This window comes from Metopolophium dirhodum, chromosome 1 (genome assembly GCF_019925205.1).
Source record: "Metopolophium dirhodum isolate CAU chromosome 1, ASM1992520v1, whole genome shotgun sequence".
Taxonomy (NCBI): Eukaryota; Metazoa; Arthropoda; class Insecta; order Hemiptera; family Aphididae; genus Metopolophium; species Metopolophium dirhodum.
Window position 1 is genome coordinate 38,366,050 of NC_083560.1, and position 72,089 is coordinate 38,438,138.

The 72,089-nt window shown below is 27.8% G+C and overlaps 3 protein-coding genes and 2 pseudogenes across 3 annotated transcripts; 3 read left to right on the plus strand and 2 right to left on the minus strand.

The window, feature by feature from the left end:
- The first annotated feature begins 7,067 nt into the window (after nucleotides 1-7,067).
- LOC132937942 (KRAB-A domain-containing protein 2-like) lies at nucleotides 7,068-7,453 on the plus strand (annotated as a pseudogene).
- A 1,042-nt stretch (nucleotides 7,454-8,495) lies between these two features.
- Nucleotides 8,496-15,007, minus strand: LOC132937951 (uncharacterized; annotated as a pseudogene).
- A 16,377-nt stretch (nucleotides 15,008-31,384) lies between these two features.
- LOC132937957 (uncharacterized) lies at nucleotides 31,385-40,637 on the plus strand. Its single transcript, XM_061004600.1, has 3 exons — nucleotides 31,385-31,519; nucleotides 36,678-36,782; nucleotides 38,955-40,637. The coding sequence occupies exons 1-3, from the start codon at nucleotides 31,385-31,387 to the stop codon at nucleotides 40,635-40,637; spliced, it is 1,923 nt and encodes a 640-aa protein (XP_060860583.1).
- An 11,783-nt stretch (nucleotides 40,638-52,420) lies between these two features.
- On the minus strand, nucleotides 52,421-55,484 carry LOC132934895 (myb-like protein AA). Its single transcript, XM_061001299.1, has 6 exons — nucleotides 55,297-55,484; nucleotides 54,552-54,832; nucleotides 54,179-54,477; nucleotides 54,043-54,124; nucleotides 53,052-53,177; nucleotides 52,421-52,987 (listed from the first exon to the last, which is right to left on the minus strand). Exons 2-6 carry the CDS (start codon nucleotides 54,825-54,827, stop codon nucleotides 52,472-52,474), a joined length of 1,299 nt encoding a protein of 432 aa, XP_060857282.1. The 5' UTR covers nucleotides 54,828-54,832; nucleotides 55,297-55,484; the 3' UTR covers nucleotides 52,421-52,471.
- A 7,579-nt stretch (nucleotides 55,485-63,063) lies between these two features.
- Nucleotides 63,064-65,607, plus strand: LOC132937965 (piggyBac transposable element-derived protein 4-like). The gene is made up of 4 exons (XM_061004608.1): nucleotides 63,064-63,223; nucleotides 63,294-63,380; nucleotides 63,803-64,757; nucleotides 64,905-65,607. The coding sequence occupies exons 1-4, from the start codon at nucleotides 63,064-63,066 to the stop codon at nucleotides 65,605-65,607; spliced, it is 1,905 nt and encodes a 634-aa protein (XP_060860591.1).
- Nucleotides 65,608-72,089: the final 6,482 nt, after the last annotated feature.

The window sequence follows — 72,089 nt, forward strand, 5'->3', positions numbered from 1 at the left end:
ATTTTAATATGATATGTAAAACATAATTTTCAATTTGACTTGGGCTATTTATCAATAGGACAGTTTTTAGATTCTGAGTGAAACGATGAATGTATTGATTTTACAATGATGTGTTGTTTTTTATTTTTTTTTGTGTCTGTCATCATCTTTTAGGTCAGTAAAAGTGCTTGGATTTTCTTCAACAGTATCTTTACCAGACTTTATTATGTCACTAATCAGAGAGTACATTAATCTATGGTGGACTAAGGCGCGTACACTTCCGCTGACAGTTACGGACGGGTATTTCCTATTTCCACGGCACTGCATACCTATATTTTCATATTTGTCCTTTTTAATTATTAAATCAATGTTATTAGTTTTTACTTTTATTATTTTGTACCTAGTTTTGACTTTTGTTTTAATGTCCATCTTTAATTTTCAATTTACAAATTTAAGACCTTAAAAATACGCCCACAAAAATTATACGCCCGGGGATAAATCCCCGACTTCCCCCCCTCTCAATAGATCCGGCCCTTGTGAGTAGTATACATTTTTATGTTCACAGTACGTTTTTTTTCACATGTCCCGCTTGAACACAATGATTTTACCGTAACAAAAGTCATGGAGAGATTTCAAACTCGTTGTCTACCTATTTGCCCCTCACACAAAAATATTTACTTTATAACATTTTACAGGGAGATTTCACATTTTTTGTCCATGAATTCTCCTCTTATTTTCCGTCTATTAACCTTTACGAAGACTCAGAAATAGCTTTGTTAAGTTTGCAGACATTTAATTCATTCCCGAATATCAACAAAGATAATAATACATTTTCTATAAAAATAGTTGACCATAATAATAATGATAATAATAAATAATAATAATGATCGTATGTGGTGTTATATTAAACTGCAAGAGAGATGTTATGAAATTAAAGATATTTTAGATATTAAGCATCGAGTTATGGAACAAATAAATATTTATAATGAAAAATTCAAAACCCGGTTAACATTTGACATTTCGGTTGATCCTAACGATTTCAGATCATATATAAAATGTAATGGAATACCTACTATACACTTTGAAATAGCATCCCTTTTGACAATAAAAAAATTCTATTATTTCGTAATTTGTGTTCTGTACTTGAGATAATTATTTCAGTTTTATAATAGGGTTTGTTGGGGTAAAAAAAAATTTGGTGTGTACACAGTAATTATTTTTGAATAAGGGACAAAACCGATTTTGTGTGTGCAAACTCCCTATAATTTTAAAATACGGTAAATATTTTTGTGTGAGCGGCAAATAGGTGGACAACGAGTGTGAAATCTTCCCGTGATTTTTGTTACGGTAAAATCATTGTGTTCAAGCGGGACATCCTACCTTGAACGTCATGAAATTACCGCGGTGAAAAAAAAAAACGTACTGTGAACATACAAATGTATTCTACTTAAGTGTATTAATTTTTCGCTTGCCCCCCCCCCCCCCCCCGAGAAAAATTTCTGCGGACGGCCTTGCGTGGTATTTTTAAAAATCTTTGTTTTTCGGTTTACCTAAATGTACCTACTTATCCATCGATGGTAGTAGGACAGTAGGTAATTACATTATATTACTATTGTATACGAGTATATAAGTACGTATATTGTTATTTGACAAAATCACTTTGTTGTATTTTACTGAATAAAATGTTTAATTCTAATGTTTTAAAACAAATTCACTTTTTTGGTATAGCATCAACCGTTTATTAAACTCCATAGAAGTATAGAACTACTTTAACTAAAACTACTGACCAAATATGAACATTAGTTTAAGTTATTTTATTATTTTTTGTCTATCATGGGCTCGAGCAAAATAAAACGATATGGTTTTGGGAGCAACAAAATTGACATTAACGTCTTCAAATGTATAGGGAGGTTATATAAGTGGAATCGAATACATCATGTTAATATACACTTATAAAGAACAATGTCTCCGTTTCATAATAATTTGAAAAGACGTTTAATTGATACTGTTCTTAAAATACAAAATTAGTTTTTTTATTTATTATTTGGTTCATTTTTTGGTAGGTAGGTTCCTTAGCATAAGAATTAGTAAAAAATCTGTGATAAAATGATTTAGTTTACAAATAAGCCTTCGTTGATTCCTGAAAAATACTGGAAAGTCCTAATTGGGGCAATAGTTTGTTCTACTTATCGGCTATCGTGTATTCATGTAAGTCGTCTTGCCACCCGTAACTCTTAAGTCATAATTTCTACCTCTAACCAATTTTATATTTTTGTAGTAAGCAGTAATATTTATTAGGTAGTAGGTAACTATAATAATGCTTTAATCTTCAACTTTGTGAACCCGGAACGTTAAAAAAGTAATTATTATTTCTCGAGAAAATTGTACTATTTACTAAGCCCTTGTCAAGTACAGCCATTGATTATTGTATTCCTTAACTATTAAAAAGGTATTTGGTACCTATTATTAGATGTTATTAATAATATAATATGTTCATGATGTGTAATTGCCACATGTAAACAAATGTACCGACTATACATTTTAATTAGTGGCCAAACGCTCTATTATTAAACTGGTGGGTATATTTATACAGACCAATAGTATTATTAATTATTATATTTATAACTGTTATAAGTTATCTATGAGTATAATATGTAACACTGGCAATGTTAGTAGTGTTAGTACGTACTACTTACTAGGTAGTGAACTAATACTATAGACTTATTATTGTGTAAGTGCACAGACATTAAAATGGGGAGGTATTCAAATGTTCCTACTTCCTTAATTAATAACACCATTATGAAGTACCAAAAGGAAATATTGTGTAAAAATGATTCAGGTAACTATATGTCTTTTAATAATAATATTATAATATTATAGATATTGTATAATTTTGTACCTACACATTTTAAAATGTGTTTTTATCATATTAATAAATAGATAGAATTTGTAATAGATTAACATAATATATTATTTTCATTTGAATGTGAGCAAGTAGGTATAATCTTTATTTAAAATAATTAATAAATAAGATATTGAAATTATATTTGATGTATTATTAATGTATTGTACTATTTATACTGGTACCTACTGCATAACAGTTTTGGAATATAAATTAATTGTTATATATATTTATTGTGAGTAAATTGTGATAGAAACTTAAAAAAGTAGATTATTTATATAAGGTATCAAACTATCTAAAATACCTACTTAATTAGAAACATTTTTATATTTTAAAAAATTTTACATTTTAATATAATATTAGGTAGGTACCTATTTATTATCTGTATATAATCCATTTTCATGTTTAATATTGCACTAAACTAGATTTATATTTTTTTAAAAAACTCATTACATAATAAAATTAATAATTTATCAAATTAAAAAAAAACCTATACAATTTTTACTTGATCAGTAAAAGTTACCTATGTGTCTATTAAACCTATGGTTTAATCCTTGTTCTTCTGTAGTTATACACTTATACTACGTGCATACAAATAATGTTAATTTCACAATAATATATAAATGCAACACCATCTTTAGGAATATGAATTCTTTAATAGTAAGAATTGATATCTTATACTTTAACAATATTCAATTTTGTAAGATATCAATAAAATGTAAATATTATAGATAATTTATAAGTCACCATATGTGTAATTATTAATTACTAATTACTTTTCTCAAATTACATACTTGTACATTCATGGTCTAGATTAATTTCCTCGTTAATTTGTACGTTAAATAATATTTTATGTAAATATTTTTAACATTATAAATTGTATTGTATACCTAACTGTAAATTTTAGTATTTAAATGTTAAGTTTAAAATCATTTATTTTACAAAATAAACAATAATAATTTGAATATAATATAGTATTCATTATTCATAAAACGTATACCATGTAAATCAGCAAAAGTATGGCAAGATATCGCAAATAAGATGAATGTTTATGGATTTACCACAGCTGCTTCGATCCGCCTATGAGTTGCTCTTAATCGAAATGATATAAGTAAACAACTAGAATTGAAACTTAAATCCACAAAAAAACATATATCAAGAGCGATTTCACTAAGTGAATGCGACATATACACCCATCCATCAAAAGTTAAAATATCAAAATAATCATTAAAAAAAAATTCGGGAAAGAGGATGTTGCTCTGCTGTACAGTAGGTTACAAGTGGGTCACTGTTATGGATGGTGTTAAATTTGAATTCAATGATATAAAATCATTATATAAGAAAAACGATTCTGAGCTAAAATGGTCAGTCAGCCTAAGATATTACTAAGTATATTTAATGATATTAACGTGAATAAAGTAATTTATATATAACCTATTTACCTATGTGGAATCTTGTTTTAAATTTTTAATCCTTAGCTATAAAAGTAGAACATTTTATAAGTTTTTAACTACAAAATAATTATTAAATTTTAAATGTGATAAATTTTGTCAAAATTTGAACTTTAATGCTTATAAAAAAAAATGTTGACTATGTATTTTTAATATTTTTCAAGTGTTATTGTAACAATATATCAGGAGCCTAGCATTACATTTTCACGCATATTTACCCAACAAATAATGTTTTATTGACATTCATATAACAAAAACCTAAAAAAGTTAGAAACTGAGTATAACCGTAAACAGCTCAAAACCAGTCAAAATATTTTGAGAATTTTTTCATGAATAGAAAAGGCTAATTTAAATATTCAGTGAAAATTTCATGTATTTACGATAATTTGTTTTAGAGTAACACCAAAAGCCAAAATCGATTTTGCCAAAAACCGTTATGCGTAAAATTCCCATTTTCCCTTAAATTTTATTATGTTTTTCCGGGTGCTTTTGAAAACTATTGTGATTTTTAAATTTTTACCTCCCAAAAGTACCAACTAGATTCACATCCCCATCGAACAAGATACTGAAGTTGAAAATAAAAAGCATTATTTTAACTACTAATCGTTTACATAGATAAAAAATTAAAAAAAATAAAAATAAAAACACATCATTGTAAAACCAATAAAATCATCGCTCCGCTCAGAATCTAAAATGAAATAATAATGGACTAGTATTAAACTGTTTTTAAGCGGGTTAGTGACCTATTGATACAAAAATAGGTAAGTGAGCAAATAAGTTCAGAATTCAAAAAGCTCTAAGGTGAGTAAAAGTAACATACAATTATACAAAAGTACAAAGCCAAGGAATTGTCTGCTGTATTCCTGTATAGTAGGTACCAAGTACCAGATCTTTTGAATGTGAATCCATTGATAATTCATAGTCTATATTATAGGTTATATACACTGAAAAAAAATTATGAACTAAGTCTTTCCATCAGTTATGTTTTTACAGAAATTTAAAAAAAACACTCTGTGTAAATTATTGGAGCTAGATAAGAACGAACATTCTGATATTTTTCCTTGAAAAAAAACTCGTTCATTTTCTCGTTCATATACGATTATAATATATATATGTTACCGGCAAAGTGTTGAATCCGGTATTATATAGAAATCCTAGGTATTCTATAGAATGCCAAAAATGAGCAGGAAAAGTATAAAATATATACAATAACTGGATATTCTATAGATTACCTGACCTCAAGCAGGAAAAGTATATTATTAATATAAAACTTCGCCTAACCTTTGAAATCAATTATTAATGCTTATCTTGACGACTATCTTATCACATATAGGTACAACACAACGTGTGCGATGGATTATTGCGTAATGCTATTATTATGTTGTTCGTGTCTAAGGGAAAATTCAAAATACGTCTTTAAAATATTATTTTTTCTCACTCTAGAGTGTTTGTTGTGTTGTCGTGTTGAGATACCTATATTATAAAAATGTCTGAACGTTTCTATACCGAATTAAGTAAATGTCGGAAAAATTCAAAAAATACAGTCTATTTATCGAATGAAAAATATCAACAAATATTAGACGAGTTACTGCTGCTTAAAGATGGTGTAAAAAGAAAAAGAAAACATCACGTGCTTACTGGATGCTTCAAAGGTATTTAGTTTATTTTATGCTTTTTTTGAAGTTGTAGTAAAAAATATTATGTTATGTCAAAAAGTTTTTTACAGAAGATTTATAATTTATATTATATTTTTATAATATAAATAATAATTACAAAATATGAAAAGTAAATTGTTGTAAAAATTTGACTTGTTGAAATAAACAGGTATAAAAATTGTTGAAATAATATAATATAATTTAATTTAAAGGGTAATTATGATTATGAGTGGATAAATATAATTATGATGGGTATAAAAAAAGGTTAGGTACCAAGTACCTATATACAATCATATCACACACTAAATAGAACTATATAACTGTAGGTATTTAGAATAACAATTTTTCTTATTTTAAGCGGATATTTTTTCACTCAATTGTAGTCCCTTAATTATAATATGTTGTACGCACGCATTTTAATTAACAATAAAAACAATTTCAATAGGTATACTTCTGGAAATATATTTTCTAATATATAATTTTCAGTTAAAATATTTAAATATTTTTCTAATAATATTATATGTAATTTTGGGGTTTTTCTTGATACGATATTCTGGTTGTACAACAAATAAAAAAATTTATTTTTCCTCTAACTGCTGATGGCAAAATATTATTTTGTGTTAATGAAGAGGAATTTTACGAAATTCTAAAAACTACACATGAATCAATTGTTCATAGTGGTCGTGACAGAATGATTTCTGAACTTTCAAGAAAATATAAAAATATTACTCCGTGTGATGTAGAGGTTTTTTTTACAGTTTATGCAAACTATGTTAACAGAAACAAAAAATCGTTAAAACAGGAATAGTGGTTAAGCCTATTATTTCACCGGAATTCAATTCTCGATGTCAGGTTGACCTCATTGATTTTCAGTCACATCCAGATGGAAAATATAAATTTATATTAGTATACCAAGACCACCTTACTAAATTTATAATTCTTAAGCCACTTGAATATAAACGAGCAGAGGAAGTAGCATTCAACCTCATAGATATTTTTACGCTAATAGGAGCTCCATCAATCCTACAATCTGATAACGGACGTGAATTCCCAAATAACATAGTTTCTAACTCAAAAGACATGTGGCCTGAACTTAAAATTGTTCACGGTAAGCCAAGGCACAGCCAAAGTCAGGGGAGTGTTGAAAGAGTGAATCAAGACGTCGAGACTATGCTTACAACATGGATGCAAACAGAAGAAATTCTCATTGGAGTCAAGGATTAAGATTCATTCAATTAATGAAAAATATGGCATTACATTCTGGGATTAAGATGTCACCATATGAGGCATTATTTGGTTGTAAAGTCAAGGTTGGGCTTAGTATATCAAATTTACCGAAAGAAGTAGTCGACAATTTAGAAAACGAAGAACAATTACTAGAAATATTTGAAAAAAATGAACTTCAATATGATGATCCAATACATCCCGATAATGGCAATCATTATGAAAATAGTCAAGACAATTAAATTCAAGATACAATTTCTACAATTCAATCGAATAACGCAAATACCATAGATAATCGAAGAAAGGCTAAAGAAAATCTTGAAAATCAAGCAATTCAAATGAAAACATGGTCAGATAAAAAACTTAAACCAGCTGAAGTAGGTGCTACAGTTAGAGTTCCAATTCCCGATGTGAAATATTTCATGAAAAACTATTTGGTTTTATTTATTTTAAACGTCATGCCTAAGGAGGTTCTAATATGAATATAATATGTACCTAACCAAAAGTTTATGTTTTGTAAGGACCGTGATATAGATTTAAGTATAAATAATAATTATTATATTAAAATAAAATAATGCGAAGAAAATGATATCACGGCAAAGGTAACTATGCAGGGATTTATGCGCATCAACCAGATTATTCCACGAAAATAATTTCATGAAAGAAAAATATTTACATGTCGCATGCAAGGAGGTTATAATATGAATATAAAATATAACCCAAAGTGTATATTTTGTAAGGACTGTGGTATAGATTTCAGGGTCTGGTTGTGCAGGGGATACGCGTGATATGTAGGTACGCCCAGTATTTTTGGGGATTTCCACTTTACCACCAACTGGACGGAAAAAGGTCACTTTCCAACGCTTAAACCGTCATTGAAAACTAAACTTTCAGTGCAGGCGCGACCAGAAAATATTGATATATAGTTATATGTATATATCAAAATATTTGTTTATTATTTAAATGTATAACAAAATGGAATGTCCATATATTTGAAGCTTATAATATATTCAAACACTACACGACCAATTTTGATGAATGTTTTAAAGATTGTTCTTAGGGATATCAGAAAATTTTAGAGAGTATCTAGTTTGAACCACGTCTGAAAATGTACTGGATTGACCATCTCGGTAGAGTTATATTAGGGTGACCATAAAAATACGGGACACTTAAGTTACTTAACTAAATATATAAATATAAAAAAACAAATTAAATGTATGCTGTATAATAGTTTTTAAATACAAATAAAATATTAATATATGTACACAAAAATCCAAAAAAAAATTATTTTAATGGCGATAGTAGGTAAATTTCTTCTTTTGATGTTTTTGTGTACTTTTGTGCTGAACTGATTTCATCGAGTAACTGAGTTTCTTTTAATAGAATATTATAAAACTCATTACAAGATAAGTTTTTAAAATATGTTTTTACAATTATAATTGATTTAATAGTTTCAACCAAAATTTTTTTCATCTATCCACAACACATTAATGGTTGAAAAAATCCGTTCTACTGCAGCATTTGTACCCGGCATTGCCAAAAAATATTCTACAATTGTTCATATGTTAGTTGTATCGATATTATGAGCTTTAGTGTATTCAAATATTTCACACCACTTAACTTCTACTTTAGCTGAATTTGTTTGCCATTCATGAATTCGCGATTTAAAAATTTGTTCTACATGGCTGAATTCATCAAATAAATAATCTTCATCCAATTTTAAGTTAGAATTATATTGGTTGTTTTCCATAAGAAATTTAATACATTTTTGAACATTTTTCTACGTAAGATAAAAAAGTATTATAAAATAGATCAGTACTATTTTTAAATGAGTTTTCATTATACATATTATTGTTTTTTTAAACCATTTAAAAGCAATAAAATATTTGTTGTAAGAAAATTAAGATTTTTTATATTTTTTATTTTTCAAACTAAAATTTCTAATTCCTCTGCAATTTCACAGGCTGATATTTTATCTTCTTCTATTTTTGTTACAGTATCACAGACAACCTTTAATTGACTTTGCAAAAAATGAAACGATACTATAGACATAGGGATGTCCATGAATTTGACCCACCCACTTTCTATGATAAGACCCAAACCAATACCAAAAGTTAGCAAATAGTTAGCAAATAATAGCAAATTTACTATAGAAGTTAGCAAATCATTATTGAGGCAGTTATAGGCATTATTTATTTGGGTGGGCCAAGTTCAGGTAACCCACCCACTTTGTCCAATCGTTTCCAAACAAACGCCGGTAGTTAGCAAACAGTTAGCAAATAATAGCAAATCAATTTTTGAAGTTGGCAAATCAAAATTCTATTTTTGGCCAATTTTAGAAAAAAAAATTCCAGCCCACCCACTTTGTCCGATCGTCTCTAAACAAACGCCGGTAGTTAGCCAACAGTTAGCAAATAATATCAAATCAATTTTTGAAGTTGGCAAATCAAAATTCTATTTTTGGCCGATTTTAGAAAAAAAAATTCTAGCCCACCCACTTTGTCCGATCGTCTCCAAACAAACGCCGGTAGTTAGCAAATAGTTAGAGAAATAATAGCAAATTATTAATTATTATTTTTGCATGACTCTTTTATATTATGTTTAGATTATGAATTACGATAATATCCATAATAAAACTCATATACTCATATACGATATTAGTTATTACTTATTAGGTGTAATTTTTAGTGTTTTATAAAATAGATACGTGTATGAGTATGATTTTTCGTATTCTTGGTGATATGACAACTTCTAAAATATTCTCAATCTGCTTGAGTAGCGTACATAAGCCTTTTTTATGGGTGGGGGGTTACAAAAATATTTTCTTATATACATTATATGGGATTTGACCATGTTATAAATAGTATAGTTAATACCTACTTCACTTTCACGAACTTCACGCCCGTGTATTATTTGGCTGTAATAATATTATATACTAATTAGTGACATAAAGCAAATAAACGTGTTGTGTTATTTTACCACCTCAATCCAAACTAACACTACGACCGGATCATGATCAACCAGTGTTCAATCATCGTGTATGCATCACACTCTGTAGTCTGTGTTTTTTTCACACGATTAATGTCTTCTGGTATCATCACATATCGTGGTTACTGCTAATAAGATGAACCCGACAAATGTAAATCTATTAACGGACTAAGATATTAATATTATACAGGATTATGGAACACAAATAATATTTCAGCACTTGGGCTAAATACAGGACTATAACATAACCTAACCTAGACAAAAGGTTAGAGAGTGTGTTACACTGGTGCACAAGCCACAAATCTTACGGTTGGATGGAGTACAACACTGCATTTTCGATACTGCGTTAAGTCTTTAGTGGATATCATCAAAGACTATAATATATTAATAATTAATATTGTACATAAGATACTCTGGTCAAACTGCGGTATTTTCGCCGTCGGGCCCGAACGGCTTTACCACCGAGGTTTTTACGTTCACGAAAATCAAACGTGTTTAAATATAGTGCGCCAAACACAGCGATTTTGCCGTTTATCGACGTTGACACCGCTCAACCGTTCGTATCGTAAAAACTGCGGCGGTAAAACTGTTCGGACCCGACGGTGAAATTACCACAGTGTGGAGGGGGCCACTTGTGATCTAAATATAACATACATTATACTAATTATTGTTGTATTGAAATTATTGATAAAAAGGAAATATTCAATATTCAATATTGTATTTATAGATATTCGTCGAAATTATTTTATTTTATTATCGATTATATTTTAATACCATTGTTGTATCTGTATTCGATGTATAAACATTACCTTGATGTACTTGATTGTGAATCGTGTTTCTTTTTTGAACCTAATGTTAAGTTGTATTATATTGTTAATTGCTTATAATAATAAGTAAAAATAATAATTAACATATACGTAATGGAAACGAAGGTAAGTACATTCCTTTATTGAAATACATAATTAAGTAAACATCATTGATTAATTATTGTGTAGCAACGCAAAATCTCAGCAAAGTAAAATTGTTCCGCCTGTAGTAGCTAGTCTATAATCGCGTCGGGATGAAATCTAGGTAATTTGAAATGATGAGATTTGAAGTTAAGTATAATTATAATATAATATTTTATCGATTAATTTATACAGAGTCTGTTCACTATTCAGACTTTCGGGACTCTTGGATTTTCTCTTTCATTATTATGCTAGGTACTGATAAACGTTTTAGATTCTGAGCGGTGATTAGTTTTACTATAATGTGTTTTTTATCCATATATATTCAGATATTCTATATAATTTCTAGGTATATATAATTGGTATATTAATATAATCTTAAAATTCAACATTTTTATTCAACGATTATTTTGTAACGCAACGTCACACATCGTTTTAAAATCGAAAAAAGCTGGAATAAAATCTATTAAAAAAAAATTGTTTTTAAACTAAAATTATTGCAACTATTTGTCCTTAGATATAAAAGTTAAACAGTTTATAAATTTTTAACTACAAAATAATTATTCAATTTTAAATTTGATAAATTTTATCAAAATTCGATCTTTAAATGCTTATAAAAAAAAATTGTGCCTATGTATTTTTAATATTTTTCAACTGATATTGTATTAATATATCAGGAGCCTTGTATTAAATTTTTACACTTTTTGGCTCAACAGATAAAACTTTATTGATATTTATTGAAAAAAAAACAAAAAAATTGATTTGCTATTATTTGCTAACTGTTTGCTAACTACCGGCGTTTGTTTGGAGACGATCGGACAAAGTGGGTGGGCTGGAATTTTTTTTTCTAAAATCGGCCAAAAATAGAATTTTGATTTGCCAACTTCAAAAATTGATTTGCTATTATTTGCTAACTGTTTGCTAACTACCGGCGTTTGTTTGGAGACGATCGGACAAAGTGGGTGGGTTACCTGAACTTGGCCCACCCAAATAAATAATGCTTATAACTGCCTCAATAATGATTTGCTAACTTCTATAGTAAATTTGCTATTATTTGCTATCTATTTGCTAACTTATGGTATTGGTTTGGGTCTTATCATAGAAAGTGGGTGGGTCAAATTCATGGACATGACATAGGGTCATTAAAAAACAATTTTAATATTGTAGGACACTTTTCTTGTTTCTCTAAGTATGATTTACGAAGCCCGGGTAAATATCAATAATTTTTGTTATTGGAAGTAATAAGGATAGCCAACGAGTTTTTACACTTCCAAGAATATTTTAATAATATTCAACATTTGCATATTCACAAAACTCTTTCAAATGTTCAACTCGAACTGTATGGATATGAAAATATTGAAAAATTTTGTAAACTATGATTTCTACATCAACATGTAACACATCAGCACTTGATTGCATTGCGTTGTGCAAAATATGAGCAGCGCAACCTACTCCAAAAATATTCGTTTTTAAATTGTTATTTAAAATTGAAAAAACATTATTTGAACCTTTTCTTAAAACACCTCCAAAGTTAGTATTCCAATTATCACCAGAAAATGCAATAATTTTATCTGACAACTTATGCTTTTTCAAACTTTCAATTATATAAGTTCATAAAATATTTGCTGTTTCTCCTAATAAATTTGATACTTCAAAAACTTTAATTTGTATTCCCGAATTTGGTTTGAAATAACGTATTGAAATGGGTACGATTTTTAGGTTCTTATGGTTAGAAGTATCTATCATAATTGTTGCAAAATTTATATTTTACAATATTACAAATTTGTTGCATGGCGAAAGGAGCTAACACATTTAAAACAATCGATTCAGCATTAGTTCTCGCACAAGTAAATTTTTTATTATAAATTTGTTTTAAAAGAGATGACCAAAACTTTATACCAAAACTGGATAACGGCAAAATAGTAATTGTTCAGTAAACGACTTTGAAGTTTTTAAAAAAGTACACTTTTGGTCTCAACCCCAAAAAATCTTTAATTTTTAAGATATTTACATAGTTTTTTTTTTAATAAAATCTGCTTGTATTACTGCATTAAAATATATTGGATTTTTTTCGAAATAATTAATATAACACTGTTTTTTTTATTGGTAAAGTATTGTATGTAAATATTTTAATCGTTAATGAGTTTTACTGAATATGAAAATGATTTTTACAATTAGTTTTGGCTGGAAGAAATCTATATTGGTTTAATATTAAATATTTTGCTTATTTGACACAGTCAGATTATCATCATTAGATTGTACTTATGGCAACTGTCAAGTTATTTGCTTAAGTGTGATTTTTTTTATTATTAACATTATTGTTGTGTTTATCATGATAAATAAAAATAAAATAAATTATTAATAGATATATTTTATCTTAAAATTATTGTCATAATAACATAACTCATAAATTAGAAAAAATACAAAATTATATAAAAAGAAAATAACAAATACATTTATGTAAGTGATTTACAACTTTAAAGAAATTGAAACTTATGTATAAAATAATTATAAAAATAATTTCCAAGACCTTTTAATAACTTTAATGTACGACTTTAAACATAATGACATCAATACTCAATAGTGAAAATAATTATTAGTAGTTCATAATATAAAATAATAATAATATTACTCTAACAAAAGTAACAAATTTAAGTGCAAACCAGGAAGTACAATCTTTTATTTATGGTGCAAACCAACATAGGCACAATTTGGGTTAAATGTATGGGGGTGCTAGATGTATGTTGATGAAAGTGATCAGTGGGGGGCTTTGCCCCTCATACCCCCTACATTCATACAACTTAATTTTATACACCTTCGCATTAATCTTAATATAAACAATTACCTATAACATAATACACTTTTATTTATATTATTATTCTGATAAGTACCTATGTATTATGATTTTGAAAATTATAAGGTTTTAGAAATAAATGTATTCAAATATCTATTTCATAATCTTATAGTCAACAACAATTTAGGGGGGCTATATGAATTTTTGGGGTGCTAAGCACCTACAAGCACTCCCCTAATTGCGCCTATGCAAATCAAACTGAATTTTGATAGAATTGAAAATAGAATGGTAGGTAATAATAATAAGAATATTATTATTATTCATGTTATTATCAGTTTATTACAATTATATTGGGGGGTTTAATCATATACTTAAAAGGCCCGTATAAGGGTTTAACAGTTATGTTATACGGTTTTATACCAGTATACCACACTACCACAATCATTCTGTGATTTTACATTTTTATTTTTACCGATAGTGAATTTTGGCTCTCAATATTTCATTGATCTTGTTTATGCCAAAACTCACTAAACCATTAATGACTTTTAACTCTTTATATTTATGTCCTTCACCGTTAGTGAAAATAAGAAACTGTAAGTTTGTGACAGGTTAGAGTAGGAATTTCACTTAAGACGCCTCTTTCACATCGTTTGAAAATAATGTTTAACACTAAATAGCGCCATTATCTCAAAATAGTGAAATATGCCGTTACCTAGTTTTGGCAGGAATCCATTGATCGAAATGAGTGATTGTGTACCACACTACCACGGTATGAAATGCGAATGTCCCTTCTTGTGCTGCGGTACGTCTACTTTCGTCAGTGGGCCTACTCAGATCATTTGAAAAAAAAGAGAAGTTACCTTTTCATGTTTTGATGCAGCTGATAATGCCAGTAAATGTTTTTTTACTTTTGTAACATGTTATGTTATGTCTGAACGTCCGCCATGTTCTATAGAAAACACTGACTTACATATGGTACAAAATATTTTTCCTACTTCGTCAGCATCTTGTAAAAAAGAAAATTCTAATTTTAATTGTGGAGTAAAAACGCACCGTCTTTTGGGCATTTTGAAAACAAATTAGGTATTATGGTACACTGAATTTTAAATAAACCACACGTCACTACGACTACACTGTGAATGTCATCGTGAACTCGACACTCACGTATAAATATTAATAACAAATTATATTTATAATTTTACATAGATATAATATTATAGATATTATAAAATAAAAATATATAGGTATTACATTTTACAACAAACTGGTTGTGACGGATGGAATTGTACTTATTTAGTAGACGATGCCACACATCAATATAATAATAATAACATTTTGTACGTTATACCATTAGTATTTATAATCATTGGTGTAACGTTTTCTATTTTCTACCCGCAGAAATTATAGTAATTTATTGTCAAGACAAGAATTTAAAAATAATGCTGATAAGTATAGATTTAAATGTTCTATTGAATATTGTGATACAAAAATAGCGTAGAAAAAAAAATTCAAAAAGTTATACATTAAGAATAAGGAGAAAAACGGTATTAATACGGGACCTACTTGAAAATACGTGACAAAATGCGTCCTGTATAACTTTTGTCGGGACAACGGGACACAAAGTGGAAAAATGGTACCATCCCGTATAATACGGGACGTATGGTCACCCTAAGTTATATTGTCCCCAAAGCGATGTTACCTATGCCAATTTTCCTGTTAACACTAAAACATCAGTCAGCATTATACGAATTTACGCTGTACTTTATGTTTATTAATTTTTTCCCTAATGAAGTTCAATTATACATAGGTATTATAATTCGAAATATCTATTAACTATATAAAATTGATACAATTATAATACAATATTAAGTATATATAACTGAAATAATTAATGGTTACAAGGAACGGTAGACGGACCACTGTCATTAATTTATTATACATCTATATTCTGTTCTTACGACTTACGGTAGCCGTAATTTTATTTTTAAGAATCTTAAATAGGCCAGTTTCACATAAAACATAATATTTTGTATTTTAGGATTAGTATACAAATTTTGATCTTTATATTTTACGGTCAGTAAGCCAATTACTCTTACATTTAATTTTACTTTCAGGTAGGTATGAAAATATGTACTAGGTATAAACCTATGCATTGTTTATGGTTGGTACATTTATACATATTAAATAATTATCTAGTATTGTATCCACGTTCAATTGCTTAATTTAAAAACTGAGATTATCTTTAATAATGTACCTACCTAATGTACAAATGCTTTGTAGAATATTTATTAACTAGTAGCTACAGTGATACCTAGTACTTACATTAATTTAAATGTACGCAGATTTATTTTGTGTGATATCTTGAGTCCTGTCTTTATTAGATAATATACTTATAATAACTGTTTATTTCAGGGACTGAAACATGGATGATTTTTATGGTTCCTGTTCCTGTTCGGTTTCCAGAAAAACTAAAATTTTGGTTTTGGTTCCCAGAAACACGAAAACCCCGGCTCCGGTTCGGTTCTCCAAAAAACTAAAATTTAGGTTTCGGTTTCTTTTCTGTTCTTAAAAATAAAAAAAAAATTAACTGTTTTGGTTTTATTCTTATGTAAAAAGATTTGGAAATTAAAAATATCGGCACCAGTAAAGTTCTGGTTTTTAAATTTATTTAAATAAGGGTTCCGGTAAGATTCCGGTATTAAAATTAATTTAAATAAGGGTTTTGGTGAGGGTTCAGTTCCCAATATTCAAAGGGTTCCGGTTCCAAAACCGGTTCTTTTCGGTAAGGTTCCAGTCCCTGGTTTATTTATTTAATTACAATTTATAAACTATAACAGTTTTAAAGTTGTAACTAGTGGAAAGAAGTGAGTACTTTGGTACCTATAGTATAATAGGTATACCGTACACTAAACACTTAGGTATACTATTAATATTTATAATTATGAATACTACTCAAATCTAATCTAAAATAATTTTAATTATTATAATTGAATAGAGTTTATACTTTATTATTTCATATTATGGGTTTTACGATTTCTACAAGAATATGCTTTGAATTCCGATCATTTAAAAATTAAAATTGTTGGTCAGGTACCATCATTAGAAAATTGAAAATAAAAATTGAATACCAACTCTGTTATTTTATAAACATGGACAATGAATAAATATATTTGAACAATAATTATATATAAAATAATATATCATTTAAAAGATAAAATGTAGAAGATAAATATAAAAAATATTTTATATATTTTCCAAGATAAACCTGGGTTTAAGAGGACGCCACAAATGATTATTATTTTTCAACAATGAAAATAAAAAATTTAAAGTTTGATTTAAATTTTTTTGGATATTGTCAAAATAGCCAATTTTTGAATCTGAATATAAGAACAATTTCGATAATAAAAACATTTATCTAAGTCAAGTTGTTTATTTTTTAGAATTTTTATAAATGTCAATATTTTTTTGGGAATTTGCGGACATGAGTATTTTTATTAAATTATTTACTAATCATATAATTTTAACAATTTGTGTCATACGTTTAAGTGGCATCATATTATTTTCGTCAAGTCTTTCTGTTATACTTTGTATATGAAAAATTATAGGTATATAAATATGTGGGTAATATTTTTCTATCAACCCATGTCCGTGTCGTATTCATTGATAATTTATTATTTTTCGTTATCGTTTTTTAATAATGTTTCAAATCTTTATATTGTGTGATTACATATAATATAGTTAATATGAATGTTACACTATAATTGATTCATTCATAATATTTACGAGACGTTTCGTTTTTAAGACTATATACACTACATAATATAATAATGTCATGATTTAAATATGTATTCAATTATGGATATCTATAGATGACTCATCCTCATACCGGTTAATGTGTGGGGACCGTTTGATTTTCAACCGGGTTCAATAATAATCAATATATAATAATATTGCGATCGGTTAAGTGAAACGTAGTGCAGTGACATATAGGTTGCAGAGTGAAGTCATTCCCTTATTCGTTTTCGAAATCCAAGAGTCCCATCGACACCGTGCACCATTGACGGACCACTACCATCATCATTGTTGTCGTCGTATTCCGAATACAAAGTGGGTATTTACTTAAGTATGTTATTAAATAGAAATCTATTATTCGTACAACCATATAGGTGTACCCAAATTTGGATAGTCCGTTTACCATTTTTCACCTCAAAGATACTTTTATCTTATCCCCTTTCACTGAAATGAAAAAAAGGCAGTTCCTTTTTCATATTTACTAACAGACAACTTTTGCCGTGGTCAGTAGATGTTTGAATATGCTGTAAAGTACCTATGGGTTCTTATGAATACGACCGGATTGGTTTTAATTAAAATTATGTTGGTGAAATTTCCTAAATTCAAAATATTCTTTGTGACGATGTTCAAACAATGTAGTGAAAAAAAAAGCTTATATAATTGTGATATACGTAGATAGGCAATCTGAAAGGGGGTCCAGGGGGTCTGGATAGGCTGTTTACGGACATTTTCAGTTTCCATATTTTTAGTTTTTTATTCTTTAAATATCAATACAATTTTATCTGTTGGATAAAAAAGCTTGAAAATTGAATACAAGCTAGGCTCCTAATATATTGTTAAAACGATAGTTAAAAATTCAGTCACAATTTTTTTATAAGCATTGTTGACAAAATATCTACGTTTATGAAATGTCCAACTTTTATGGCTAAATTTTAAAATTTAAAACAAGGTTCCACGTAAATAGGTTATATATTTATAAAATATAAATTAATTTATTCACAATAATATCATCAAAATTTGAGTATATTTAATATACTTAGTAATATCATAGGCTGACTGACCATCTTCGCTCAGAATCATTTTTCTTATACAATGATATTTTATCATTGAATTCAAGTTTAATACCATCTATTACCCAGTGATCCACTTGTAACCTACTGTACAGCAGAGCGACACCCACTTGCCCACCTTTTTTTATTTAAAAAAAATGCATTTGATTTCAAATACTAAATCTATGTTTATGGTTAATTGTTTTGTTTAAAGATAATTCAATTAATTACTATTTCAACTATAAAAAAGTGATAGTTCAATATAATTTTCATAATTTTTAAGACATATTTTAACTATGAAATTGGATTTTTTTAAATTTTATTTCAAGATTTCAATTTAAAAATACAGAACACATTACAGGACACATTTTTATTAAAAACTAATATATACACTTATCTAATATTTTGTATTAATGAGATTACTTATTTGTAATGAAACCAATTAAATTAACGAGCGATAATTACGTATATATTATAATTAATTAAACATAAGCTATAAAACTATCAATCAGTAATCACTTTAGTTAAGACAGATAAATGTATAAGTAGCGGAGGATGAAGTGTATCCATACGATTGTAATGTTATAATAATTTGTCTTATTATTTATTACTGATAATATTTGAAATGTCTATGTTTAAATCAACTTTCAACAAAATTACTTTATAAATATCAGTGTATTAATCCTTAACTTACACAATATATTTTAATATAAAGGGTGTTAAAAATAAAACAATAAATTGCAATTTGCTTTGTATGGTGGTGTAAGTGCATTAAGTCCTTTGGAAAAATCTAACTCAACACCCGTCATATGTTTGACAATTTTAAATAGATACCTAGTAAACTATCAATGTTTAAATCGGCAGTATAAAAATGTTATACTTTAATATTTATAAGTTATAATAAAAAACAACAAAAAAAGAAGCTGAAATAAAACAATATATCATAATATATTAATAATTATTTAACTATATAATTATAATAAAACAACCAAAACTTAAGACAAATTATTTTTATGAAACTATACAACTTAAATTAAAAACAAAAACAAAAACTAGTTCAAGTGGTTTAAGTAAAAAAAATGCATTACTAATGACGAATACAGCAAAATTTTATTTAAGATAAAAAAAAAATATGAAAAAATTATTATTTCGATGCTCTGCAGTTAATAAATGTGCAATGTGCATACGTTGTGTGGTAACATCACTTAAACCATAAGTTTGAACACCATATTATGGTCATGAGCTGACCACTCATAAGGCCACAATCCATAAAGATAGTACCATATAATATCGATTTAAACTTTAATTACATATAGCCACATAAGTACTTACTACACAAAAAATGTATGACCAAGTAGTATATATAACTTCATGTTCATGTTACTATCTAGCTAGTATTAGAAAGTGTTCCTTACCATGGTCCGTGATAGTGTGTGTACAAGCCACACACGGTATATATAAAAAGTATGATACCTTAGTGGCTAAGCCTTTTATTTCTTAAAAATATAATTTTATTTAATTTTATTTATTTTTAATTTAATCGATTTTTTACTGTTTATTGTAAATAATGTATTAATATGTAATATATATATAAATATATACTATATACAGTTGAATCCACCTTAGTGGGACTCATCGGGTGGTGATCTATTTGTCCCCATAATTTGACTGAGTGATTGTTAACTCTTCCGATTTTAATGACCTTGAAACTCTCCCGATGGTTTCCCGAGTCTACTCCAGTACATTCTGACGAGAACATGTAATCTCTCCCGAGTCTACTTCAGTACTACGTGATGAGAACATGTAAACTCCCCCGGATCTACTTCAGTACTACTAAATTTCATTTAAAAGAATTAAATTGTGTAATAATTAAAACCTATGCATTTAGCTATAGTATTATAGTACAATAATAGACATTTAAATTTAATTTTTATGACAGTACGAACATACAGATTTCAAAACACATAAGGTTATTAAACTTATTTTATTTTGTTTATTGTAACTTTGAATTTGTATGTACACTTCAGTTTGAAAATCTGTTAGGGCATTAATAAATATAAATATAATTTAATGAGTACCTACTAGAGGTCTAGAGAAATAGCCGATTCATAGTGCAGCAATAATATTTAAAACAACTCGGGAGAGTTTACACATTTCCTTCAGGTAAACATAAAGTTCACCCGGGAGAGTTAACATATTATTTTTTTCAGGTAAACATTATATTGACCCGGTAGAGTTTACCATGGGGAGAGTTTACTAGTTATAATTATAAAAATCAGAATAGTATACCACACAATCGGGAGAGTTTACCACTGAATAAGTTTACATACCATATACATTAATTTGGGACTGTCATTAACGTCACCATTAAACGATTGTGGTATGCCAATTAAGAGGATGCATGATTCTGTTAAATAACAAAAAAAATAACAAAATCCAATTATTCTACAGGGCGTGAGAGTTTTTTTCTGTAAGACATGTATTTGTACTAAAAAACGCAACAGCTACAACGCCCTTAAAAATCTACGCGCATGTGTCGTCTCTATCTTACAAATGTACATTATAGCAAAAATTGTTTTGCGTTGGAAAGAACTAAGATGGTTACAGTCATACCTAAGAAACGACATTTTCACCACATAAAAGAGAACTTAGGCTGTGCAATTTCGTTTTAATATTGTTCGATATCAGAACCACAAACAAAGTTATTCAAGTTCTAAAAACACAAATAATAATATATTTTAAGACAAAAAGAACTTTTTTCGTATAAGTAATATAAAAAAAATAATAACGTTATTGCACAGCCAAAGTTCTTCATCTTCATGTGATGAAAATTTCGTTTCTTAGTTTTGACTGTAGTCTTCTCAGATCTTTCCCGCGCAAAACAGTTTTTGCCATGTGGTACGCGTGTGTAAGATACGCATGCGAGTGTAACGTCCTCTTAAGGGCGTCGGAGCCGGTGCGTTTATTAGTACAAAAACATGTCTTGCAGGAAAAACTCACACGCCCTGTAGAATAGTCAGATTTTGTTAATTTTTTTTTTAAATTTAAAATAAGAGAACATTTTGTAGATGGGATCAAAACTCGATTTTCAAAATTATAATTATAGAAGCTAAAAATTATATGCATTTGAATAATGCACAATATTTCTTATTTTTCAAACATATTTTTCTACCACTATGTAAAGAAAAATGAAAATTCAGCCTTTGATCTGACCTAAAAAATGTTCTCTTATTTTAAATTAAAAAAAAAATTAACGAAATCCGACTATTCTACAGGGAGTGAGAGTTTTTACTGTGAAGTCATTTTCGTTTAGGTATATAATACACCGTATTGACCCCGCCTAAATAGGTTGTAATATATATATAATAATCAAGCTGTAGATTAGTGGAAAAGTATTATAATTAATGTAGTAACTAAAATATAAAGTAGAATTTTAGAATAGTATAGAATTTCGGAAAATTGGAAGAACTGGCACCGACACCCATACGAAGATTCGACTGTATGTGTTATCCTGTGTTTATTTGTATTCTATCCGGTAGTGTGGATTCAATTTTAATTGTATGCCAGATGTAGTATAATATACTGTCTGACTATTAATCTTCGAAAATGTGTCTTTCTGTGATGCAAAATTTGTGCGATGCAAATATGCAATGTAAGCAACAATTCAAGCCATCGTACAAGAAACGGTCGTGAAAACTATTTCACGGACTGTTTTAGATTTTTAAAACTTTAAGTAATTGTGTCAAAACGGTTATCAAGCCACTGTCATCCGGGTACCGGCTAGAATATAATACAAAACATATTGCGTATTATTTGGTATTTATATTATATATTATATATTGTATACATATTATGTTCGTTGACATAATGACGTCAAACTAATCGAGGCATAAAAACAATTTTAAGACGAAACTGCGTTCACCTAATGACCAAAAATTGGAATATAATAATGCGATAATATTATTCTTTATTCATACCATTTTAATATTTGTATATCTATAATACAGCCTGTGACTCAACGCTGTGACTCAACGCTGTGACTTACAAATACAAAAAAGGCAATAATATGAGTCAAACAGACAACAGTATAATAAGGAGATTGGCGAACAAGAATATTACCTAATTTAGTTCGGGCGTGACGGTGCTTCCATTTTATTTAGGTACTGAGAATGTAATAAATTGTAAAAGCTACGCTGCCAGATATTATGCTCTCCCTCCCAACCATTTTAATGACTATCTATTATAATATTATCGCGGCTGAGCTCTATGTTGATTGTTTAATTATATATTAGCTAGTAGTTGTTATAATATGATATATGAATGAGCCATGGATATTGCAGGACTTAATGGATATCACATTTTCGTCTTAAGACTACAATAATATATTATGATTATGCTGCCTTACAACGTTGACGTTACATATATATTATTCTTATACATTCTATAGTTATTCAATCATAAGGTTAACCCATATAAAACAATTTGTATATTTTGATAAAATTAAATAAGACTGTTATAGCTAAAATATATTAGGATATAATTATTATTACTGATTACAATTTTGATAATTTCATTATAATTAAGTAGATTGGGTCCAATCTTTAATTACATTGTAATATCATTAAAATAATCAAAATTATATAAAAAAAAATCAAATTAGATTAAAGACGCCGGGTAACGATTGAGTCAAAGTGTCTTAACTCCAGTTATAAAATCCGTTTGTCTTTACTGCTTATTCCAAATCCTGTAAATTAATTTACTACAATATTGTATACTAAGCGTCACGTTTGTCTACAGCGTTTCGATTCATAACAGAAACAATCTTCTTGTTAATCGTATGCTCGTTCATAAATCGAAGAAATCAAATTTGTTCATAACAAAAGGTAATCAGCAACATAATTTATACCTATTGCATTATGTTAATAATAACCCTTTTATTATAATTTATAAATTAATAATTCTGTAACTAATTTTCATTCTCCAAATTGGTAGTGGTTAAGTGTAAACGTAATATAGTAAATTCAAAGACAATCTTAATAAATTTAGTCGTTTCAATATTATATTTTAGTTATAATTTATAATTAATTTATTCTCTACCAACATAATATTAGTTTCCCGATATTAATTTAGATTAGTAATGTATTTATTTTTAACCATTTTCCGAATTTTTATTCTTTACGATAGGTATTTAAATAATAGGTAAGTTTTTTATTTTTATTTTTTGAAATTAAGGTATAGAATAATTTTAAAAAAAAATAAGTAAGTAACGTTTGTGTATTTTATATTTTATATTTGTATACAACAGTAAATTGTTTCTGTGTTCATATAATATTTTGAAATGTAGTTAGAATTTTAGTAAAAGTTAGCAAAAGGTTAGGAAAATGCAAAATGGATTTTAATTATACATATCGTCATATGTTTTGATTTTAAATATATGTATGTATGTATATATTGGCATATTTCATATATAAATATAATATGTATATGACATATTATGTATAAGCACATTGATATGTAACAATAATAATTACTAATTAGCTACATTGATAATTAGTTTGCTACTACAGGACTACAATAGGTACCTATTGGGTATTACATTTAATGGGTTTGCATTAAGTTTTTAGAAAAAAAATTAAATTAGGTACCTCTATAGAGTTGATTGTAATTATTTTGATTTCAAAACTAGGCTATACTGTGTAAGATTAATTTAAACATAATATATAATATTACTATTTATAAACGCAGAACGTTTCCTATGAATTATAGGGCGTCGCCCGAGTGCGTCCCAAAATGACCCTTTTTTAATGTTCCTTGTGCGTCCAGAATAAGGTATCATCCGAGTGCGTCCCAAGAAAAAAGGTCATATTTTTCACATAGCCCGAATACGTCCCAGTTCATTTAGAGTTACCCAGGGTGCACCACGAGGAGGTGAACTGGCTTACACCCCAAAAATATTTGGTTATTTGGTTATTTATTTATTATATTATATTATTATTATAAAATTAAAAGTTTATTATTATATAAATGTATTAAATTATTTAGGCTTACATACAATTTTAAAATGCTGGGTTAATATTTAAACTATTTTTTTGGTTGACTTTTTAATGCCATGATTTTCACATAATCATATCTAGAGATTTTAGAAGTTTTGTATTTTTGTATATTTTCTTCAATGAATTTGATATTTTTTTCATTGACTGATCTATTTTTTTTAGGTATTTGATTAGAAGTTTGTATTAAAATTTTTGTGTCTATTTGAATTTTTTTTAATATTTCTAAGAAGGAATATATGTACGGATGTGGGGTGTAAAAGCATGAATTAAATTTAGAATGAAAGCTTTCACACGCATTTGTTATTCGTTCACTGCTACTGCTCATTTCTGCCCATGTGTGAGGAGGGAAATCTGACTGTGGATAAATATAGTTTTCTACGAGATAATCCATAAACTGATTTAGTTTTTCATCATCAGGCTTGATAGACATAAAATCTTCAGTAAAACTTATTTCAATATCGCGATTCATTCAGCATGGGTAATCCAAATATATTCTTTAAAAACTGTCCTATTTCTGATACATCATCACAATAATGAATACTTAAACCAAGATTCTGTACTTTTCGCCACCATGCCTGTCCCAGATGAAACCGACAACCAGTTGGGCTATTAAAAAGGTACGATATGATAAACGGGACGCACTCGGGAGTTGCCTGAATTATAGGCCGTACAAAATCAACCTTTTGGTTTTTGCCCAAATTACCTTTTTTACCTAAATACAAAAAAGAGTGATTTTGTTTTCGCCCAAAGAAATATTATTCATAGTAAACGAATAAACATTTTGGTTACCATTTTTTTTTTTCTTATTGAAAATGTGTCTGTATACTTACATGGTATAAACTAATAAACATAAGTTTAAAATATCTTAAAAAAATAGCATAATAATAAAAATCAAATTATTTATGGCAGATATAGATTTGTGTAAGACATACTAGTTAATGTAAAATATAATGTATATAAAAACACAGAAAAAAGATTTTAAATGATAAATATTATATAAGCGTAATACATCTTTAAAAAAATAGCATAGCATTTTTAATAATAAAAATTCAGCGCAATTATTGATTATAACTTATCTTTAACGGCGAGATTATGGTGTATATGTTACGGTAAATGATGTTATATAGGAAAATAACATTAATAACCGTATGCTATGGAAAATGTTGATTATAAAATAATGTCGAATAATATTGTGGTACTAATTGGGTAAACCAATAAAACTTTATCGGGCACAGATAAGGCGTACATGTTATAACATTGGTGGTTACATTTGAACATAATATCATACATTCATTCTTAACGAATAATCGTAAATGAAAAATATTCTTATGAACAACTGGGATGATAATAACTGTTTTTTGTCTGCTAAAGATTATAGTAAATAATAAATAAATAATAATAATAATGCATTTTTCTATTATTAAAAATACATAGGTACATCATTTTTCAAATTGTAGTATTTGAGAACATCAATTACCCGTGTATTTGGTAATTTACGTGATTCTCCGGTTTATAACGATAATTATCTATATATTTGGTCAATAACGTTAATTTCCATTTAATGCCATTTTCCGTAACATAAATTTAATTTAGAATATGGAGTTTCTTCCACTTTTACCTGGAATGCATTTTGTTGTTTTTTTTTTATTATATGATATTAGTAGACAGTGGTAACCAAAATGTTTTTTCGTAAACTATGAATAATATTTCTTTGGGCGAAAACCAAATCAATCTTTTTTTGTATTTGGGTAAAAAAAAGGTCATTTGGGCGAAAATCAAAAGGTTGATTTTGGGCGAAAACAATCTGCCCGAATTATAAGCGTGGAATATCAAGTTGTATAATACGCTCCTATTAGCTATACAGGTTTTATAGAGAATTTAGTGTTGTACAAAAACTGTTCACATTGAAAATACTTATTAGTTATTTCTAATATAGAATTAATTTCTTTAATTTAGAATTTTTATTAGAATATAACATTATTTTTCTGAAAGTTGAATAAAATCAAAATTTTACATTATATTGTTATAAATCATTACAGCCGTATTTTGGCATTTATAAACTGTTTATTTTTATAATTTAATAAGTTCTTATTGCGTTCTATATGCATTATGATTTTAATTTTAACATACCTAAAGTTTATGTTGTGAGTTTGTGACATAAATACATAATATACTTAACTATACCTATAATGATTAATTACCATTGATAAGTAGGTACAATTAATAAGTACTATTTTTTAATAGTCATAACTCATAATAGTAATTATACTAATATATATTAACTGTACATATTTCTTTTTGTACAACTTTTTCAAATTTTACTTTTTACTATAGGTAATGTATTTTTAGTTACATTATTGCCTACAGAATGATAATAATTGCCAAGACATTTTTTTGTAACGAGTAATGAGTTACTTTTCTATTTGAAAAGTAAAGTATTTCATTACAATTTTATTTGAGTAACGAGTAAAGTAACTTGATTACTTTTTAAAAGTAAGCTTACCCAACACTGATATTATATCCAGGACTTTATTTTTACATACCTATAGGTTTAATTATTCTCATATTATGACGTAATATTATAGGTACACCTACCTACATATAATCAAAATAAAATGAAATAGTATGGTCCCTATAATAATACAAATGTTTATATTATACCATCGTAGGTTTATAAATATTTTTTTTTTTATCCAAGAGTTGTCCTTTACTTCTTTATAATAGAGGTTGAATCTTGAATGGCATAAAAGACTATTGCAGTGCTGTACCCGCCGGCGTATATCAATTGCGCTGAAATTACCTTTTTACTGTTGGAAATCTATCGATGGCGCCGCGTATCAACTCCGCCGAACTTTTTTAGATATTGATTCCGCTGACTATTAATCAGCTGAATATTAACCATACTTTTACATTGTATATTTTATTATTTTTATAATAAATCAATTTAAAAAAATTTCAATTTTACTTAATTTTGTAAAACTGACAATCACTAGGTATTTGAATTATAAAATTTTATAAATTTAATAAATGTATAATTGGGTTATATTGTCCGTTGTGGAAGACAGTATTTAAATTGTTTTTAAAATAATTTAATAAAAAAAAAATACATTTACTATTATGGTATACTACGTATACTCCGTTACTGTTAATTAAAAAAATGTATAATATGATGGATTGGTGATTGTTTAATAAACAGTAGGTGGAATAAACGTAAACAAATATCTGGTGGAAACGATAGTCGGCGGAATCAACATACACAAATAGGTATCGGACGGAATTTATATTAAAACAACAGAATTGATAAAACCCCGTACCCGTTTCCACCTAAAGTGTACCTTTCCCTTTATCACCAATACCCGTTTCTATTAAACGGGATATTATAAATGAGAAGTGTCCACCTAAATAATTTCTATACTATTAAAAGCTCTAATACAGTAAGTTTATTTAAAAGTCTTATACCAGGTTGAATTAACAATCACTACATAATCATTTAATGAATCATAATGAGCTAATGGTACCTTAAAATAGATACCCAGCTTAGTGGCCCATGATTAGTCCATTAGTCAAAGTTGTATTGAACCATTAAATTAATTAATTTCTCAGGCAACTTGTCATATTATGTATAAATGTATAATATAATATTAAATTTATTTAATAAATAAGAAATAAATAAATATTGAAAAACAATGTAGGTATTATGAATTTTAATAAAATAATTTTTATATAATCATATAAATTATATTAATAAAAATAATCTCACTCTGTGCGTGTTCATGTATTTGTGTAATCTAACTACGTCCGCGTGAAACGAACGAATTATTATTTCCATCGAAGTATTTTCGTAACACTGAGGGGGGTGACAAAGACTATTGGTAGGTTCTATTAGCTCTTGCATCCATATGTATATATTTTTTTATACGCTTGAAATTTTCTTAATCAAATAGAATAAAATAGTTTTGTTGTCAGTAGGTCAGTATTCCCTGTGAACTACTTTGTATGACAGTTACAGGTCATTATACAACATAACGTCATACGTACCACACAAATACATATACCTACCTATTATATTATTACTAGCTGTCCCGACACGGCGTGGCCCGTGGCTTGCGTATTAGTTTGTTTATTGGCATTTTCGTATGCTGTGTTTAATTTATTATGTATAAGAAAAAAAGTTTTTTTTTGTAGTTTATTAGTAGTTTTGAAGATCATCGCGTATAGTTGGGTATGTCAATTTAATATTGATAATGTCACTAATAAAGATAAAATCGTTTTAACCGACCTCATAATCCACGGGATTAAGAATAGAACATAGTCTGCAATGAATGAGTAAATTATAAAGTTTTTTAGAGATAACATAAACAAATATAATTTTATAAATTATGTATGTATTTTTAACTACTTTTAATAATGACCTATATTATTTTGAATTATAACAATTTATAATAATTATAATAATTTTAATTTAACTAAGAACTAATTAGTGCACAATATTTTTGGTTAACCTGTCTTTTACTAAAATAAATAGATTTGATGGCTTCCCCACATGTGAGCATGCAACATATAGAATATAGTTTCCCATTGGATAAACATGGATTTTCCAAGTCTAAGCAGCAAATAGATTATCGCTGGAGATCCCTTCCTCGTCCCTTTGGGGTAAAAATTCATATTTGACGCTGTTCAACACATGGGAAAATAGGGGCATAGCCAAAACCGTGAACGTCTAACTCCAAAAGCGCCGGAGATAAAAAAATAAAACTATATACTTACATAAGTTAAATTATTCAAGCCGTTCAGGGTCTTCAATTCACTTAACTTAACTTAACCTGCAATTACTTTTCACTGAATAATACTGATAAATACGTCGTACCAAACTTCGCCTTTTATACCTTTGAAGATTGAAATTTCTAGAACGAATCATTTTATACGACGTCACTCACTTTTCTCGAACATTGTGGATCTTTCTGATAAATTCTATAACTTTCTTTTTCACAATTATTGCAATAAAACCATATTAGGGCCTTAATTGAGATAAATATTATCCTATAGATTTTTATATTTAAGATAGTTGAATAACCCGACGTTGCCCAGGAAAAATTTTTGATTAAATTTTTTCCCTTATTTTGGGTATAATTTGCTGTACATATGAAGCCAAATCATATTATATTTTAATTTTTAGCCATCCCGCGTAGCGTTGCCCGTGAGACTCTTGACTCGGTTATGTGAACAGTTAACAGTATATTATCAGCAGTGGCGTCATTTCAGTTTTCAATAGAGGGGGGCAAAGGTTTTGACCGGCCCGAATGGGTAAAAAAAACCGATCGCTTCGCTCACAACCACACCTTATCTACTTAAATTTTTTTATGGTACCTTCATTTACTTACTTGGTAACATTATTTATAAATATAAGGTAGCAGATATTTTATAAAAAACAATTGTATAAGTACCTATATTAGTTAAAGGCTAACTTTAAAATAGAAGTATATTTTTTCTTGTTAAATATACCAACTAGTATTATCAATTATGTTGTACAAACTACAAACAAAATCAAAAACATAAAAAATATTAAAAATAAAAATAATTTATATAATTATTGGTCTGTTTTATTTAACACTTAATATATATTAAGGAATGCGGATTTGCCTTTTTTTCTACTGTTGAAACAAACCGTTTATTTTTTTTTTGTAGATCATTATCATAATGATTCCCATATGCCATCAATTCTTCGAATATATGATATATTATGATTAATGACCCATTCCATATGCCACGAATTATATAATAATAAATTATAAAATATTGTATCTGTTTTTTGTGTTTTATAAATAAATGTTTGAAGTCGATAACTTCAATAATATATTAACTTCTATTTGCTATTTATCCGCTTACTAACTGTGCTTGTTTCGGATCAACTGTGTGGGGGGGGGGGGGGGGGGCTACCTTAATTATTTTTGAATTTACGGGTCCCACGATGATTATTGAATTGCAAATTTTTTGGTGGACATGCAATTAATTGAATAAAAATTGCAAAAAGTTGATACCAGTTTGAAGTCTGTGGGACCACGTGGGGGGCTGCGTGAACTAATACCCCCCATAAGTATTTTCAGATTTATGGGCCCCACGATGAATTGTAAATTTTTTGGCGAGACATGCAATTAATTACATAAAAATTGCAACATTTTGATACCAGTTTTAAGTCTGTGGGACAATGTGGGGGGCCAACTTCACGAACGTGTGAATCAGGACGGTCTCCTATGTCGATTATTGTTTCCGTCCGACATCGGCGAACGCACGCATTAATAATACAGATACTGTTTAATTCGCCTGATGATGATGATGTGTGCTGCAACAGTTGTAGTCGTTTTGCACGCGGTTTGAATATTTTTCCACGGACATTTTTGTGAAAATTGTAATCCCGAATTACCAGTCAGGTCTAGATAGATCGATTAAGTTTCGGCAGGGATGAAGGCCACCGTTCGTGACACTCAATGAACTCCGGTGCTGCCGTACCACTGACCACCTAACCTACATAGGCGGCGATAGCAATATTATTATGTCGACGGAGATTGTTGGCGATAATTTACAGACATCTTCAATACCGTGTTGCGGTCGTGCAGCGACCGATCATGCACGTGCTAATACAATCAGCGTGTACCACGTGAGTTTGAATCAACAACAGCTGCTACTGGTACGTATTGTACTTACGATTGTTGTTTGTAAGTGGAACGCGCGTCCATCCACGGTATATAGGCCGCTACAAGAGGAGGGTGGAGAGACAGGAGTTCACAAGAATTTGTATGACATTATTGGAACTAAAAGTAAATTTAAAATACCAACCAACCTCTTGACCATATAGGTACTTAATTTATCACATAATAATACGTAAAATAGGGTACGTCTTATTTTGTGTTTTGTATTCTGAGCGGAGCGGATTGCAAATTTTACAATGATACGCGTGTGCTTTTTTTTAGTGTATGAGTAGATGATATATTATGTTATAAAAAAAAAATAATAGAAATTGTCGGAGGCGACCCTCGGAAGATGTGATATTATATATGAGCTTAGAAATATAGATTTATTGTGTTAAATTTGAAGTAAATATTCTTAATTTAAAACACGTGCTTTCATATTATTATTGTCACGCCTGCACCGAAAGTTTGGTTTTCGATAGCGGTTGAAGCGTTGGAAAGCGTCATTTTTCCGTCCAGCGGACGGTAAAGTGGGAATCCCCAAAAGTGCTGCGCGCACATTTCACGCGTGACGTGCGTATACCCTGCACAAACAGTCACTGAAATCTATACCACGGTCGTCGGTTCCTTACAAATTATAAACTTTTAGTTACATCTCATAATCATATTATAACCTCCATGCGTGACGCTTAAAATAAATAAAACCAAATCGTTTCTTTCATGAAATATTGTTGTCGTAGAATTATAGTCTAGTTGTTGCATTACCTGTGCCGTGATTGATGAATGCGGAGGCGTGACAAAAAATAATATGTGTGGCTCGTGCGGGAAGGCAATTTCAGTCTTGGGTGAATGCGGCCCTCACCTGCAGCCGTCGCCTGCGGCTTGTGCCGCACACGTAGCCCGCGACTGAAATAGCTCCCTTCCTGCCCATGCCACACAATATACTATTGTAGGATAGGATTGAACATTTTTAGGAATTATATTTGTTAAAATTTTATTCTTCAGAACACAAAGAAATAACTTTTAATAGAATAGAATATTTACATAATAGGTACGCTATTACACATATTGTACATATTTACACGCATATACATAATATATAAAAGTGACAAGCAAATTGAACTAAAAAATAGATATAACTGTTATAAAATCCCCTCTCCTTTTAATAATATAATGAATTAATAAGTGTCGAGTATCATGCAAAAACGATAACGCTCGAAAATTTTCACTGCACAAGCGGAAACATCTGAACCATGAAATGAAAAAAAAAAAAAAAACCATGTACATGAAATTTTGACTGAATGTTTATAGAAGCACTTTCTATACACTATAACATTTTCTAAATATTTTGATTTATTTTGAGCTGTTTACGGACATTTTCAGTTTACATTTTTTTTAGTTTTTTTTTTTACAAATATCAATAAAATTGTATTTGTCGAGTAAAAGAGCTTGAAAATTTAATACTAGGCTCCTACTTTATTGTTACAATGACATTTGAAAAATATTAAAAATCTTTAGTCACAGTTTTTACTTATAAGCATTTAAAGTTCAAATATTGACAAAATACGAAAATATCACGAAAATTAGCAAATTATTTTGAGTTGAGAGTTCATAAAAATTTTTCTTTTTCAATCTAAGATTTGAAAATGTAAAACAAGATTATCCATAAGTTTATCTACCTTTATCAACAAAAAAAAATGGCTACAAGAAAGTCAAATTAAATTTTTATGAGCGTTTGAAATATTTTATACAACATTTGATAGTCACTTGATTTCTCGTGTAATGATTTTCTTATTTTGTTGTAATTAAAAAACGTATGACTGTAGATACTTGAAAATTTCACTGACTGTTTAAATAAGCATTTTCTATATACGATAAAGTTTTGAAAATAATTTGATGTTTTGAGCTGTTTACGGACACTGTCAGTTTTCAATTTTTTTAGTTTTTTTTTTTATAAATATCAATAAAATTTTATTTGTTGCGTAAAAAGAGTGAAAAATGTAATATAAGGCTCCTGATATATCGTTCTAATAGCAGTTGAAAAATATTAAAAATACAAAGGCACAATTTTTTTTATAAGCATTCAATGTTCAAATGTTGACAAAATGTATCAAATTTATAATTTAATAATTATTTTGTAGTTAAAAATTTATAAAATGTTCAACTTTTATAGCTAAGGATTGAAAATTGAAAACAAGGTTCTACATAAATAGGTTATTTATAAATTACTTTTTTCACAATAATATCATCAAATATACTTGGTAATATAATAGGCTGACTGACCGTTTTTGCTCAGAATCGTTTTTCTTATACAATGATATTATATCATTAAATTCAAATTTAGCACAATCCATTACAGTTACCCACTTGTAACCTACTGTACAGCAGAGTGACATCCACTTACGCACCTTTTTATACCTCAATATAACCGTTATAAATACACAAATTATACCAAATTATTTATAATAAAAACAAATAACTTGCAATATAAATATATCTTAAAATATAATTAGCAATATAGGTTGACGATCGCTTTCGCTCAACATATTTTTTTGTATGCAATGGCTAATGAGTTATCATTGAATTGAAAGTTAACATATTATAAATTCTTCTATCCTATATATTTTGAAAGAAGAGGTTATCCATATTACTTCACCAGTATACGTAGACATGTAGAGTTGACATTATTTAACTTACTTCTTACCTACGTATTTACTCTAAACTATATAAGTGAATTATTTTCAATACTTATGTAACAAAATAGTTGAATGTGAATATGTAATCTATTAACTTATAGAAAATCATTGATTCCATCCATTATTTTGGTTGTAGCTATGTACGATATTTTAATGTAACTTTACTAACCTCTGCAGCACGATAATTCCGTACCTACGTAATATGTGTGTATGTACATTGCCATGGAAAGTGAACCCCGGATACGGGGGCCTTACTATTTTTTACCGCCTATAAACTTTGACTGGTCAGAAGTTAATTTTTCCTGCTGTATTCATTAAATTCTTCTTTTGAATTGTTTCTTTAGTTTAAAAAAAATTTAGTGGTTCTAAATTTCCGGGCCCGGGGGAATTAATGCTTCTCCACTCCCAACAGGCCTGCGTAGATATATAGGTATAATATATAATATAATATATTGTACATGCACGTGTAATCAACCTGAGTGTATTTTTAGAAATTTGTTCCTAGAATCTTTGAAAAAAGAAAACGTATTTGTCAAAAATAAGATCTGGCACTAGGTATAGAGGTAAATATGTATATTCTATGTCGATTAATGTAAACTGTACGTCACAAATAATATTGTCATCAATTAAATGTGTAACTCTGTTAAGTTAGTTGACATTTAAATTTAATATATTAATAACTTAGTGTTGGTCAGCGACATGATAAGTAATTAAAATTAATTGAGTTATAAATTAAATACCAGTTACCGAATTCGATACACATAATATCATAAAGTAGATATGAACACAAATTTATTGTGAATTACATATTTATAATTACAAATGTGTATTACAATTTGAGATTTCATTTGTTAAATTTTTAATTATTTAAATTTTAGTTAATTTATCTGCGTATATTGACCAACAATTTGTCGTTGATTCACCTGTCTATAATTTTGTAATAAGTTGATAGTATTTAATAAATAATAATTACCTTGTAATATACATCTACTATAGTACATGCTAATTATATTTCAATACTTACGTCCTAATTTTGAAGTGTTGCATAAAGAGAAATAACTAAAATAATTATAAATGTGTACTTGCCTGTCAAATTAACATTTGACATTCGATTTGTTTAACGTAAAATACAGTACTACTTTAAATCAATAATGTATACAAATTACAAAAACCCCATCAATAAAATTACTAACATAAAAACCTCAATTACACGTGTTAAGAATATTATAAACAAAAATATATTTTTAGTTAGATCATCTCCAAGATCCAACTAGTTATTAATCAAATAAATCGTTAAAATATTTTTGAAATATAAATACAAAATACACCTAACTTATAACTATATTGTATTAATGTAACTAAACTTGCATTGAATAACAATAATAAAAAAATACATAAATAAAACTTACAACCACAGCGTCTCAATTTACTGTCTTTGAAAAACTTTAAACTATTTCTTCGGTTAAAAACACATCGAGCTATGATGTGATATCATAATATGTGATATCATGATATCACAAAAACTTATGATAATACTAATTCACAGACCGAAGATCGAGTTTATTATGTATGTATATATTAGATGGATATATTAGCAGTACCGGGTTGAGCACAAGTGTCACTATAGGCCCCGATATAAATTTCCGCTCCTCCATCCTATCCTTTCAAACCATGAAAAAAAACATATTTGAATTGTTGAATTAGTGTGTAATATTTCCTATATTATATTTTAATACAAAAAAACAAATGCCACACAGCGGCAACAATGTTCACAATATGAAACTTGTACATTAGTGTATCCACATCATGGTTCTATACGGTGTAAAATGTATCTTGGCTAAAATCCGATACTGAACATAAGTATAGTCAAAGTTCTGAGTAATAATTTACATTGTATAGAATACCTACACTATTTGTATAGGTATGCCTACTGAGTAAAAAACCACATGTATGTGGTATCATATAATATATTATAAAGACCAAGGTGACCGTGTCACAAAAAGGGTTTTAACCGAATTTCTCAAAGTTTTTCTAATGAAGATCCTAAAAATTATTGTATTTAATTCAAATAAACTATAAAAGGTTAAAACTTACAAGAAATCATTGGAGTGGCCCGGAAAAAGTTAATATTCACTTTTCCCTACAAAAATAACAAAAGTTATTAATTAACTAATTAATTTAGTGTAATCAATTTGTATAAAATTGAATATTAGAAATATAAAATAAAACAAGTTTACTATACAATAAATTATTAGCTTGCCTTTTGTTGTTATGCAATATACTCAAGGCACTTTTATAATTAAATCAACATTTGCATGAACTCGGAAATTAAAATGAAAACAACTTTGGTACATTATAAAAATTGTTTACTTTGTAATTTGTTTATTTATTGTATAATTTATATTTACTGTAATCTAAAATGGCATGGAATATTATAATTTATATGATTGATTATTTTCAGAAAAACGCACATTGCCCAAGGGACATGTTTGTCAGCAGACGTTTTACATTTTGGCATAACTGGAAGAGTTTATCATTGAATCAATTTCTATTCCTAATCATCATAGTAAGAACATAATATTTATATCAAATAAAGATCATTCTAGTATATAAAGCTCCCACCTCCAAGTAACATGCAACTAGGTAGTGCAACTATTATGCTGTGCTGCATAAGAAGTCGTATTTATAAAGGTGCTTGTTAAATTGATATAACATTATATACCTTAACTTGCTGGCTGCTACTGCACTTAGATAAAGCACTTTTATCCAATGTTGTACCAAAATAACAATATAATTAACAATGCCTACACTTGGTAGTAATACATATTACTCGATCGGACAATACTATCGTGTATAATAAATTGCCCTTAAGTTGAATTTATAATCTAGATGTCGGATCAGACATCCAGTGCCAATGTTCAACTATTATAGGTACTGTGTTGCGTAAGAAGGACATGGTACCTACAAATGTGCTTATTACATTGATAAAGGTAGTAGGTACAATTATGTATAGTCAGTGTTCAAAGTGGGGGGTCATAGGGTGGGATGACATCCCTCCACTTTTTATAATTTACATTTTCCATCCATCCACTTTTTTTGTCGAAAATAATGTATCCCTCCTTATAATTATATACCAAATATTATCAATGTTTAGTGTTGTTATTCATAAAATTTTTATTTTTACGATGGTTTTTTGAATTAGTTTAACAATAATACAATGAATAATGATTTTTCTTAATATTATAAATAAGTATTATGACTTTTTTATAAGAAACAAGAACCTCGCTATTTATTTGCTCTTTTAAATTGGGCCTTTTTTAATATGACAATACTAGATCTAATAAATCTAAACGTAATTTCTTACAATTTTATGTTGATAAGATTAAATATTAACTAAGATCTAAGACGTTAGGAGTTTGCATGTTTTTCAATTATCATTCAAAACATAAATACGTGGTAGGTGGGTATATGAATTTGTTACATATCATAATACTAGAAAATAAATGCAATATTTTTTATTTTGAATATTTAGCTATTTTTTTTCCATATAAAAGTGCATATTTTCGTATATTTGTATTTGAAGCGCATTTTTAACATATTATTACCTATAGGTACTATATTTAATATGAATTTTCAAAATTTAAATTGATTAAATATTATTTGATAATTTATCACAAATTCTATTGGTATTAATAATATTCGAAACATTTTAGTCACACAATGTATAGTTCATTTGAGCAATAGTTTAATAGGTAATTACCATACACACAATAACACAATATAAATTTATAAATAAAATGTTTGTTTAAAGGCAAACGTTATAAACGTAAAAAGATCAAGATAGAATAATAGATACATGTAAATGTAAATATTTTTTGTTTTTTATTAAAAAAATGAATATTTTTAATTGCATATAATGCTGTTCAAGCATTTTTGCATATTAATAGAGCACGGAAAATTTTTAAAGTAGGTATACTGCAAAAGTGCATATATTAATGTTTTTTATAACATTATGTCAATATAATATATTGCCTTACATAAGTAATATTTTTATTCGATTCTAGAGTTCAAAGTTATAACTTTTTTGAATAATTTTACAAAAGTTAATAAATATAATAAATAAAATAAATACAATAAATAAATGTAGCTTATTATAGATTAATGCGAAATAAAAACTAAAAATATCCACCATATAATATAAAAAAAAACAAAACATATAACTATATAAAAATTAATGTATATGGTGTTTAACTTACCCCCCCACCCCCCACAATCTACATGGTGTACAACTGTTTAAGCCATATCGATATATATATATATATATATATATATATATATATGTATAAACTGTATACAATTTGAAAGGTATCCTCAGGACCGTCTCAAGCGAAAATGGTGAACTAAGCAAAATCAAATTTTACTGCCCCTACCAATATAATATTATCAATATTTTGAAATGTATGTCGCCTACCTCTTGAACCGGGCCTCGGCATCCCTCCACGTATTTTGAGCCATTTCAACCACTGTATATAGTATGAACCTAAACCTACCCGGCTAACCGTTAGGTACTTTATCTGAATTAAAAAAAACAATATAATTAATATTATCTACAGTCGCTAAAACATATGACTAGGAAGATACTATCGTAGGAGCATAATAAATATAATATATATATATAACATTATACATTATACAATGTACGATATTACCCATAAGTACATTGTATTCAATACTGCAGTTGCAGATGTACGAGGTTCTCGCAGAGACTGATTTGTTGGGAACTACAACCACGAACGGATTAACGACCACAAACGGAACTATGTGCAAGGAGCGATGGACGTGCTCGTCGTGTACGGGAGCAACGATGCCACTATGCAGCTGGTTGGCTGCTGAACAAATGTGCGCGGACAATACGGAGGTCAAATTGCAAAGCCGGATGGTGGTCACCAACGGGTCGTCCTGTCCAAAGTTTTCGGTCAACAATAGTGTCAACGCATTGGATGGCAATCAGATTATAACGGCTACGGTTATGATTGATGACTGGGACATGGGTGGTGGTTTTGTCCATTTGTTAACCAACAGCAGCGTCGTGTGTCAGTCGGGCAAAAATACCTACAAGGCCAAGGTGGACGACAACCGAATCTCCTGTTCCTGGGAATCGAAGCGTACATCGCTGTACAGTACCAGGTGCCAACAGTTAGTACCGCACTACAATCATTTATCGATCGTGTTCGGTGGTAAGTTAATGCGATTCGACAATGTCAGCAACCACTATTTGACCACTTACCCGGGGGGTGGCGATTGCCCAAAAATGGAGTGCCCACATTGTAACTGGAACAATGGCACACACAGGTTTTATTGTAGTATGTGCTCAATGAAGAACACCGCATCCATGGACATAATACCGTACTGTGATGTACGGAATATTTCGAGTCTCATGTATTTGGGGACCACCAACATCCGAAATGATGAAAGGTGTTCCATCAAAGGTCCAGGTGTAATTAATTATTCTACAACTCCGAAAATTATACTTCAATCAGAATTATACTTCAATCAAGGGTCCGGCAGCAGTCAAGCGGGAAACAACAGTTCTCCGGTCCATCCGACATTGGACGACGGCCAAGTTTTTGGCGGTATCGAGTCAGGCGGCACCACTTTTTGGGTGCATGGTCAACATTTTTCCGGCTTGCGGAAAGTAAAGTGTTGCGTCAAACATAGATACTGGTGCGGCAACTGTGATGTCCGCAACGACACGCATATGGTTTGCCGGACTCCTAAGATCAACATCGATCTGGAAGATGCATTTGAAAATGAATATTTGAGGTTTTACGCTGAAAAATCGATTGGAATAGAGTACAAGCTAAAGTTACCGGATTTAGATTACCAACGATATCATGATCCGGTTTTCACGGACTTCGTGGTTGATGGATGCTGCAACGTTACCGTAAATGGTCTGTACCTGGACAAAGGTTTCACCGCTGAGGACTTGTCCATTATACTGGTCGGAGAAAGCTCTTCCTCTCGTTGCCAGATCAATTCGTTGAACAACACGCAGATCATTTGTAAGGTGTCGCAGTTATCTTCATCTCAGTTGGGTTCACAGCCGAAACAGCTCAATGTCACGATAGGCAACAATCTGAATATCGTTAAGCTGTCGAAACAAAAATACAGTAATTTCAAAAGTTTATTAGCCCGGATTTTATGGCCGGGTGTCATCACTATAGGCGCGTACGTTTCTTTCATTGCGGTTCTACGTGTGGCCCTCTTATTTTTTAAGACCACCAAGGAATATGACCTATTGCATTTACATGGTCACCAGCAGCTTGCCGAAATGCGATCGCTGGACGATCGAAATCCCCATGACTACGACGACAATGGCAAACCTGAAAAAATGTTGTTGGTACGTGACGAATGTCATTAGTTTCGTCTTCGGATATAATGTATTATAAGTCTATTATATTTTATTAACTACCTATAATATTGTATATGATATTATTATATTCTATACCTAAGAATTTTTAAAACATCTTGTTCTATGATAAATCCTTACATAGGTATACATACTTATGTAATAGACGTTTATATTGTGTAATAATATATAATATAACATTAAATGTATAATTTGTGGTTGCATTTGGTCAATGATTTTAACGTGTTAAAATGTCAACTATATGTGTATAATGAGAAATTTGGTATCATATATTGTGTAGTGTATATAAATTATAGGGGAACCCAGGGATACTTAATGTTCAACATCAGTTTTACAATATTATACTTAATGTAAAGCTCCCAATTCTCAATCAATAAATGTTTAACCGTTTAAATATTTAAATTTTTTTATTTTACACAGTAATATATACAATCTGTACATTGATGCACAATAAGCATATTTTATAAGGGTTATAATAATACATGAGTACGTGATAAGAAGCCACCCACTAGTGGAACTTGACCGGATGTCGTATGAATCTAACTATATATTATAGTAAATACGTATTTTTTTATTTTTTTTATTCTTCTCTCATATTAGTTTCTAACAAGTCACGGCACCAGCTCCTTTTTAAACGACGCTGAGGTTGCTAGGTAATGTTTGGGTGGATAGGTTTTTAATCAGTGGGTTTTGGTGTGTTTGTAGACGGGCATGAAAGATTTTGTAGAAGCGTGTAGTTTCTTCTGTCACGGTTTTAATTGACAGGTCATTATGTAAAGTGCAGTTAGAAACAAAGGGTGGAGCATTATTTATTTTCCTAAGGGCATTATTCTGAAATTGTTGAATTTTGTTGGTATTAGACACTTTTGCTGTACCCCATATTTGGAGACCATATGTTCATAGAGGTTTGAATAATGTTTTATACATAAGAACTTTAATTTTTAAATTGGAGTGTTTATTTTTTGTAAGTAGAGTTCGTAGTCTGCGAAGTCTCATTATACGGATATGGCTATTCCAAGTGAGGCGCTTATCCAAGTTAAGTCCTAGATATCTAACTGTGTCAGATGTGGGAATAAGTATGTTATGTAAATGGACATTAGGACAAATGGAGTGGCATAGAGTGAATGTTGTATGTACTTACTGACTTATTGGGATTAGGTTTAATGCCTAATCGGTGTACCATTCAGACATTAGGTTGAGATGAGTTTTAAGATTTCCTGAGGCAGTAATAGGGTTTTTGTCAAATGATATGATGGCTTTGTCATCAGCGTAATCGGCTACAATAGTATTTTGCGAGATAGACTGGTCAGAGGTATAGATATTAAAAAAAAAAATGAGATAGGATTCCACCCTGGGGAACTCCACCTAAGATTTTCTCAATTTTGGATACTGAGGAACCAAACTGGATTTGGAAATGACGATAACTTAAATAAGACTTAATTAATAAAAATAAACAGGGGGAGAGGAATATTGTTTTAGTTTAAAAATTAGTCCTTCGTACCAAACTCTATCAAACGCTTGGCTAATGTCAAGAAAGGTACAAGTGCAATAATTCTTTTTTTCTAGGGAACACAAGATTGCGTCAACTAATCTATGTACTTGGTGTATTGTACTATGCGCTGAGCGAAAACCAAATTGTGAGTTTGGTAATATCTTGTTCATAGAAATGTAAGCCTTTTAAGTATTAGTCTTACTAGTAGCTTACCTAGAAAAGGTAACAGACTTATTGGTCTGTACGAGGAAGGCAGATCAAATGGTTTGTCTGGTTTAGGGATCAGGACTATGTTTGAAAATGTCCACAGAAGTGGGAAGTATAAAGGTCGTAAGGTTCCATTAAATAAATAAGTTAGGAATAGGATAGCTTTATTCGGAAAACATCTAGCAACTTCTGCAGTAATTAGATCAAAGCCTGGCGTTTTTTTGGTAGAATATTTTTGTATTGCAGTTTTTAGTTAATTTGGTGTAAAACACTTTTCAGGGACAATCTAAGTACTGAATTATCTTAGAGGTGAGATTTGAATTATTTATGTCAGAATGTGGCTTAAATATCTCAGATAGATGTTGACGAAAAGTTTCAGCCTTGTCCTCATTAGTTATAGCAATAGAATTGTCAATTTTGGTTATAAGTGGTAAACTAGATTTATATTGTAAGAGTTTATTAGTTTCCATCCAGAGGCTACCGTAAAAAGAGAATAAGTTAGATAACTTTTGTTCGAAAATATCTGATTTGTATTTTAGAAGATGTTTTTTAAGCTAGTTGGGCAATTTATTGAATAGTGCTTTGTGAGAAGGTAAACGAGAAGTTTGATAATGTGCCCTAGCTCTCCTTTTATCCGTAATTAATGAGTGTATATGTACCGGTAATAATGGAATGTTATTGGTAGTTGGAGTTGACTTATATCTTTATGATTCCGGGTTAGCAGTCTGTATTTTTAATCGATCGATAGCAGATTTGCAGAAAAAATTGTTTACTCCGATCAGCTCAATTAGAACTGAGCAAAAGCCTGGGAAGTCTAAAACTCCTTTCATGAAGATTGGAGGTGGGAGTTTTATATGATCAATGATGATGGATCCTTCAGAGACAATGTCTGCTTCGGTTATCATGTCAGCAGATTCAGTTTGTTCAGTTTGTGTTAGTGGTTCATAACGATTGCGTGTTGAAAATAGTTTTTTGGTTTTTGGTTGGGTAGTTTTTGGAGACGTGTTTTTTGTAGATTCGGACAAGCTTGAGTGATTTCTTTTGCTGGTCTTTGTTATAAATCCTTCATTTGATGAGCTCATATTAGAATTCTATTGGCTGTGGCTGGAGTTAATTTTAGAATTTTTAGAATTTGTAGAATTAATTTGGCGAGCAGTCTGCATAGTGTTACTTAGATTAGCGATATTACTTTTATTTTTAATTTTATTATTTCGATTATTCTGAGCGCACGTATTAACTGGATATGTAGGCATATCTTTCGTGTGCAACCTGCGATAACGGACTACCTTCGATAAGCGCAGCCGCTGTATACTCGAACTTGTTAATAACGTTACCAAATAATTAACTTACTAACTACATTTTGTAAAGCACAAAGAGAAAGACGCACTTAGGATTCACAATTAATGTTATTAATTTGAATTGACGTTAGCTATTTTTACGTATTAATTTTGTCGGAATCGATTAAGGAAAGTGGAAAAGACCACGGTTTTTACTGAGTAACGCGTGCGTCGTCGTAAAATATCAATTCACCTCAATGATAAAACAAATAACACGAATATATTTTACTTTATTATAAATAATACAAAAAAAATAATTATCTCCATTCTGCCTCTACCCCGAGGAAGAATTGGATATACATTTTAACATAATATTTAATATTAAAAAAAATAATGTGGAGGAATAGGATATTACAATATATGGATACCCATACCTCATACTGCCCCGTTCCGTTGTGCCCCGATATACTATTTATATCTAAAATAAGAGTTTACCCTAAAAATGCGATTATTTGACGTAAACAAGAATGGCAATCTAACATTAGTGCGTCATGTGGTTTTTTTATAATAATACTCAGGTTATTGAATAATATTAAATTCCATTGCAGTCAAAAATCGAAGAACGTTATAAGTAATTAACACGAAACAATGCATTATCAATTACTGAAAAAGTATGTGCGTTTTGATTGTGATAACATAAAGTTAAAAAATTATCATTTCACATGGGACTAATTGATACGCAACGTTACGTATTGAAAAAAGCTGATATATCGTTGTGCCCGGCGTCCATTTTGCCATGGGTTCCCCTAAGCTATACCTACACAACCTACACAACGTAAAATGTTTATATTATGTATATGTTACGGTAAATGATGTTATATCGGAAATTAACGTTATTCACCGGTTATTAACGTTATTTACCTACGAATGAGGGAATTATCGTTAATTTCTAGTTAATAACGTTAATAACCGTATGATTTGGGAAATGTTTATTTGATTATAAAATAATGTTCAACGAGCAATGATAAGGTGATCGCCAAACTAATTGTGGTACTAATTGGGCAAACCAATATAACTTTATCGGCCACAGATAATGTGGACCTAAACAGTATACAATTACTATACATATTATAATATCGGTGGAGGTTACATTTGAAAATATCATACCTAACAAAAATGTATATTGATTATAACCTCAGTATATGTACAACTGTCGTCGTATTTACCACTTATTAAAAACAAGGAGAGAAAATAATGAAACTTTCGAAAGAAAAGTTTGCTCAACTTGAAATAGACACAACTGTACGTGTAACTGTGGCGGACGTTGATAGAGCTCGTGGTTCTTCACGAAATATACTAGAAGTTGTCACCCAACTTGAACACGACTTAAGTTAACTCTGTAAGTTAATTCTTAATGAAAAAATATGTTATTAAAATTATTAATTTTTTAATTATTTTATAGGTACTGAACATGGTTTTCTTAAATACAATTACACACGCCAAGAAATAGCTGCTTGCGAAGAAAATCTATTAAATATGGACAATGTGATAAAATTAGCAGATGGTATACAGTTCGACACTGAGGGAAGCAGCTAGTAATAGTTCGGTTGCGGGCCCTCAAGTGTACCAGCGTTGCCATTGCAAAACTGGTTGCAATAATAAGCGTTGTGCCTGCCGTGGGGCTGAAATATTATGCAATAGTAAATGTCATGAGAGTACAGCTTGTAAAAATAAATACAAAATAATATTGCATTTTTTCTATTTTGAAAAATTATCATTTTTCAAATTGTTGTATTTGAGATTCATCGCGTACATATATTTGATCTATAACAACAATTACCTTTATATTTAGTCATTAACGTGATTATCCGGTTTACAACGATAATTATCTGTGTATTTGGTAAATAACGTTAATAACCGGCGAATAACGATAATTTCCATTTAACATCATTTACCGTAACATATATAATCAAACGTATCCTGGCTCATCAACATAATAAAGTCTAAACTTTGATACATAAATAGGGACTTGCCATTTTCATAGTACCTTTTTCGTATCACCATGCAATGGAAAATGGTGCACTAAATAAAGATTTTCTGAAATTCGCATTAGAATCTCATATGATCACTAATCGCATAAAGATTTAGAGATTCACGATAGAAATTAAAAAAACATTTTTTGTTTATAAATGGTTTCTATGGGTTACAGGTTATAATATTAATAAAATAAATTTGTATTAATTTTTTTTTGTAAATAAACTGTTGCCAAATCGTCTCATTAATAACCTTGGATAGTGATATTATATCTTAAAAGGTTATATTCAGTAGGTTTAAACATAACAGTAGATAATAGTTTTTTTTCTCAATAATACTTTGCTTTATACTTCAATTCTTTAATAGTAGTGCCCATTAAAATGGAGAAGAGTCAGTAAGCTGTATAACAAGAAAAAAGGTGGGTAAGTGGATGTCACTCTGCTGTACAGTAGATTACAAGTCGGACAATGTATAATGGATTATATTAAATTTGAATTCAATGATATAATATAACTACTTCGATTTTCTTCAACAGTATCTTGGTCGACGGGAAAGTGAATCTAGTTGGTGCATTCGGGAGGTTTAAATTCACAATAATTTTAAAAAGTGACGGGAAAAACAACATGAAAATTAAGAGAAAACGGGAATTTTTACACAAAATCTAAAAATGTTGATACCCAAAAGTAATTTCGATTTTTGTGGGTTTCGCCCTTTCAACAAAACACCGTCATATTAATCATATTATACATGAAAACATTTAAAACGTTCCCCAAGACTCAGATGGGTAAGTCAAAACAGTTATTTATACCTAATATTAGATACAACAAAATAAAAAAGGTGGGTAAGTTGATGTCACTCTGCTGTAAAGTAGGTTAAAAGTGGGTCATTGTAATGAATGGTGTTTGAATTTGAATACAATGAAATAATATCATTGTATAAGAAAAACGATTCTCAGCGGAAACAGTCAGTCAGCCTATGATATTATTGTGAATAAAGTAATTTATATATAACCTATTTACGCGGAACCTTGTTTTCAATTTTCAATCCTTAGCTATAAAAGTTGAACATTTTATAAATTTTTAACTACAAAATAATTATTTAATTTTAAATTTGATAAATTTTGTTAAAATCTGAACTTTAAATGCTTTTAGCATGTATTTTTACTTTTTCTAACTAGTGAATTGTATATAACTTTTAAAGATGAGCAGAAATTATAGACAGAAATGATTGAAAACTAAAACACAATAATTGTAAGTATTATTAATTTGGTGTTGCACGGATGTGCATTTTTATTAATTTTTCTTTTCAGTACTGGTATTAGGGGTGATTACTGATTTACTGAAATTTTAGTTGCATAAAAAGTTTTTATTGAATAAAAATTTAATTTGAATAAAAAAACTGATTCGAATAAAAAACAGTTAGGTATAACACCATAATTTATTAAAATATTTAAATTGAATAAAAGAGCCTTGTTGATTAAATTGCCTTTTTTTTATCCAATTTAAGTTTTATATTCATCAAGGCTTTTATCTAAAACGTTTTATGGAAAGAATAAAGTAAATTTTTTTTTCATTATTAATATTAATTCAATAAAGATTGTAATATTTATTAAAAAACATTTTTAATGAAAAAAAACTAAATAGAATAAAAGACTAGTTATTAAAAATTATAATTATTTCTTTGCTAATAATAAAATATTAATTTTTAACATGTTTAAAGTCAATACGAAAAATGAAAAATTTTTCTAATTCCACTGATGTTGAAATATAAAAGCCTTTCAAAAATCGGATGGCACAGGCTACTCCACGACTCAAAATAATGGCACTACCTGACAAAGGCAAAAAGCATGATTCACTCATTACAAACAGTTATTAAAGTTCATTAAAATGTTTTTTTTTTTTAATATGTCATTAATAATATAAATGTAATATTTAAAATTGTTTTTCAAAAGGTCTGCAATGTTGCAAAATTTATAATAAATTATTACTACTAATAGTAATCAACAAGTTGAAAATATTTATTTTTATTTTTAATATGATTTTTTGCAACTGTGTAGGTTTTTATATTTTTTTTTTCATTATTAAATTTTATAAAATAAAAAAATTGATTTATAGTCATGATAGTGAGTATTATACAAGTCCAATATAATATTGGTTTTTACCATAATTGAACTTTAATACCCAGTTACATACTTACATGAGAATATAAAGAATATATTATATTATGTATAATAAATAAAGTAAATACATTTAATGTTTTTGAAAATGGTTTATACTATACATTTTATTTATGTATTTTTTTTTATATTTTATGTGTATGATAGAATATGTAAATATTGAAAATAATTTGTAAAGGTTTTGGCTCAAATATATACATAATTTTTAAAAGCCAATAATGTGTAAATATTTTGATAAAATATTTAAGATATATTGTGAAACAATCTAATTACAATATTTTATCTTCTACAGTAATGTACTGTGAAAATATCTTACAAAATTTTAAAATCATATGAAAACGTTAATACAATTTTCTTATAATATTTAGCTGATTTTAAGTAAAATACTTGTGAAATATTTTAGCAATATATTTTTGCAATAATGTTCGTCAACAAACGTAAATATGTATATAAAAAATGTATTAAATAGTTAAAAATTTAAGATATAAATATAGTTATAAGAAAACGTGATAGAAGAAGTAAATACATTTTGTACATTGTACTAAACTAAAATAATTTCTAATCTATAATTGTGTTCATAAGTCTATATATTTAAGTACATTTGTTCAATTTCACCATAGATTTTTTAATGGAAATTGTCTTTTTGATGACAAAACGTGCGCAAAGTCTTCTTACCACAAACGCCATTACCTAATGACTCTGCATCATTGTATTTATCAAACACCACATAAACATAAATGTTATCTACTAACGATAATTTTGGGTATCAAGATGGAAAAAAAGAAGATTCATTGATGCACAGTGATTGTTACAGTAATAACCTTCATACACCTAGTCCAACTAGTTTATTGTTTGTTGTCGAACCAGTGGTGAGCCAATCCGCAACTATAAAAAATGAAGCGCCTAACAGTAAGACTTCTTCAGCTAATTATGATTACATAATGTTCTATAACGAAAAACAAGTTATTTCAAAATATTAAAGTGAAGTATACTTAAAAAATTCTGATTAAGATGTATAAATATGTATAATAAAATATTAAAAACTACCAAATATTATTATTTGTATACAACTCTTCAACTAGACTGCTTAAAATATATTTTTAAATTTGTTTTATGTTGAATTATATTTTCTCATGGCGCAAAAAACTGAAAAATATGCATTTTCTCATTATTTTTATATTATTTAAATCAAGTTCCAAGTATTAATTGATTCGGATACCATAAACTTAGAAAACATAAAACGTGAAATTAAAATAAAAATATTTTGCAATATATTTTGGAATCTATAATTCAATGGTAAAATTTATGATTTGAATTGTAAAAGTATATTTTGTATTTTATACTTACAAAAGTAGCTAAAAAAATGAAATCATATTATAAATTATATGACCAAGACATGGATACATAGGTTGTGTATGTAAAAACCTATTCAAGTCACACAATTTCATAATTAATAATAAAGGTTAAAATCATTATACAATTTGAGAAATACTTATGATAAATTAAAAATAATGAACACAAATAATTATTTACTAACGTGTAAATTTAATATTTTCTTATTTTCAGTTTTGAATTTCTTTTACACATTACATATAGCCTTTAATTTTAAGATAAATTTTGCAATAGTAAAATAATAAACAAAAATTAAGAACTAAACTAGATACTAGGTATTAGTATAAATTATTTACTTTCAGGATGTAATAGAATACAAATAATAAACCAATATCATAAATGAAAAAACTTAAAACATGTTTTATTAAAATTTTATATTTTTCTATGTTTAAATATTTCTATATTTTTATATTTAAACTATGGCAACGATTCAAGCATATTTAAATGTGCTTGAATTTGTTTTAAAAGTAATAAGGACATGAACTTCAAGAATACTTTTCAGTATCTTAAGCTAACCTACACATATAGTGAATAATAAACAAAAATAAAGAACTATACTAGATAATAATAAATAAATATTTTTTTGGATTTTAATATTAATTTTTTTTTATGTATAACTAAGTATTTGATTTTTAACACTTTAGTACTGTATGCTAATGTAATATAATGTTACCTCCAAAATGTATTGATTAAGCTGAGATTATTAAAGCTATTACAAAGATTTATGCATTTTTGATGCCTCTGAACTTGTCCTATATATACCTTATGGAAAGACTTTATACCTTCATGAATACTAGTGAATTAATTTAATACTAATAAATATCAAGGATGTAAGAACTATACCAGATACTAAAAAATACTTATTTTTTAAAATTTTTTTTTTATATAACAGTTTTTAGTTTTTAGTACTTTACTACTGTACACTAATGTAATTTAATTTTACCTCCTAAAATTATGGATTAAGCTATGGTTAGTAAAACTATAACATTCATGCATATTTTATGTGTCTGAACTTGTCTTTAGAAAATGTAATGTAATGCATTTATGCCTTCATTAATACTAATAAGTACATATTTTTTTTTTTATTACTTTGTATTTAATTTTAGTACTTTATATTTAATTTTAGTACTTTATTACTGTACGCAACTATAATTTAATAATATCACGTAATAACTAGTAATTGATTAAAACTATGACATTGATTAATTCAGGGATATTAATGCGTTTGAACTAGTGTTAAAAGTATTAGTGATCAGAGCTGAAAAATACTTTTCCCCACTATGTAGAGAAGAGAAGGTGATAACACTCCACGAAAAAAGTGGCACAATTTTTGATGGCACAAATTTAGTTAACATGAATACCGCTAGGCACCGCCACATTACTCAAAGGCCTGTTATATAAAATATTTGCTATTATGGTGCATTAAACATAGACCATACTAATGTATAGTATAAATATAGTCACAATTTCAATAAAATAAACATATAGAGGTAGACTTCCAGTCAAAACAAATAGTATTTAAAATATAAATACTTTCCCAATATTGTTCCAAATTTATTAGAATTGTTGTAAGAACTATGACTGTCCATTTAAATGTCTACTATTGACTGTTAAGTTACCGAACAATAAATATTATATTAAGTTTTAAGATATTATTTTAAAAGTTTTATAGGTAAATTAAATAATTAAAAATGCCAAATAAATGGTATGTACAAGGCTACGACAAGACAGGATACGCTAGTGGAAGTAAAGGAAAATATATTTCATTGTTTAGAGCTCAAAAGATACTGTGACTATATTATAGACAAAAAAATATTTACATGATTTTTTTATAAATTTTAAGTAGGTAATTACTAAATAGCATTACTGCACAATAATATATTATTATTTGGTACCTACTAATAATTTATACACTTAGATAAATTATTTGTACATAAAATCATTTTAATAAATGTGGTGCAAAATTTCGAACTGTGGAGACAAATGAAAAAAAAACATGAACTAGATAAGAATTCAACATTTTTTCCAGATCAACACTGTCATGCTGCCGAGCCTGTAGGCTTGGAAGTATCATCAGGATTGCCCAGGACGACAAATACGGCAGAATCCTGGCATAGAAAATTAAATAGATTAATATCGACACATCCTGGTTTGTCTGAAATGGATATTATTATTTATCATTATTTCAATTATTAATTTTATTATTGTATACCGTAGGACTACATAAATTAATCAAAACCTTACAATCTACTCAGAACGAAAGTAATTGAGATGCTACTTTATGGGCGCAGTAATAAAAAAATAAAAATTTGAGTCCAATCCCACAATATAGGTTTAAAAGAAGTGCAACAAAGATTCTTAGCTGATCCAGGTTATGATTTACTAGAGTATTTAAGAGGAATAGCACAAAATTTAAAATCTCCTAATATCAACCTCCCGGTGGATATTATTTAAACTACAAATTTGCCGTCGAAAACTAAGCTACTTTTTTTCTCCTGGCCAAGCCGAGTATTATCACCTTCCCTCCTCTACATTGTGCTTTTCCCTACATAAGCTAAGCTACATTTACATTTAGCTAATAATAAACAAATATTACTAGACAAAATATATAATTTTTTATATATTACAACTACTACAAATATAAGTTTTACTACTTTTACTACTGTACGTAAACATATTTTAACATTACCTTCTACAATTATTTATTAAGCTTAGATGATTGAAACAATGACAATGATTTAGGAATATTGATATGACTTTGTACTTGTCTTAAAAATAATCAGAATATTAACTCATCATCATGAAATAATTATAAGAATTAAATATTTACTTTACAAATGTAATAGCTTAGATCAAGAATAGATCGCGAATATTAAAGAATAAATTACTTGTATGTAAGTAAAAAACTAACTACTGTTAGGTAATTCATTTTAACATTATTACATTATGTTAATTTGATTTAAATCATACCATTAGTATTGTATAATTTAAGTAATTCATTAAATAGAATTATTTATTGTATTCCAAAATCCATCAAACATTTTTAATGTCGTTTTTGTACTTCTTATCTTAATAATTTATATATATAAAAAAAAAAAATAGTTTAATTTCTAATATTTTAATAAATAATTAAAAGTTATTAAAAGAAAATATTAGAAAAGAACATAATAATAATTTTTAAATTATGAAACGGGGGCTTTTTAATATTAAATTGATTACTAACTTTAAAGAAGTTGTATAAATTATCTTAATCTTTGTTTCGTGTATCCTCTCTGTCAGTAGGGTTATTATTATGAATTACGGCTGAAATTGATTCTATGTTCAAGTCTCCCATTTTGTTTTCCACATTTGCATTGTCTTTATCAACTTCTTTCTCAACACTGTCTGGAGTTTCTTGATCAGCTTCTTCCTGATCAGGCAAGACTGTATCTTCTTCATCATTTTCTTCTTCGGTGGCTTCTTCTTGTGCAGGCTCAGGTTTTATTTTCAATTTGACTTCTTTTACAGTCTTATCTTCCTGAGAGTTTTCAGTTCCCTCTCCTTCGCCTGTATTTTCAGTTCCTTCTTCTTGTTTAACATTTGCAGATCCTTTAGTGTGGACATTGCCATTCAACATCATATCCGTGTCAACAGTGCCTTTATTGTTATCCTGTTGATCTTTGTCTACCACCATAGGAGACTCCGCTTTAATTTCTTGAGTCTTAGATGGTTGCGGTTTCATAATTCTGATTATAACCGGACGAGAATCTTCCATTTTTCTTACCTAAAAATAAAATAAAGTAATAAAGACAAGAAGATTTGTTATAGATATTTTATTTTTCATTTACTCCATTGGAGGTTGATGGAGTTGGCTGAGTATGGTCTTTATGAATGTGATCAAGGCAATCAATTCGACTATCAAAGGATTTAGAACATACTTGGCATCTGTACATTTGTTTCTTCTGTTGCGGTACCTAAATTAAATTAAACATTTTATATAATTACTTTTATATAAATTAAGAGATCAAATCAAAATTGTGTCATATATTATTAACTGCATTTATAATAATAGTAAATGAGTTACATAAAATTAATATTGAAAGAAATTCTTTTACAATTAAGAGGATGTCAGCGCATTTTTCTCCCTCGCCCACAAGCAACATGGCAAATTTTCCATTTACAATTATGATCATTATCATTTTAATTTCTAAAATTAGAGTGAAATTACTACATAAAAAATTTGAAGGTAAGATTATTCAGGGCACCTTTTGGGCATTTTATTATATTTTAATTTTAAAGCAAGTTATGAATATTTTAAGTTGTACAAATAATTTACAATTTTAAAATAATTATAGATCGTCTTAAAATTAAAATTTTAATAAAAAGCATATGAGATGCCATAAATGATAATCTTACCTTCAAATATTATACGAGGTCATTTCGCTCTAATTTTAGAAATTATTTTGATTATGATTATTATTTTGAACAAAAAATTTGTTTTATTGCAGGTGGGTCAGGAAGAAAAAAAAATACGCTGACATACTCTTAAAAGTCAATTAATAAAATCATAAGTACAATAATTATATAATAAATTTTTAAATTTTAATCTTATGAAACATAAATAGGATATTTATAATGAAAATTTGTCTTTGTAACACAGTTACATAGTTTAATGATGCATAGTACAATTTAGTGGAGTTAACAGCATTAACATATATTTTAATTGAAAATAGTGAAAAAGTGAAAATGTAGTACTAATAAATGTGTTAACTATATAAAAATATGTACTCCAATATATTAATTTATATAGTAAAGATCATATTTTTTTCTAATTCTTACCGGAGTTAATGCTTTGACCGCTGACTGATTAAAAATAGGTTTTACAGGCTCCATTTTGTTCGTATGAGTGCGCATGTGGAATCTAAAATTAAAGTTTTAATTATAACTTTAAAATAATATTAAATAATGTACATACCGAACATGACTAAGCTCTTTCGATTGGAATGTACAAACGCTGCACTTGTAAATTTTCATTTTATTAGTGCTATCTTGTTGTGTTGGTGATTGTTGTTGATGGTGTTGTTGTTGTGGTTGGTATCGTTGTTGTTGTTGCTGCTGCTGCTGTTGTGTTTTTAACAATTTAAATGGAGTATGGACCGGAGTTACTACGGCAGCAGTAGTAACAGTAGGAAAAACTCCTACTGTCAGACCACTAGGTACTTTATGATCATCTTTTTCTTGTTGTTCCTCTGCATTTATTTGTCCATTGACAATCTAAATAAAAGTTAAAATTAATTTTTTTATATAACAACCTAATATCATGTAGGTTGTTATAATTAGGTTCTAACTTGATCAGGAGCCAATATTCCATATTTCTTTTGTATATATGACAACATTGCGTTTTTAACAAGTTTCAGATCATTTTCCAACTTGTCCATATGAGTCAAAAGTGAGGTACAGTTCTTGCACATGTGATCCGCAGGGGTTACAATAACCACAACTTCATCTCCCATGAGCTGAGCAATTTTTTCTGGGTATGGTATATTACAATGTGGTGTAATGCTTGAACATACCCGTGTACGTTCACCGTAAATTTTGTTATCACAAATAAAACAGACGACCATTGTATCTAGAAAAATTAATGTAATTTTCTAAGTTATAAATGATTACATACTTAACAATAAAAAAATTAATAGAATATTAAGAATATTATTAGAAATATAATATATATTAAACATTTTACATTGTAATACTATAATCTTTATTCACCGACAATATAATACTTTCTAAATCAACCATCATAGTAATGTACAAACCATCAATTAAATACCTTCTTTAGTAAAAGAAAGGTTGTAAGCTTTTAAGCAGATTTTACATTGACTGATGTTGTCTCCGACTCATGTTTTATTTAATATGTAGGTACCTGCCTATGTAATTTAGTTTTAGTTCATATCCACAGTTGCTTGGATCCTAAATAATAAACAGCGTCGAGCGTCGTCGAGGGATTTTTTCGATTTTATTTGTCTGAGAGAGCACGGACAGCGAGTGATTAGTCCGTGTGTATGTGAAAAACTATTAACTACTTATACATACTTGTACAAATTGCTTTTCCGTCAGTCTTATAATCGATGATGTTTCAGTAATGGTAGTCAGTGCAGTCTTATCGGATGGCTCATGTTATGTGCACCTATTGAACTATACGTATTTCGTTTGGCACCTGTCGGACACAGTCGTCAGTCGTGTTTATGATGATTCTGAGAAATGTTCTTCGGAAAACTACCCAGAAGTTCTGCAACCAACCGACAGAAGTGACCGTGTTCTACACGTCACAGATTAAAGTGACATAAGAATCGAATCACTCAAACCGTAATCATATACGAAGCCAGCACACGCATAGATAATATTATAAGATAATGAATCTATTATCTTCTATTATCTATGAGCCGAAACGTGCTACCGATCGAATTTAATCCAAGCGAGATGCAAACAGCGTAGAAAAACGTAAAAAAAATATAGTTTTTTTCCGAGGTAATTTAAGTACCCAGTTATGACTAATACAACAATATTACAATGCTTATAACAATATAAATATTATACGATCACAATGAAACGCAACGAACGAAAACTGACAACAAAACACGACGCTGCGACGCCATGGAAAAGACGTGCCAACGGCAACAGCCAGTGGGGCCATTACATATTGTATGGTTTCCCTCAAACATCGTAACGTTAGCGTTTCCTTTAATAATTGTGGTAAGTAGATCTAATAGCGGGCAAATTATAACTGTGCTTCTTTTTTTATTATCAATTATTTATAATAATTATAAAATATTTAATGAAAAATAATAAGGTGGGCAAGGGGGTGTCGCTATGCTGTACAGTATGTTACAAGTGGGAATGGGACTTTTCGGCGCGGGTGATTTGGCGCCGACAGTTTGGCGCGACGTTTCGGCTATATGACAGTTAAATAATAATTATTAATTATTAATTAATATATTGATTTTAAATACAATTCATAATATGTTGATATTGAGGTTAATACTAGTTTTCATGCTATCTATGTGTTACCAAAATGCATATATTTTGAACACCTTTTTATATGCATTTATTACTCAGTTGTACCTATTACCATTGATTTTATAGTATATTCATAGTATTTATAGTATATTATAAAATCAATGCTATTACATATATATTATTATATATTATATACCAAGATCTTGGGAAAGAAACATATCTATATGCTAAATGGTTGATAGATTTATATGGTCGTCCTAGATCAGTGCTTATTTTCTTTAGACTTTAAGCGGTTATGGAAAAAGTTTAAATACTTAAATTGTAATACTATTATTAATATTTTTCAAAAGTATATTAAAACATTAATTTACTATACTTTTTATATAATTTATCTGTGTAACAGTACATGTAATTTTAGTATATACCTAATTTAGAAAAAACAATTAATAATTTTGATTAAGAGGGCCCAGTTTTACATTAAATTTAAGGATCCTCATGACAAAACAATTTGAGAAGCACTGTACTAGATTATACTGTAGAATATCTAAATATATATAACTAGCTGTCCTGGTAAAAGATCAGGTTTGTAATGTTGCATTTCAATTTAAAAACTTCATAAACATTTTTCACATATATGTTTAAAAATAATTTGTAGTTATTGAAGAAATATATTAACAACATTTTTGACAAAGGTTGGTTGCTCAATACACAGTCAAATATTAACCAAAATTATCATAACGCATTATGTCAAAACAAAAATGATATTCACTTTTATAAAAAAAAAAAAATGAGTAAGTTGCTAAAAACAAGATAACACCAAAAAAACTAAACAATTTTTCAAAATTAGTTTGAAGTTTATAAGATAACTATTATTGAATAATATTATAATATAAATAATATACCTAATCATATAATAAAATATGCAAAATATTTTAAACATGTTTTTAGAGTTTTTTATGAGCACTAGAAAATAATACTCCACTCTACCAGACAACTATTAAAATTAGGTACAGAATCATAATAGTTTTAATTTAATTTAAAGATTTTAAGAAGGATGCGAATATCTAAATTATACATCATATTTTATAATTGATGTCTACTGGGTAAAAAATATTGAAAATGATTAAAATGCAAATGTAATGTATAATTGTAAATGTATAACAGGCTTCAATTTATTATGCCATCTCGATTAAAAAAAAACTTATTATGATTCAACGTTTTTGTAAATAGTAACTTCAATTTAAAAAGAAAATAGCATTTTAATTCTTAAGTTATAAAACATTTTGCATTTAACAGTATGAATGTGACAGGCCTTCATAGGACAGGAAGCGTGCTTTGGTGACTATAGAACTGTGGTAATATTTTCAATCAAGAGTGTATACGTGTAGTGGTCCATTGTGACGACACCTTATCAATTTGACACACCTTGTCTGTAACATTGTCTCACTGTATGGCGTGTGGTATAGAAATGTTATCTTTATTACTTTAAGTTATGTTATTATTACTACACGATAAGGTGGTCACGATGGTCGATATGGATGACCTAATAATTTTATAATTTTATAATTTAGTTAGTCTGTGGAAAGTGAAGTACCTACCTATACGTAGTCAAGTATTTTGTGTATAACCATAATCGCGAATTTATTTTTTTTATCATTCGTAAAAGGTAAATATAATAATAGGTTTATAAGTATTACCTCAAAAGTCGATGGTGTTTATACATTTTTAACTGTATCACCTATAAATAATTATAACTATTTTGATTTATTTGTTAACGATTTGAAGGGACTGTGGTTAATTAAAATCCATAGTCACAATTTTTTTTAAAAAGCATATAAAGTTCGAATTTTGTCAAAATAGGTTATATATAAATTACTTTATTCACAATAATATCATCAAATATACTTGGTTATATCATGGGCTGACTGACTATTTTCCCTCAGAATCGTTTTTCTTATATAATGATATTATATCATTGAATTCAAATTTAACACCATTCATTACAGTGACCCACTTGTAACCTACTGTACAACAGAGTGACATCCACTTACCCACCTTTTTATTTATTTATGATTTAAAGTGACTGTGGTATTTATACATTTTTAACTATATTACCTATAAATAATAATTATTATTTTGACTTATTTATGATTTAAAATTACTTATTATATGTGGATTAATATAATCAAATAATACAAAATCCTAACCTAACCTAACCGTACTAAAATCCGATGAATAAAAAAAACCAAATTTAACCCTTTTTAAATTAAAAATATACCATTTTTCCTGAAAAATGGTATACTTTTTTCTGAGTGTACGTTATTATAATACGTTTTCGATTACTTTGAGAATATTATTTTCAATACTTGTATTTTTATTTTAAATATTAATACCTCATCTTCATAATTATATTTCATGTATAATATACACTCATTACACAGATCCTTTTATACATTTATAATTTAGTAATAATTTGTTAAACTATTATCGGATATTCGGATTATTCGTGTTTATAGGTTACTAAATTTTATGTTGTAATCAATAATGACCATTAAATATTGATTGCGTAGGTCACTGTATTACTGTAATACTATTATGATAAATGTATAATATGGATGTGTTCAATTTGATTAGGTAGGTACCTACAATAATAAATCATTGCACACGAAAAATAATATGAGATAGACCATCAGACTATATATATATTACTAAGCATATTTTATCATATATTATAGGTAGGTATTACTTAATTATTATAAAATAATTTATTTTACTATTAATTATTAGTTATTACTTATTAAGATGACTCTATACCCGCTGCGTTGTCTCCGTCTTACAAATGTACAACATAGCAAAAACTGTTTTGCGCGAGATAGAACCACTCCCTCGATATTGATAGTAGAATTACCAAAATTCCACAATGCATAGGGAACAACTTTATATGTGTCGTAGCGTTTTAATTTTTTTTTATATTTTTTTTTTACTAACCAATAATTTTTAATAATTAAATGAAAAAAACAAAAAAATTCCTATTGTTCTGAAACTGATAACTTTAATTTTATTTATATTATCCAAATAATAAAAACGTTACGACACAGATAAAGTTGTTCCCTATGCGTTGTGGAATTTCGGTAATTCTACTATAAATACCGAGGGAGTGGTTCTATCACGCGCAAAACAGTTTTTTACTATGTTGTACATTTGTAAGACGGAGACAACACATGCGGGTATAGCGTCCTCTTAAGCTATATTTGGTACCTATACTTATAAATTATAATAGACAATAATACAATATAGCTTAAAATTAATCTAAATATATTTTTAAAATATCATTGAGTAGATACTAGATACCTATAGTAAGATAAAATAATATACGTAAACATTTCAAGTCCCGTGAGTATTTTTAAACTACAACAAGATAACTAAAACCGTTTGATGACATATCGTAATTTTACGCGAGCATATTCATGTAGGTACTCATGTTTGTTTACTCATGTTTGTCGACATTTACCTTAAAATGCTCATAAATAAATATTGGTGGAATCAGACTCAATAGTTAGTTTTATTTTATATTTTTATGTATTTACTTCTTTTTTTTTCGTAAGTACCTAATATGTTTTTTTTATAAATATACAATTTTTTAAACCAAGTTCTGGAAGTTAATTTAATTTAAATTTTATTTGTGAAATAAGATAAATTATTTATCTTGTTTATAATTAACATGTTTAAAAAAAAAGGTGGATAAGTGGATGTCGCTCTGCTGTACAGTAGGTTAAAAGTGGGTCACTGTAATGGATGATGTTAAATTTGAATTCAATGATATAATATCATTGTATAAGAAAAACGATTCTGAGCGAAAACGGTCAGTCAGCCTATGATATTAGCAAGTATATTTGATGATATTATTGTGAATAAAGTAATTTATATATAACCTATTTACGTGGAGCCTTGTTTTAAATTTTCAATCCTTAGCCATAAAAGTTAAACATTTTATACATTTTCAACTACAAAATAATTAATAAATTATAAATTTGATAAATGTTGTCAAAATTTGAACTTTAAATGCTTATAAAAAAAAATTGTGCGTATGTATTTTTAATATTTTTCAACTACTATTAGAAGATTTATCAGGAGCCTTATATTAAATGTTAATGCTTTTTTACCCAATAAACAAAATTGTATTGATATTTATAGAAAAAAAAACTAAAAAAATTGATAACTGACAACGTCCGTAAACAGCTCAAAAAGAGTCAAAATATTTTCAAAATGTTATGGTGTATAGAAAATGCTAATATAAACATTCAGTGAAATTTTCAAGTTTTATTTTATTTTATTGTATTTTCAAAATTTTCAAATTTTCAGTCATTCGTTTTTTATTTACAATAAAATAAGAAAATATTGTTACACGAGAAATCGAGTGAATAACAAATGTTGTAAAAATATAAATTTCAGACGCTCATAAAAATTTAATTTAAGTTTCTTGTAGACATTTTTTTTTTGATAAAGGTAGACAAACTTATGAGTAATCTTTTATGACATTTTCAAATCTTAGATTTAAAAAAAAAAATTTTTATGAATTCTCAACTCAAAATAATTTACCTGTTTTTCCGTATTTTGTCAAAATTTGAACTTTAAATGCTTATAAATAAAAACTGTGACTAAGGATTTTTAATTTTTTTCATCTGCCTTTGAAACAATAACCTAGGAGCCTTCTATTAAATTTTCAAGCTTTTTTACTCAACAGATAAAATTTTATTGATATTTATAGAAAAAAAAATAAAAAAATTGAAAACTGACAATGTCCGTAAACAGCTCAAAAAGAGTCAAAATATTTTCAAAATTTTATCGTTTATAGAAAATGCTAATATAAACATTCAGTCAAAAGTTCATGTCCCTACGGTCATTTGTTTTAGAGTTACACCAAAAACAAAAATCTATTTTCTCGAAAACAGATTTTGCTTAAAAATTCCTTTTTATCCATAATTTTTCTTTTGTTTTTCACGTCGCTTGTGAAAACTACTGGGAAATTTTTATTTTTGACCCCCTAAAGTACCAACTAGATTCACTTTCCCATCAGAAAAGTTACTATTGAAGAAAATCTAAGCACTTTTACTGTCCTAAAAGGTGATGACAGACACAAAAATACAAAAAAATAAAAAAAAAAACATACATCATTGTAAAATCAATACATTTATCGCTTCGCCCAGAATCTAAAAAAAAAATAAAATAAAAAACACACATTGTAAAATCAATACATTCATCGCTTCGCTCAGAATCTAAAATAAAAGGAAAAATGTTTTAGATAGGTATTGCAATATCTTTTTTTTAAAAAAGCACAAGTTTAAATCGATGACAAAGAATACAAATTGTAATGTTATAATTTCACTAGTTGCCTAGTGAAGAAAATATTATAGGTGTTTTAGTAAAGTAAATTTAAGTTTTTTAGTAAAGTTTAATATTTTAGCCCCACCCCCAGAAAAAAACCCCGGCTTCAGCACTGTTGCATACTATGTTGTGTATTTTACAGCTGATGTATATCACGTGCATTTTAGAAATTAATTGAACATTCATATTTTATAAGTTTATTAACCAACAAATTACTATGGATTATGGATGAAAATATAATGCACATGGGATATTATATACATATACATAAGATATGAACTATATTTGTAAACAATAAAAAAATCGAAAAATGTAGGTAATATATCCATTATTAAGCACTATGTTGTAAGCAACAGCCTTACGGATTCATATTATATTCATATCGTATTGTACTATTTTATATTACATTAAGGACAATGGGTTTAACTTATAAATTATTCTAAACAGCTATTTAAATAAACAAAACTATGAATCAATTGATGCATAAGACTGCCAGCACACGTAGGTACCCCGAATCGCAACTTATTTGTCTTTTGGAATTTTCAAATATATTATATTAGCATTAGATTGGATGATTGTCCTTTGCCTTTTCAATTTTCCTATGTCCGCGTGATACAGAGACCGATATTTGATTTCGGCGCGCTATTGTTTGTTGTATATAGGTTTATTGTTGGAAAACGAAAAAAACGATCGTATTGGATTTAAACGACAAACTTCAATCAGAAATTTTCAATGAGCGTGCCACTCGTTTATATGCAGGTAAATTGTATATTATAATGAATTATTCATTACATTATAGATTAAAACCATTATCTCATAAAAATCTACGAAATGTTCACTTTTTCACATAATAAGCTCTTAACCCTTTATAGGGCAAGGGGATATATATTTCCCACCCAAGAAAAAAAATTCTAGCACTGTGTGGTCACAGGTAATATTTTTCCCACTTGTTTGAAAAAAACCGTTATTTTTTTCTGTATACGACAGTGTCAATTATATGTATTTGATAACATTTCAAATAAGAGAAATAAATCGATAACGACCAAAGTGGGAAATTATCTACCCATTGCCCACAGGCGATACACTTTTTTTCCCTCCAATAAATTTCCTATCAAAATTGTCATTTGTTTTAATTTTAATAAATAAGCAGCTTAACTTATAAAGTCTTTGGTGATATTAATTTAAAGATAACATTTTAGCGCGTTTTTCTGTGTTATCTTACGGTTTATTTGAAATGTATTTTCTGTGTTATCAATTTATAAAAATAATTGAATATTATTTTCAAATATGTAGTTGTGGTTTTGAACTTATAAAAAATACTTTCAAACTTCACTAACAATCTTGAAGTAAGTATATTCTGAATCATTATTTCATACTCTTTCGATAAATATACACTTTTGGGGCCAAAAATGACCCACTTACAAAATATTTACGTATAATTATCAATTTTTTTCCCAGATGCTATCAGAATATGAGATTCTAGAAGAGTTGAATGCTATTACCGATGATATGGCATTCGATTCGGAAGACGGAGGAGATTCTGATGCAGAAGACTGTACCACCAATGCAAATAACTCTCTAAGTCAACCAGTATGGCATTTATCTACCAGATCATCAGGTAAATAAACCAAATAATTATTTTTTTAATTTATAATTATATTTAATTAAAAGTTTTTTTTTACATACAGGTTCTAGTATGGCTGAAGCTGAAGTGCAGGTGCCTAATGTATCAAATATTGAACAAACAAATAGTAACATTCCTTCTACTTCTCAAGGTATATTTCAATTTATAATTGTTCAATACTTTGATTTAGATTTTTGTTTGTATTTGTTGTATATATTATAAAAAATAAAAAAAATTTGGTACAAAAATATTGTATTATACAATTTAGTATATTATATGTACCTAGAACCTATATAACATTATTTATTATTTTACTAAAATAAATTTGTACCTACCTATATTTATGTAAATGTATGGAATATGTTCTTATAAACAACATTGCAATAACTAATGTATTGTACTGTAAAAATAAAACTATGATGAAAACATTAATATAGTTGGTACCAATAGTTATATATAATCTTTAACATAATTAAAATTACTATTAATTAAATCTAATTATATCAAGTAGTATTCTAATTAATTATTATAGTTGTTGGTAAAATATATTGATAGATAATTTTATTTTGTCAGATATACATAATGATTTGGAGTTGCTAGAAGATATTATGTCCAGCTCAGATGAGGAAATGGATGACAGTGATAAAGATAAAGATTATGTACCAACTCAGCAACAGCAACTACTTGTAGATTTAGATGAAGTTAATGACTTACCTATTGATGTAAATATATTTCTAAACAATGATGATCTTGAAAACGAACTCCTAAATGTAGAAGCAGACAATATTTCAAATCCAAATATAAGTGGTGAAAACGAACTCATAAATTTAGACGTAGACAATGTTTCTAATCCAAATATGAGTGGTGAATTTAATTTTGTAAAGTCAGGATTTCCTCCAAAAAAATTTAAAAAAGTTAGATTTAGAGAAGAACAAGGTCCAGTAGACAAAAACGTTTATAAAATGCCGCCAATAGAAATATTTAAATTGATGATTGGTCCTATATTTCAAACTATTGTTCAACAAACAAATTTATATGCTCAGCAAAAAAATGTTAATATCAACACAAGCATTGAAGAAATAAAAGCATTTATTGGAATTTTAATTTTTATGGGTTACCATAGCTTACCTAGCATCAGATTATATTGGTCAAATGATCCTAATTTTTTTTGTGAACGTGTGGCCAAAATCATGCCTGTAAAAAGGTTTTTGAAAATTCTACGGTTAATTCATCTTAATGATAATTCCCAAATGCCATCAAGAAATTCTTTGGATTTCGATAAATTATATAAAATTCGTCCTATGATAACGCATTTGAAAGATATTTATCAATCTGTATATCGCCCATCAAGATACTTGGCAGTCGATGAAAGCATGGTAGCATATAAGGGACGTTCCACTATGAAACAATATATGCCCATGAAACCTATTAAAAGGGGTTTCAAAATATGGGCATTGGCTGATTCTTATAGTGGTTTTTTACTGAATCTTGATATATACACTGGAAAAAAATCAAATGGAATACCTGAGTATGGACTAGGAGAAAACGTTGTGTTATACTTGACCAAAAAATTGAAAAACTTATTTTACTGTGTTTTTTTTGATAATTTTTTTACCAGTATACCTCTAATTTTTAAACTTTTGTGTGATGGTATATTTGCATGTGGAGCATTTAGAGTAAACAAAAAGTATTATCCAAAACACCTTATGAAAAATGATGGTAAATATACTTCTGGTGACATTGAATATGCCCAAAGTGAAGATATTGGTATTATGCGATGGAAGGATAGAGGAAGTAAACCAGTGACACTTGTTAGCAACATGCATAACTCTTCAGATACATCTACAGTACTGAGAAAAAATGGTAAAGGGGAAAGGATTCAAGTAAAGTGCCCTACTGGAATATCAGATTATAATAAATACATGGGAGGAGTTGACAAATTTGATCAATATATGTCTCCATACTCAATTTCTCAAAAGTCGAGGAAGTGGTGGATTAAACTTTTTTATTATATGGTTGATACTGCTATTGTTAATTCTTATATTTTATATAAAGAAAGTTGCAACAAGAATAAAAAAAAGTACATTACACATTTAGAGTTTCGATCGAGATTAACGGATGAGCTTATTGGGAATTTCTCATGCAGGAAAAAGAATACATCTTCCCCCCACGAACAAAGATATAAAAAAAAACAAAAACTTTCCATCGCTCATGATTTTACAGCTGGAGTTAATCATATGCCAAAATTCATAGATAAATATAGAAGATGCAAAATGTGTAGCACTAAAGCAAAAGAAAAAAGATCCAATATGATTTGTTCTACATGCGACATAACACTATGCAAACAATGTTTTGTACCATATCACAAACCTACCTAAAATTGTTTATCCCTATTTCATTACTTTTATTATTTATATGGAAAATTCCAGAAGTTTATTGTTTTATTTTACTAGAAATGTATCAGGTTGTTGATTTTTATTTTAAAGATATATAATAATTATTATTTATTTTTTATCAATTTTAGTTTTACTAAGTATAAGTTCAATTGTTTTTTTTTTATTATTATTTATGAATTTTAAATACATTTTATAGGGATGTGCATTACAGAAATGTTGTGTTTTTAATGTTTTTTTACTTTTTTTATTTTTATTATATTTAGGTATATTAGTTTGAATGAGGCTTGTATATTTTTCTAAGTAACCGCATAAGTGGGAAATATATTACCATTGCCCGTTCAGTAAATCCCACGGTCGTAAAGGTGCAAAGAGAAACTATTTTCCCACCACTTTTCCAATCATGCAAAACAAATTAAAAATTTTCCAATATTTTTCCCAAAATCAGAGTACTCCATACTGAATGTATACCAATTTTCAGAACAATCTGGTGATTTTTTTTGTTCTGCCCTATAAAGGGTTAATGATTAATAATAATAATATATTAAGTTGTATTAAATTAGTACCTTATTTAATTAACTCGGACTTTTAACTTCAACTTTGAGTTTACCACTTCGACTATAATTTTAAAAAGTATATTGGGCAAAGATCTATATTTATAAGGGCAAGACATATATTTCACGGAGCGCAATCGTGATCTGCTGATCTGTTATATCGATTTGGAGAATACCTGCTTCAGTATTATCTAGAAAGTTACTATTACATTTAAGAAACATATCATAATCAATACAAGAATGTATTTTATTTTTGGAAAGACTTGTATACCTACACATTAACCAGTAAGAGGAAGCAATTAGTCTCTAATATTATATCTAATTATTCGTTATCTATATTTTAATAAATATTAACTAAATTTATAACTAAAAATTAAAAATATATTTTTTTAAATTTACATTTATAAGGTTTAATATTTGTCATATATTCTTGGGTAGTACATATGTTATGTAAGCCAATGCACCTAGTGTTTGTTCTTCTAGTAGGTTTTAACAATAAATAAGTTGAATTTATATGATTTTATTATTTACATATATTGAGCTGTTTACGTAGGTACTTTGTCAATATTTTAAATTTGTTTAGTTTTGTTTTTTATAAATATCAATGAAATTTCATTTGTTACTAAAAATGCGTGAAAATGTAATACAAGGCTCCATGTAAATAGATTATATATAAATTACTTTATTCACAATAACATCATCAAATATACCTACTTCGAAATATTCTTAGTAATATCATTGGCTGACTGACCGTCTTCGCTCAGAATCATTTTTCTTATGCAATGATATAATATAATTGAATTTAAATTTAACACCATCCATTACAGTGATCCACTTGTAACCTACTGTACAACAGAGCGACACCCACTTGCCCGCCTTATTTGTTTGTAACATTTTTGCTTTTTATGAATTAGGCTATTTATATGTACCTATCATATTATACTATTTATAATGCATTTTAAATAAAATATGTATTTATAAAACTTTATTTTTATTTTACTAATAATATATAACTTTTTTATTAATTATATTATATAGTTATTTTGTGAAACAATTTGAATTTGGACGCAATCGGGATACACCTATATTTGGGACAAAATAAAACTACCTGAATTCGTGCCGCAATAGTGCAGCTCCGGTAAAAATGCTACGATTTTCGACACCATCATCTTCTTTGATGGAAATTTCGAGTTTGTTTACTTTTATTAAACTTTTCTCGATGCAACATTTTCGATCGTCAAGAAACTTGAAAATGTAATACAACGTTCCTCATAAGTTGATTTTAGTACGTATCTGTGTACACGTTAAGTAGTCGAAATAATGTTTAAATTTTCAACTTCAGTACCCATTGTTCGATGGGAAAGTCAAGCTAGTTGGTGCATTGAGGAAGTCAAAAATTTAAATTCCAAGAAGTTTTCAAAAGTGGCTAGTTAAAACCGATTAAGGCTTTTGGTGTAACTCTAAAACAAATTACTGTTACCTATATATATATTAAATTGTAACTGAATGTTTATATCAGCATTTTCTATACACCATATCATTTTCAAAAGATAAAAGTCGACAAAGAACAGATTTAATGGACATTTGGAGGTTTTGTAGGAAACATTCGTGACCTGTCTGATCTCAAAAAGACGTAATAATTGACGCAATCTTAAAATTACGTAAATATACGTAGTATACACTAGTATATGCCGCATTGGTCGTCGACTTACGTAAATACGTAGGTATATAAAAAAAATATTAAATAGTTAAACATTTAAGATATAAATAAATTTATGAGAATACACAATAGATGAAGTAAATATATTTTTCTTTAAGAGAAAATACATGAATAAAGGTGGAAACATTTTAAATATTATTTATACCATGATCAAATAAAAATCTGCGAAATGTTCTCTGTTTCAAATAATAATCTCATAATGATTGTTGATTAATGATAATTTATTAAATTGTATTTAATTAGTACCTTTTCATTAGGTAATCCATTGGCCATTAGATTTTTATTGTACTAAACTAAAATCATTTCTAATCTATAATTGCATTCATAAGTCTATATATTTCAGTACATTTGTTCAATTTCACCATCTATTATATTTTAATGGAAATTGTTTTTTTGATGTGTGCACAGTCTTCCCACTACAACCACCATTGCCTAATGACTCTGCATATAAAACATCACATAATATACAGAAGTGTTATCAACTAATGACGATTTTGGGTATCAAGATGGAAAAAAAGAAGATTCATTGATGCACAGTGATTGTTACAGTAATAACCACCATACACCTAGTTAATCTAGCTTATTGTTTGTTGTTGAACCAGTGGTGAGCCAATCCCCAACTATAAACAATGAAGCGCCTAACAGTAGGACTTCTTCACAACAAAAAACAAGTTATTTCAAAATATTAAAGTGAAGTATATTTAAGAAATGTGATTAAGATGTATAAATATATATAATATAATAGTACAAACTACCAAATATTATTATTTGTTTACATTTCTTCAACTAGATTGCTTAAAATATATTTTTAAATCTGTGTTATGTTAAATAATGTTTTCTCGTAGTGTAAAAAACTGAAAAATATGCATTTTTTAATTATTTTAAATTTATTGAAATCAAATTAAAAAAAAAGAAATCAGATTAAAAAAGCTATGACTAAGATATGGATACAGAGGTTATGTATGTAAAAACATATTTAAGTCACCACAATTACATAATTACTAATAAATAAATTATATACTTTCACAAAGACTTAAAATAAACTTAAAATAATGAACAAAAATAATGAATTACCAACATATAAATTTAATATTTTCTTATTTTCAGTTTTGAATTTTTTTTACAGATAACATAGATTTTAATTTTACAATAAATTTTACAACAAAATAAAATAATATAATGAACAAAATTTAAGAACTAAACTAGATATTAATAAGTAATTTTTTTTTTTACTACGTTTTTAATTTTAAGTACTTTGGTACATTACACTAATGTAATTTAATGATACCTAATAAAATTATTGATTAAGCTAAGATTATTAAAATTATGACAAGATTCATGCATATTTTGTGCCTCTGAACTTGTATTAATAAATAATATAATCCCATGTATACAATCTGCGTGAATATTAATAAATTCATTTATAACTAATAAATATTTACTTAAATATCAAAAAATTTATGATCTATACTAGATACTAATACAAATATATTTTTTTTTATAATAATTTTACATTACTATGTATATATTTTTTAGTACTTTAGTACTGTACACTAATGTGATTTAATGTTACATAATGAAATTAATAATTAGGCTAAGACAATTATAACTATGACAAAGATTCATACATATTTTGTGCCTCTGGACTTGTCTTAATAAATAATATAGTCCCATGTATACAATCTGCATGAATATTAATTAATTCATTTAATACTAATAAATATTTTACTTAAATATCAATGATGTAAGAACTACACAAGATACTAATAAATGTTTTTTTTTTTTATTCCTTTGTATTTAATTTTTAGTATATTACTACTGGTATATACTGATAATGTATTTTAATGGCGCCTCCTAAAATTCTTAATTAAGCTAAGATTATTAAAACCACGGCAAACATTCATGCATTTTTTCTTAAAAATAATCAGAACATGATCACACGATTATGAAATATTAGGTATAAAATTTAAGTATAAAATATTTATTTTCAAGATGTACCTAATAGCTTATACAAATAATAAGCCAATATCATAAATGCAAAAACCTAAAACATGTTTTATTAAAATCTTATAAATTTAAATTGTTTTATATGTTATCTACACATTTAATAAAATTGTATTAATTCACTATATGTAGATCTAGTTATGTTAACACAATCATTGACAAACCTAAGTTGTTTAAAATATGACAAGAATTCAAACATATTTAAAGTTGTTTGAGTTTGTCTTAAAAGTAATTTTGACATGAAATTTAGGAATACTAATCAGTATTTTATGTTAAGATACACAATTTGTAACTAATAAACAAAAGTAAAGAATTATTCTAGATACTAATAAGTAAATTTTCATTTGGATTTAAATTTTTAAATATTTTTTCTATTACTACGTATTTAATTTTAATTCTTTAGTACTGTTAGCCAATGTTATATAATGTTACCTCCACAAATTATTGATTAAGTTAAGATTAATGAAGTAATTCATTTAATAATAATAAATAATTTTTTTTTTTATTCTAATTTTTCTAAATACGTTTTTAATTTTTAGTACTTAAAGCTTACAAATAATTAACAAACATTATAACATTGAGAATACTATTCAGCATACTTAGCTAACCTACACATTTTGATATTAATAATTAAAATTAAAAACTAAAGTAGATACTATTTTGAATTTTTTTTTTATATATTTATATTTTTTTATTTTTTTCAGTACTTTAGTACTGTACACTTATGGGATTTAAGGTTTTCTAATAAAATTATTGATTAAGCTAAGTTTATTAAAACTATGACAATGATCCAAGCATATTTAAATGCGTTTGAATTTGTCTTAAAAGTAATAGGCAAACGAAGTTCAAGTATACATTTCAGTATTTTAAGCTAATCTAAACTAAATAACTATACTAGAAAATAATATATTAATATTTTTTTGGGTTTTAATTTTAATTTTTTTTTTTATATCTATAATTAAGTAATTAATTTTTAAGTTTAGTACTTTACGTTTATGTAATATAATGTAACCTACAAAATGTATTGATTAAGCTAAGTTTATTAAAACTATGACAGTGATTCATGCATATTTTATGCCAATGAACTTGTCTTTAAAAATAATATAATGCACTTATTCTTTCATGAATACTAATTAATTCATTTATACTAATAAATATTTACTCAAATATCAAGGATGTAAGAACTAAACTAGATACAAATAAATACTTTTTTTTTATTATTAATTTTTTTTTATATAACTATGAATTTAATAATTAGTACTTTAAAACTTTACACTAATGTAATTTAATGTTTTTTGGGAAAATTATTGATTAAGCTGAGATTATAAAAACTATGACAAATATTCATGCATATTTTGTGCCTCAGAAATTTGTCTTAAAAATAATCAGAACATTCTCACCTAATGATGAAATATTTATTAGTATAAAATATTTACTTTCGGGATGTAATAGCATACAAATAATAAACCAATGGCATAAATGCAAAAAACTAAAATATGTTTTATTAAAATTTTATATTTTTCAATTTTTTTATACGTTACCTACATATTTAATCATATTAAATATATGCAAATGTACTTATAATAGGACAATCATTAACTAACCTAAGATAATTTAAACTATGACAATGATCCAAGCATATTTAAATGCGTTTGAATTTGTCTTAAAAGTAATAGGCAAACGAAGTTCAAGTATACATTTCAGTATTTTAAGCTAATCTAAACTAAATAACTATACTAGATAATAATAAATTAATATTTTTTTGTATTTTAATTTTAATTTTTTTTTTATATATGATCATATTAAATATATGCAAATGTAGTTATAATAAGACAATCATTAACTAACCTAAGATAATTTAAACTACGACAATGATTCAAGCGTATATAAATGCGTTTGAATTTGTCTTAAAAGTAATAGGCAAACGAAGTTCAAGTGAACATTTCAGTATTTTAAGCTAATCTAAACTAAATAACTATACTAGAAAATAATATATTAATATTTTTTTGGGTTTTAATTTTAATTTTTTTTTTTATATCTATAATTAAGTGATTAATTTTTAAGTTTAGTACTTTACGTTAATGTAATATAATGTAACCTACAAAATGTATTGATTAAGCTAAGATTATTAAAACTATTACAATGGTTCATTCATGTTTTATGCCTCTGATCGTGGTCTAAAAAATACC

Coding starts and splice junctions, on each gene's coding strand:
- LOC132934895 (XM_061001299.1), bottom strand. CDS start 54,827: ATGGTCGTCTGTTTTATTTGTGATAACAAAATTTACGGTGAACGTACA. Junction 54,478..54,551: donor GAATATTGGCTCCTGATCAA/GTTAGAACCTAA, acceptor ACTTTTATTTAG/ATTGTCAATGGACAAATAAA. Junction 53,178..54,042: donor CGGTCAAAGCATTAACTCCG/GTAAGAATTAGA, acceptor AATTTAATTTAG/GTACCGCAACAGAAGAAACA.
- LOC132937957 (XM_061004600.1), top strand. CDS start 31,385: ATGTCGACGGAGATTGTTGGCGATAATTTACAGACATCTTCAATACCG. Junction 31,520..36,677: donor ATCAACAACAGCTGCTACTG/GTACGTATTGTA, acceptor GATTATTTTCAG/AAAAACGCACATTGCCCAAG. Junction 36,783..38,954: donor TTCTATTCCTAATCATCATA/GTAAGAACATAA, acceptor TCAATACTGCAG/TTGCAGATGTACGAGGTTCT.
- LOC132937965 (XM_061004608.1), top strand. CDS start 63,064: ATGCTATCAGAATATGAGATTCTAGAAGAGTTGAATGCTATTACCGAT. Junction 63,224..63,293: donor TTTATCTACCAGATCATCAG/GTAAATAAACCA, acceptor TTTTACATACAG/GTTCTAGTATGGCTGAAGCT. Junction 63,381..63,802: donor CATTCCTTCTACTTCTCAAG/GTATATTTCAAT, acceptor TTATTTTGTCAG/ATATACATAATGATTTGGAG.